The sequence below is a fragment of the Rhinoderma darwinii genome, chromosome 1 (genome assembly GCF_050947455.1).
Source record: "Rhinoderma darwinii isolate aRhiDar2 chromosome 1, aRhiDar2.hap1, whole genome shotgun sequence".
Lineage (NCBI taxonomy): Eukaryota > Metazoa > Chordata > Amphibia > Anura > Rhinodermatidae > Rhinoderma > Rhinoderma darwinii.
This window is the reverse complement of record NC_134687.1, coordinates 644,976,658-645,048,746: the sequence shown is the minus strand read 5'-3', so window position 1 is coordinate 645,048,746 and position 72,089 is coordinate 644,976,658. Positions and strand designations below refer to the sequence as shown.

At 44.4% G+C, this 72,089-nt stretch overlaps 2 protein-coding genes across 3 annotated transcripts in view; one reads left to right on the top strand and one right to left on the bottom strand.

Moving 5' to 3' along the window:
- LOC142664069 (uncharacterized) overlaps nucleotides 1-11,490 on the top strand; it is a 286,823-nt gene extending 275,333 nt beyond the window's left edge. For both annotated transcript variants that reach the window (XM_075843106.1, XM_075843032.1), the window contains exon 9: nucleotides 9,546-11,490. In XM_075843106.1, the coding sequence (XP_075699221.1) occupies nucleotides 9,546-10,441 (896 nt within the window). In that variant the 3' untranslated portion in view covers nucleotides 10,442-11,490. The remainder of the gene's footprint in view (nucleotides 1-9,545) is intronic.
- A 13,752-nt stretch (nucleotides 11,491-25,242) lies between these two features.
- Nucleotides 25,243-67,791, bottom strand: LOC142665442 (uncharacterized). Its single transcript, XM_075845176.1, has 5 exons — nucleotides 67,603-67,791; nucleotides 67,395-67,518; nucleotides 58,141-58,238; nucleotides 57,860-57,974; nucleotides 25,243-27,055 (listed from the first exon to the last, which is right to left on the bottom strand). Exons 1-5 carry the CDS (start codon nucleotides 67,624-67,626, stop codon nucleotides 25,851-25,853), a joined length of 1,566 nt encoding a protein of 521 aa, XP_075701291.1. The 5' UTR covers nucleotides 67,627-67,791; the 3' UTR covers nucleotides 25,243-25,850.
- Between the last annotated feature and the right edge of the window lie 4,298 nt (nucleotides 67,792-72,089).

Below are 72,089 nucleotides of genomic sequence, written 5' to 3'. Positions count from 1 at the left end.
AATAAAGTGGTGAAAATAGATAGTTTTTTAAATAAAAAGCACTGCTGTCACCTACATTATAGCACTGATCTCCTTATGTAGGAGATAGGGCACTTATAATGTGGTGACATAGCCTCTTTAAAGAGGCTCTGTCACCAGATTATCAAATCCCTATCTCCTATTGAATGTGATCGGCGCTGCAATGTAGATAACAGCAGTTTTTTTGTTTTTTTTTTAAACGGTCATTTTTGCCCAAGTTATGAGCAATTTTATATTTATGCAAATTAGCTTTTCAATGGACAACTGGGCGTGTTTTCTCGTTTTACCAACTGGGCGTGTATTGTGTTTTTACCAACTGGGTGTTGTGAATAGAAGTGTATGACGCTGACAAATCAGCATCATACACTTCTCATCGTTCCCACCCAGCTTCTTTCACTGCAGACGCAGAGCGTGACGTCACCCACAGGTCCTTCAACCCTGTCGTCGGACAAAGAAGACACATCGGCTCCAGGCGTCCAAAAGGTTAATATGCTCGTCTCTAGGGAGTTTGCTATGCTTACCTGCACATGGTGATGATGCTGCAGATTCAACTGTACCCTCTGTCGCCTGGAGCTGATGTGTCTTCTCTCTTCCGACGCCAAGGTTCAAGGACCTGTGGGTGACGTGATCATTCCCAGCCAGCTTCTTTCACTGCAGACACACAGCATGATGTCACCCACAGGGCCTTCAACCTTGGCGTCGGAAGAGAGAAGACACATCAGCTCCAGGCGACAGAGGGTACAGTTGAATCTGCAGCATCATCACCATGTGCAGGTAAGCATAGCAAACTCCCTAGAGACGAGCATATTAACCTTTTGGACGCCTGGAGCCGATGTATCTTCTTTGTCCGACGACAAGGTTGAAGGACCTGTGGGTGACGTCACGCTGTGTGTCTGCAGTGAAAGAAGCTGGGTGGGAATGATGAGAAGTGTATGATGCTGATTTGTCAGCGTCATACACTTCTATTCACAACGCCCAGTTGGTAAAAACACAATACACGCCCAGTTGGTAAAAACGCAATACACGCCCAGTTGGTAAAACGAGAAAACACGCCCAGTTGTCCATTAACAAGCTCATTTGCATAATTAAAAAATTGCTCATAACTTGGGCAAAAATGATTGTTTTAAAAAAAAAACAAAAAAAAACTTTGCTGTTATCTACATTGCAGTGCCGATCACATTCAATAGGAGATAGGGATTTGATAATCTGGTGACAGAGCCTCCTTAAGAAGTTTTCAAAGTGGGTTTAAAGATGCGTTTTTTTTTAAATATTGGTTAACCCCTTCCCGCTCCTTGACGTACTATTACGTCATGGCAGCTGTATCGTTCGCGCTCCATGCCGTAATAGTACGTCTCGGGAGTAACGGCCGTTTCGGCCGTCCTCCCGACACATACAGGAGCTGTGACGCTGCTGTCTTGTTCAGCAGCTGTCACAGCTCCTACAGCGGGGACCGATCGCTGTGTCCCCGCTGATTAACCCCTTAAAAGCCGCGTTCTATAGAGATCGCGGCTTTTTAGGGGTTAAGCTGCCATCGCCGGCCTGCTACGCGATAGCGGCCGGCGATGGTGACTATGGCAACCGGACACCAAACAATGGCGTCCGGCTATGCCATAGACGGAAGCCTAGTGGGTCCTGACAACGTCAGGACCCACTATGCTTGCTGTCAGTGAGTAGCTGACAGTTCTAATACACTGCACTACGCATGTAGTGCAGTGTATTAGAATAGCGATCAGAGCCTCCTGCCCTCATGTCCCCTAGTGGGACAAAGTAATAAAGTGAAAAAAAAGTAAAAAAAAGATGTGTAAAAATTAGAAAATAAAAGATTTAAAAGTAATAAAAGTAAAAATCCCCCCTTTTCCCTTATCAGTCCTTTATTATTAATAAAAATATATAAACAAACAAATAAACTATACATAATTGGTATCGCTGCGTCCGTAACGGCCTGAACTACAAAATTATTTCTTTATTTATCCCGCACGGTGAACGCCGTAAAATAAAATAATAATAAACCCAACCACAATCACAATTCTTTGGTCACTTCACCTCCCAAAAAATGGAATAAAAAGAGATCAAAAAGTCGCATGTACCTAAAAATGGTACTGATCAAAACTACAGTTCGTTACGCAAAAAATAAGTCCTCGCACGGCTTTATTGATTGAAAAATAAAAACGTTCTGGCTCTTAGAATAAGGGAACACAAAAAGTGAATGATTGTTTACAAAACGTATTTTATTGTGCAAACGCCATAAGACATAAAAAAAAACTATAAACATCTGGTATCGCCGTAATCGTATCGCCCCGCAGAATAAAGTGAATATGTCATTTATAGCGCACGGTGAACGCTGTAAAAAAAAACGAAAAAAAAACAATAGTAGGATTGCTGTTTTTTAGTCACCACGCCACCTAAAAATAGAATAAAAACTGATCAAAAAGCCGCATGCACCCCAAGAAAACTACAATGGATTCCTCAAGGGGTCTAGTTTCCAAATTGGGGTCACTTTTGGGGGGTTCCCAATGTTTTGGCACCACAAGACCTCTTCAAACCGGACATGGTGCCTAATAAAAAAGAGGCCTCAAAATCCACTGGGTGCTCCTTTGCTTCGGAGGCCGGTGCTTCAGTCCATTACCGCCCAAGGGCCACATGTGGGATATTTCTCTAAACTGCAGAATCCGGGCAATACGTATTAAGTTGCGTTTCTGTGATAAATCCTTTTGTGTTATAAAAAAAATGGTATAAAGAGGATTTTCTGACAAAAAAAAAAATGTACATTTCACCTCTACTTTGCTCTAAATTTTTGTGAAACACCTAAAGGGTTCATAAACTTTCTACATGCTGTTGTGAATACTTTGAGGGGTCTAGTTTCTAAAATGGGGTATTTGATAGGGGTTTCTAATATATGGGCCCCTCAAAGCAACTTCAGAACTGAACTTATTCAACTTATTCAACTTATTTATTAATGATATAGAGGAAGGGATTAATAGCACTATTTCTATTTTTGCAGATGACACCAAGCTATGTAATATAGTTCAGACTATGGAAGATGTTCATGAATTACAGGCAGATTTAAACAAACTAAGTGTTTGGGCGTCCACTTGGCAAATGAAGTTTAATGTAGATAAATGTAAAGTTATGCATCTTGGTACCAACAACCTGCATGCATCATATGTCCTAGGGGGCGCTACACTGGCGGATTCACTTGTTGAGAAGGATCTGGGTGTACTTGTAAATCATAAACTCAATAACAGCATGCAGTGTCAATCAGCTGCTTCAAAGGCCAGCAGGATATTGTCGTGTATTAAAAGAGGCATGGACTCGCGGGACAGGGATGTAATAATGCCACTTTACAAAGCATTAGTGAGGCCTCATCTAGAATATGCAGTTCAGTTCTGGGCTCCAGTTCATAGAAAGGATGCCCTGGAGTTGGAAAAAATACAAAGAAGAGCAACGAAGCTAATAAGGGGCATGGAGAATTTAAGTTATGAGGAAAGATTGAAAGAATTAAACCTATTTAGCCTTGAAAAAAGACGACTAAGGGGGGACATGATTAACTTATATAAATATATTAATGGCACATACAAAAAATATGGTGAAATCCTGTTCCTTGTAAAACCCCCTCAAAAAACAAGGGGGCACTCCCTCCGTCTGGAGAAAAAAAGGTTCAAGCTGCAGAGGCGACAAGGCTTCTTTACAGTGAGAACTGTGAATTTATGGAATAGCCTACCGCAGGAGCTGGTCACAGCAGGGACAGTAGATGGCTTTAAAAAAGGGTTAGATAATTTCCTAGAACAAAAAAATATTAGCTCCTATGTGTAGAAATTTTTCCTTCCCTTTTCCCTTCCCATGGTTGAACTTGATGGACATGTGTCTTTTTTCAGCCGTACTAACTATGTAACTATGTAACTATGTAACTGGAACCTAAAAAAATAAATAAATGAGGCAATACTTCGCTTCTTACATTATACTGATAATGAGCCGTGCCCACCCCGAGATTACCCCAGTTTTGACCGTTTGTCTAAACGGAGACCCCTATTAGACCGTTCCAGTGCCCGGTTTTCCCAAGCATACACCCCCGAGAAGTGTATTTCTATTGATGAGTCCCTGGTACATTTTAAAGGGAGGGTTCAATTCCGCGAGTACCTGCCGGGTAAGAGGGCAAGGTATGGCGTGAAGATGTATAAGCTGTGAGAGTGCATCAGGGTATACCTACAGGTTTAGGATATATGAAGGAAAGGCCACCCCCAAACCAGACTGCATCCTGGACTACAATAGGTACATGGGAGTGATGGACTTGTAAGATCAAGCCCTGAAGCCCTACAGCGCCATGCGGTGTGATATAAGAAGCTGGCCGGGCACATCATACAGATGGCATTGGACAATGAGTACGTGCTACGTCGATGTGCAGGCCAGACGGGAACTTTCCTGGAATTTCAAGAGGTGATTATCAAGAACCTAATCTTTAGGGACCAAGAAGGGGGGGCACCCAGTACTTCTGGAAGCGAGCCCACACGCATCGTACCAGGGCAACACTTTCCAGGGGAAGTTCCCCAAACTGGCAAGAAGGGAAAAAGTCAAAAGAGGTGCAAAGTCTGCTATAAGAGGGGGATAAGGGAGGACACAATATATCAATGTGACACGTGTCCCGAATAACCAGAGCTCTGTATGAAAGTGTTGTAAAATTTATCATACATCCCTTGGTTTATAATTTACCCCAATTTTACTTACCCTGATGCACTCCGCACAGCTTATCCCCCCTCGTCTTTCCCCTCTGGGCCCTGCTGTGTGTCCAGGCAGCTGATAACAGCCACATGTAGGGTATTGCCATACCCGGGAGAACCCACATTACAGTTTATGGGGTGTAGGTCTCCGGTCAAAATGGTCACTACACCTCTAGATGAATGAACTGTACTGGTACCTCAGGGGCTTCTGCATACATGACTTCGCACTAGAAAATCCCGAGTAGGCCAAATGGTGGTCCTTTCCTTCTGAGCCCTCCCATGGGCCCAAACGGCAGTTTATCACAACAAATGGGGTATTGCGGCACTCAGAACAAATTGCGCAACAGAATGGGGTATTTTGTTTCTTGTGAAAATAAGACATTTTCAGCCAAAACGACATATTATTTGACAAAAATAATTTTGTTTTCATTCCCAGCCCAATTCAAATAAGTTCTGTGAAGAAACTATGGGGTCTAAATGGTCACATTACCCATAAATGAATTCCTTGAGGGGTGTAGTTTCCAAAATGGGGTCACTTCTGGTGGGTTTCTATTGCTTTGATACCTCTGGGGCTCTGCAAATGTGACATGGCACCCGAAAACCAATCCAACAAAATCTGTACTCCAAAGAACACACAGCGCTCCTTCCCTTCTGAGCCCTCCCATGGGCCCAAACGGCAGTTTATCACCACAAATGGGGTATTGCCGCACTCAGGACAAATTGGGCAACAAAATTGAGTATTTTATTTCTTGTGAATATAAGAATTTTTGAGCTAAAATGACATATTATTGTAAAAAATATATTTTTTTTAAATTCCCAGCCCAATTCAAATAAGTTCTGTGAAGAAACTATGGGGTCTAAATGGTCACATTACCCATAAATGAATTCCTTGAGGGGTGTAGTTTCCAAAATGGGGTCACTTCTGGTGGGTTTCCATTGCTTTGATACCTCTGGGGCTCTGCAAATGCGACATGGCACACGAAAACCAAACCAGCAAAATCTGTACTCCAAAGAACACACAGCGCTCCTTCCCTTCTGAGGCCTCCCATGGGCCCAAACGGCAGTTTATTGCCACAAATGGGGTATTGATGCACTCAGGAGAAATTGGGCAATAAAATTGAGTATTTTGTTCCCTGTGAAAATAAGAAATTTTGGTAAAAAATTACATCTTATTGGAAAAAATGACATTTTTTTAATGTCACAGCCCAATTGAAATAGGTGCTGTGAAAAAAATGTGCGGTCAAAATGGTAACAACAACCCTAAATGAATTCCTTGAGGGGTGTAGTTTACAAAATGGGGTCACTGTTGGGGGATTCCTACTGTTTTGACACCTCAACACCTCTTCAAACCTGGCATGCTGCCTAAAATATATTCTAATAAAAAAGAGGACTCAAAATGCACTAGGTGCTTCTTTGCTTCTAGGGCTTGTCTTTTAGTCCACGAGCGCAGTACGGCCACATGTGGGACATTTCTAAAAACGGCAGAATCTGGACAATACATATATAGTAGTGTTTCTCTGGTAAAACCTTCTTTGTTACAGAAAAAAAAATGAATAAAATTTAAATTCAGCAAGAAAAATGAAATTTGCAAATTTCACCTCCACTTTGCTTTAATTCCTGTGAAATGCCTGAAGGGTTAAAAAACTTTATAACTGCTGTTTTGAATACTTTGAGGGGTCTAGTTTTTAAAATGGGGTGTTTTATCAGGGTTTCTAATACATAGGCCCCACAAAGCCACTTCAGAACTCAAGAGGTACCTTAAAAAAAAGGCTTTTGAAATTTTCTTAAAAATATGAGAAATTGCTGTTTATGTTCTAAGCCTTGTAACGTCCAAGAAAAATAAAAGAATGTTCAAAAAACGATGCCAATCTAAAGTAGACATATGGGAAATGTGAACTAGTAACTATTTTGGGTGGTATAACCGTCTGTTTTACAAGCAGATGCATTTAAATTCTGAAAAATGCAATTTTTTCAAAATTTTCTCTAAATTTTGCAATTTTTCACCAGTAAACACTGAATATATCGACCAAATTTTACCACGAACATGAAGCCCAATGTGTCACGAGAAAACAATCTCAGAATCGCTTGGGTAGGTTTAAGCATTCCGACGTTATTACCACATAAAGTGAAATATGTCAGATTTGAAAAATGGGCTCTGAGCCTTAAGGCCAAAACTAGGCTGCGTCCTTAAGGGGTTAAAAAACATCCATGATTACAGTGAAGGAAATAAGTATTTGATCCCTTGCTGATTTTGTAAGTTTGCCCACTGTCAAAGACATGAACAGTCTAGAATTTTTAGGCTAGGTTAATTTTACCAGTGAGAGATAGATTATATAAAAAAAAAAAAAGAAAATCACATAGTCAAAATTATATATATTTATTTGCATTGTGCACAGAGAAATAAGTATTTGATCCCCTACCAACCATTAAGAGTTCAGCCTCCACCAGCCCAGTTACACGCTCCAAATCAACTTGGTTCCTGCATTAAAGGAACAGTGTCATGGCAAATAATTTTTTTTATATGTTAAAGATGTTAGTGCTTTAATAAAAACGTTTTTATTCATTTGTGTGTTTGTGTTTTACTTTTTCTTATTTTTACACTTTTTCTTCCCTATGGGGGCTGCCATTTTTTGTTCCATTTCTGTGTGTGTCGATTAACGACACACACAGACATGGAGTACGGCAGCCACAGTCCCATAGGGACTGTGAACGGCTCCCGTCCCATTCACGTCCGTGTACGGCGTCTGTGTGGGAACTGCGCATGCGCCGCTCCCACACAGTCCTATTCGAAATTGGCGCCGTCCGGCGCCATTTTCCTGTGGACCGGAAGTCGCGGCCGGACTGTAATATTACTACTTCCGGCAGGAGCAGGTAAGAGATTTCAATGTATGTTAGTGTTTGTGTGTGTTTACTACTGTATGTAAACCTACTACACTGTGGGTTACCTCAAAAAATGGCGACACACAGTGTAGGAGGTTAAACCTTTCAAACCCCTCGTTTATCCCGGCACTAGCTAGGATAAAGGAGGGGGGATGCAGAGAGCTCACTAGAGCGATAGCTTTTAACCCAATGTTGCAATGCTGCAATTTTGGGAACTAGCTCCAACTAGCTCCATCTAGTGACCAAAAATGGGTAGTATTATAAATTTTGAAAAATTTGAAAAAATTTATAATATTTCCTGACTCGCGAAAAAAATAAAAAAAATTTGAACAATGTTTAATCACCCACACACTAAATGTTTAAATTTTAAAAAAAAAACATGTTTTTGGGGCGACACCATGCCTTTAAAGACTGCTGTCAAGGCAACAAAAGAGTGGCTCAAAAAGAAGCACATTAAGGTCATGGAGTGGCCTAGCCAGTCTCCAGACCTTAATCCCATCGAAAACTTATGGAGGGAGCTGAAGATCCGAGTTGCCAAGCGACAGCCTCGAAATCTTAATGATTTACAGATGATCTGCAAAGAGGAGTGGGCCAAAATTCCATCTAACATGTGTGCAAACCTCATCATCAACTACCAAAAACGTCTGACTACTGTGCTTGCCAACAAGGGTTTTGCCACCAAGTATTAAGTCTTGTTTGCCAAAGGGATCAAATACTTATTTCTCTGTGCACAATGCAAATAAATATATATAATTTTGACAGTTATTTTCTTTTTTTTTTTCTTTTTTTATATATATATATATATATATATATATATAATCTCTCACTGGTAAAAATAACCTAGCCTAAAAATTCTAGACTGTTCATGTCTTTGACAGTGGGCAAACTTACAAAATCAGCAAGGGATCAAATACTTATTTCCTTCACTGTATTAGGAAGCACCTATTTTAACCAGTTTCTGTCTGCCCATATATTATAAATGTCCTGGTGGTCCACACCAATCTCTGCAAGAAAGTTTTAAACCATCCAGCTGAGTTTTCTCCTCTCCGACTCTCCCACTCCATCACCGTTAAAAATATATCACTTATTTTATTACACAATATCGAAGTCCTGTATGTTCTGAGAAAACCAAAGACAAAATAAAAAATTAGGTTGGCAGAGAAATAGAACAACAATTTGCTATTAAATTGTCACATGACTAAAGCTTGAATGACGCCACTTCAATTCATTAGGTTCACATTATCAGTACTTGATAGGATTCTCTTTCCCCTTAGAACGGCCCGAATTCTTAGTGGAATGATATAACAAAGTTCTGGAAACCTTCATTACAAATTCTGATTATTAACTTCACTCTGTCTTCCATTTCATGCCAAAGATGTTCTATAAAATTTAGAGCCAGTGACTGTTCAGCCATTAGGATATACAGACCTCATTGTCATGTCTGTGAATTCGGCCTGAGATGTGTGCTTTGTCTCATGACACATTATCTTGTTAAATGTAGACTGTGGCCAATATTAGACTGTCTGTAACATTATTATGTCTTATTAGTATTTAAAGAGCTAAATGTGTTGTCAGAGAACAGGCTTCATTGCCAGACAAGGTTCTGCTTTTCATAAAAAATTATTTTAGTAAGTCAAGCTTTTTGTAATAAATTAATAGTGGGGAACTGAATGTAGACCAGAATCCTGGACTGTCATGGATTTATTTTAAAGTGTTATACAAAGTGTTATAAGGCTGGAATCACACATAGTTTTTGAGCTGAAGCCAGGAGTGGATTCAAAAGGCATGGCTTAAACTTCTTCCTGCTTGATCGTCTTCTGACTTTGCTTCAAAACACTGTATGTGTGTTTCCAGCCAAATATAAATGTTATAAATTTGTCAACTTTCCTATTTTGAAACAAAATCATAAAACAAATGTTTTAATCTTAACAGAAAATCCCAGTAAGAACTCTGAGGGAAGCTTCACGTTATTGCAAAATTATAAAGTAGAAGATGAAGATATCATACAGTACTCTTCAGGCGAAAACCTCATTACCCTCAATGTACATCCAGGACTTCACAGTAAAGACCTATCATATAATTTCACTAATCCTGAGGGGCCTTCTCCTGACCAATCACAGATTGCTACCACTAGTATAGCTCAGAAAGTGGGTGAAAGGTTTCAATGTGGTAAACAGGTCACACAAATCTCAGGTCTTTTTACAAAGAAATCAATTCATACAGGAGAGAAGCCGTATTCATGTTCATTATGTGAGAAAAGATTTACAGAAAAGTCAAGTCTTGTTAAACATGAGAGAATTCACACAGGAGAGAAGCCATATTCATGTTTGGAATGTGGGAAATGTTTTAAAGAAAAATCCTATCTTGCTCAACATGAGAGAAGTCACACAGGGGAGAAGCCGTATTCATGTTCAGAATGTGGAAAATGTTTTGCACAAAAATCAAATCTTGCTAAACATAAGAGAATTCACACAGGAGAAAAGCCATATTCATGTCCAGAATGTGGGAATTGTTTTACAGTTAAATCAAGTCTTGTTATACATGAGAGAATTCACACAGGAGAGAAGCCATATTCATGTTCAGAATGTGGTAAATGTTTTACAGAAAAATCAAGTCTTGTTGTACATGAGAGAAGTCACACAGAAGAGAAGCCATTTTCATGTTCAGAATGTGGTAAATGTTTTAGACATAAATCAAGTCTTATTGTACATAAGAGAAGTCACACAGGAGAGAAATTATATTCGTGTTCAAAATGTGGGAAATGTTTTACTACTAAAAGAAAAATTAGGGCTCATCAGAGAAACCATACAGGGGAGAAACCATTTTGATGTTCTATACGTGGAAGATGTTTTACAAAGAAATTTACATTTTGGAATTCCTAAGAGAATTCACATAGTAGAAACCGTATTCTCGTTTAGAATGTGGGAATGCTAGAAGAGCAAAAAAAAGATTTTACACACACCAGATTAGTCACAGACATTAAAAAGCCAAGAAGAGTGTTTGTTTATTTTTTGGGTGGAATTAGCCTGGATCTGCCAAACACCCAAATTATATTTACCTGAGGTCAACTGTGACCGGGATCTATGAAGGAAAAGTATCGTGGATACAAGGAAGAAAAGAAGAGCCTGGTACACTTACAAAGCAGAGAAACTGAATTGTCACCATGAATATCGCTTCTTATTACTGTATTCATAAATTCCCCCACACTGCAGGAAAATCCAGAGTGACTGTAAGGACAATGTAAACGTTTTGTTTTTATATTTTAATTTCATTAAAACAGTATAAAAAGATTAAGGTGATGGAATTGAAGAATAGAAACACTAACAAAGTAACTTTGCAGTTGAATAAATTAAGTATTCACAGATTTATTTTCATGAAAGGAAATGTCATAAGTGTATTTATCACTAAATTAGAATCAAGGTCGGTGCCCAAAATCACGCCCCCATTTGGTGGTGAATTTCTGGTAATACCACAATATTTACCGGCTAAATCATGTGTCAATTCGTCACCTATGTGGGTAGGGTTGTGTATGCCGTTCCGTCTGTTCTTAGCCTCAGGGTAGATTCACTTGCGGCAGATTTGTAGCACACATTTCTGAAACGAAATAGTTCCATACATCTGAGTGGGGTTGTTCCTGCAGCATCCTCATTGATTCTGAGATCACTATTCAGATGAAAAGGACAGCCGCAGACATTTCTGAAACAAAACTGCTATATGTGAATTGGAATCACACATGCCATTTATCTCCAAAACGCATGAAAATCTGCACCTCAAAGCCAGAAGTGGATCCAGCCGGAAAGAAAAGTCCTTCATTTATGTTTCTCAATTCTTTTTAATGAATTCCAAAATCAGCAGTGTAAAGGTATACGTTTAAATTACTAGAGTACAAATATTCTGCCTGTATAAACGTTTAAAATAAATATTTGACAAAATGTATTATTAAAAATGGTAGGGCACAAAAGATCCAGGTACAGGTGTTGGCAACCAGATCACAGATGCACAATGAAGCCTGTGTGATCTAGATAGTCAGCGTGCACTCATTCAAAAGTGCCTGAGATATCAGATGTTATTTGTCACATTGCCTAACTCCATGTGCTGGCAAATATTAGTTTAGTCTGATTGCCACAGATTAACAGGCACACTTCCCAACGCGTTTCTGCACCACATAAGGGAGCGTCCTCAGGGGTACGAGTTGCCTGATTATTCTTGTAATATTCAAAAAGTGCCGGTCAGCCGATATTCAGCTGTTCATTTAGTGTAACGGCGCGCGCGAGACACTGATAGCGGTCTGGCGCGCGCCGGGGAAACTCAGAAGCTTTAACAGCCCGAGCCCCACCTACCATGCATTACGTAATGCCGGGCCGATCCAATGGGAGAGTAAAACGTCTAAAGCTGACGCTCCATGGTAACCACGTAGCCAATGGGATGGATGCATAGAGCATCCTTAGTGACAAGGGGGAGCTAAAGGCGGCCGAACATACAGCGCCGATAACAACATCAGAACAGACGCCGTGTATATGATAGGAGATACAGGGAGTGAGTTAACAAGGCCACAGTTACAGAGTGCAGCATCGATGGCCCGTTGTGAAGAAAACACAGCACATCGAATGTATAATAATGGAATGGAAGGCACTACCGCGATGAGGCAATAAGCCAATTACGACCATTCCTGAGTATACATGGATGTCAGACGATGCAATATGGGAAAAAACAGACTAAGTAGCATGGAACATTATAGGAAGGGAAGGTAAGATATAGACTCATTAAGGCCCAGTGGTTTGATGGTTTGCATCCTGAAAATCCACTGGGCCTCCTGCAGAATACGTCTATCCCAATCCCCTCCCCTAACAGGCAATTTGACATGTTCCATCCCTTGGAATTTGATAGCAGAGGAATCTCCCAGATGACACTCCCACACATGCCTAGAAAAGGAGGTATCAGCTCTAGTCTTGATGTCACATATATGGTCCCGAATTCTGCGTCTAAACTCTCTTTTCGTTTTTACAACGTACTGCATCCCACATTGACACGTGATAAGGTACACCACCCCCTTGGTGAGGCAGTTGATGAATGACCTATTATGAAACAAGGCTCCTGTGACAGTACTCTTGAAGGTTTTACTTTTCAAAACAGAAGTACATGCTTTACATCTCCCACATTGGTACGACCCAGTGACGTTGGGAGAAAGCCATGTAGTGGCACCAGCCACCTCCAAATGACTGTGCACCAGTCGATCCTTAAGATTACGGCCTCTACGGAAAGTGATCTGAGGCCGGTCCCCAACCAGACTACCCACGTCAGGGTCCGCTTTGAGGATATCCCAATATGAGGTAAGTATTTTTCTAACCTCATAATGTGCAGCATCATAGGTACCTATTATTCTCATGACATTGTCCTCTAGGCGTGTCTTCGGATTTAATAGAGACTCCCTATCTGCTGTTATGGCGTGTTGGTATGCAGATTTCAAAACACCACTCGGGTATCCCTTATGTTCAAATCTCTTTCTCAGATTATTGGCCGACACTTTGAAGTCTGACAACGTGGTGAAATTGCGCCCGGCTCTAATATATTGGCCCTTTGGTATGCCCATTTTCAGATGTCTAGGATGACCACTATCCCATCTGAGAAGGCTATTCGTGGCTGTGCTTTTCCTAAACATTTCTGTCTGGATGTGGCCCTGGTCCATCTTCTCTATTTGAATATCGAGGAATGTTATCTTTCTATCCCTGATTTCAGAGGTGAAATAGAGACCCAGGTCATTGATGTTCAAGATTGAGACAAATTCTGCTGTCGTACCCGACCCCAGTATGAAGATATCATCAATGAATCTTAGCCATAATAAAATGGAAGAGACATACTTCTCCATTTTATCACAAAACACAAATTCTCTCTCCCACCAGCCCAGATAGAGATTGGCATAGGTGGGAGCACAAGGGCTACCCATAGCCACTCCTCTGAGCTGGTGAAAGAACTTATGCTCGAAGACAAAGAAATTATGCTCCAGTACGAAGCGTAGTAGGACGAGTACAAATTGATTGTGTGCACTGAATTGAGCCCCTCTCTCATTGAGGAAATACTCCAAAGCTCCACACCCTAGGGAGTGGGGAATGGAGCTGTAGAGAGCCTCTACATCCAGGCTCGCCAAGAGAACATTGGACTCAACTTTAATCCCTTCAAGCTTCCTAAGTACCTCCATCGTAACCCGGACATACGACGGAAGTGCCGTAACAAAGGGCCTCAAAATCCTGTCCACGTAAATGCTTGCATTCTGCGATACACTATCAATCCCAGAAACAATAGGTCTTCCCTTGAGTGGACTGAGACCCTTGTGAATTTTAGGAAGACTGTAGAATGATGGCAGGCTTCCTCACAGCCGATATCAACATGGAAAGGTGGATGTGTGATGCTAGGGAGGTCTTTTCAGAGAGTGAGTTATTACCACAGTCGCGCAATTTGAGCATTAATAGTGCATTTAAACACTTCACCAAGTCATATAAGGATCATATTAGATCATGGTGGGAGGTTCAGACCATCGAGACATATCTTAAGAACCACATTGTACCAAGAGGGCTTAGAATCTCACTCATTCCGGCGGTCAGGCTGCGTTCAGTTGAATTGCTCAAGAAATGGGAGAAGGAGTCGATTGACTCGTCTCTCAGGTTTATGGGTATTCTACTAGAAGAGGAAAAAAATCTGCTTTCACGCAGCTCCAAGGAGCTTAGGGATGGAATTGAGCAAATTCAAAAATTCTCTGGTAGTGCAGATTATGAAAGAAAAGAAACTACTCTCCAACAAGCTGTTGAAAAATTCACTGCACATATCAAGGAACGTAAGCACTTTCAATACGTTCATGACACGACTGACTTTAAGAAGGGCAGAATTTTTGAATTAGGCTCCAAACAGATGAGGCATCAGGAGATAGATACAGAGTTATCCTCCTCTGAGCCAGAACTATCGGATACGGATATCCAGAGGTATCCTCTGAGGACAGCCCGCAACAATAGGGCTCAGGGGAAAGCCTCCTCACGTGCCACACAAAGAGGGAGAACGAGGGGGAGAGCCCCCACTAGGGATGTTTTTTTAGGCAAGAGCCACCCCATTCTCGACTATCTCCACAGGGACCCCAGGGATGTTTAACTATGGGTACTTCGTGTCACGACGATGAAATGCAAATTATCAACTTGTCTGGGAGAATTTTATCCCATTATGAGACTCTAGTTCTTAAAAAGGGTTTATCTTTTGTCCCCACCAATAGGTTTGATCTTTTTTCATGGGTCAAGGAACTCAATTTGTTTATCAGGAAATTGAAATGGAGGAAGTTTTTTAGCACACATGACAGGAGACAGTGTGCTGAACTTGGTATCCAGGAGGAAGATCTTGCACATGTCAGGGTACTACAGGAATTACTGGATGAGGGACAGCGAGGAGTGGGTGAGGGCCCCTTCACTGATTTGATTGCTCCACTAATCCACCAATCATTGACAATACGCTTTTGGATGTTTTTCTTACAGTTGTTACCAATCAACTTAAAAAATTGGAGGCAGATAAACATATGCATCATAATTTGTCCCGGGAGGAAACATTGGCACTTAAGGCACTAGAAAATGACACTGATATCATAATTAAACGCTCGGACAAGGGGGGGCATGTGGTCGTTATGGACCGTGCACAGTATGTGACCATGTGCACTAATATCTTGAAGGATAAACTTTGCTATCATATCATGGCTGACAATCCCACAAAAAAATATGCGGCTGAGCTTAAGGGCATCTTGGTGGAGGCCAAACATGCCAAGATTATCGATGCGCGAGAACTGTCGTTTATTGTGGGAAATTGTCCACAGGTAGCAACCTTCTACAGTCTTCCTAAAATTCACAAGGGTCTCAGTCCACTCAAGGAAAGACCTATTGTTTCTGGGATTGATAGTGTATCGCAGAATGCAAGCATTTATGTGGACAGGATTTTGAGGCCCTTTGTTACGGCACTTCTGTCGTATGTCCGGGTTACGATGGAGGTACTTAGGAAGCTTGAAGGGTTTAAAGTTGAGTCCAATGTTCTCTTGGCGAGCCTGGATGTAGAGGCTCTCTACAGCTCCATTCCCCACTCCCTAGGGTGTGGAGCTGTGGAGTATTTCCTCAATGAGAGAGGGGCTCAATTCAGTGCACACAATCAATTTGTACTCGTCCTACGCTTCGTACTGGAGCATAATTTCTTTGTCTTCGAGCATAAGTTCTTTCACCAGCTCAGAGGAGTGGCTATGGGTAGCCTTTGTGCTCCCACCTATGCCAATCTCTATCTGGGCTGGTGGGAGAGAGAATTTGTGTTTTGTGATAAAATGGAGAAGTATGTCTCTTCCATTTTATTATGGCTAAGATTCATTGATGATATCTTCATACTGTGGTCGGGTACGACAGCAGAATTTGGAGAATTTGTCTCAATCTTGAACATCAATGACCTGGGTCTCTATTTCACCTCTGAAATCAGGGATAGAAAGATAACATTCCTCGATATTCAAATAGAGAAGACGGACCAGGGCCGTATCCAGACAGAAATGTTTAGGAAAAGCACGGCCGCGAATAACCTTCTCAGATGGGATAGTTGTCATCCTAGACCTCTGAAAATGGGCATACCAAAGGGCCAATATATAAGAGCCAGGCGTAATTTCACTACGTTGTCAGACTTCAAAGTGTCGGCCAATAATCTGAGAAAGAGATTTGAACATAAGGGATACCCGAGTGGTGTTTTGAAATCTGCGTACCAACACGCCATGACAGCAGATAGGGAGTCTCTATTAAATCCGAAGACACGCCTAGAGGAGGACAATGTCATGAGAATAATAGGTACCTATGATGCTGCACATTATGAGGTTAGAAAAATACTTACCTTATATTGGGATATCCTCAAAGCGGACCCTGACGTAGGTAGTCTGGTTGGGGACCGGCCTCAGATCACTTTCCGTAGAGGCCGTAATCTTAAAGATCGACTGGTGCCACTACATGGCTTTCTACCAACGTCACTGAGTCGTACCAATGTGGGAGGTGTAAAGCATGTACTTCTGTTTTGAAAAGTAAAACCTTCAAGAGTACTGTCACAGGAGCCTTGTTTCATAATAGGTCATTCATCAACTGCCTCACCAAGGGGGTGGTGTACCTTATCACGTGTCAAAGTGGGATGCAGTACGTTGTAAAAACGAAAAGAGAGTTTAGACGCAGAATTCGGGACCATATATGTGACATCAAGAATAGAGCTGATACCTCCGTTTCTAGGCATGTGTGGGAGTGTCATCTGGGAGATTCCTCCTCTATCAAATTCCAAGGGATGGAACAAGTCAAATTGCCTGTTAGGGGAGGGGATTGGGATAGACGTATTCTGCAGGAGGCCCAGTGGATTTTCAGGATGCAAACCATCAAACCACTGGGCCTTAATGAGTCTATATCTTACCTTCCCTTCCTATAATGTTCCATGCTACTTAGTCTGTTTTTTCCCATATTGCATCGTCTGACATCCATGTATACTCAGGAATGGTCGTAATTGGCTTATTGCCTCATCGCGGCAGTGCCTTCCATTCCATTATTACACCTTCGATGTGCTGTTTTTTCTTCACAATGGGCCATCGATGCTGCATTCTGTAACTGTGGCCTTGTTAACTCACTCCCTGTATCTCCTATCATATACAAGGCGTCTGTTCTGATGCTGTATGTTCGGCCGCCTTTAGCTCCCCCTTGTTACTAAGGATGCTCTATGCATCTATCCCATTGGCTACGTGGTTACCATGGAGCCGCCCTCTGGGTGGGCGTCAGCTTTAGACGTTTTACTTTCCCATTGGATCGGCCCAGCATTACGTAATGCATGGTAGGTGGGGCTCGGGCTGTTAAAGCTTCTGAGTTTGCCCGGCGCACGCCAGACCGCTATCAGTGTCTCGTGCGCGCCGTTACACTAAATGAACAGCTGAATATCGGCTGACCGGCACTTTTTGAATATTACGAGAATAATCAGGCAACTCGTACCCCTGAGGATGCTCCCCTATGATGTGCAGAAACGCGTTGGGAAGTGTGCCTGTTAATCTGTGGCAATCAGACTAAACTTATATTTGCCAGCACATGGAGTTAGGCAATGTGACAAATAACATCTGACATCTCAGGCACTTTTGAATCAGTGCACGCTGACTGTCTATATCACACAGGCTTCATTGTGCGTCTCTGATCTGGTTGCCAACGCCTGTACCTGGATCTTTTGGCACTCTGTGCCCTACCATTTTTAATAATAAATTTTTCCAACAAATATTTATTTTAAACGTTTATACAGGCAGAATATTTGTACTTTTTAATACATGGTTGGATTTGGCTAAAAAAAAAATAGCCCTCATATATATGTCAAATTCAGATCCCTACACTCAGAGGAACTACCTGGGATTGGCTATTGGCTAAAAACATGGGCCTATTATAGTGGTGTTTGATATGCCCTGGTTGGTAAATGTCTGCACAGGTGAATGCAGGTAATATTATATTTCTAGGGGATTCCTGCAAGGACACATGACCACTTATATGTTTCTCTATAGAAATACAACTGTGTAATGGGAGGAGTATGCTTCATTATCATATAAACAGCCTCCTCTCAGTGACATCACCAGCCAGTGAACTGGGGGGGAAAAACTGGGTTTAAAATGCCATGAGAAGTGAGGGTCAGTGTCAGTCGTTGGGGATTCATATCTTGGTTGGAGTGACTGCCCATATTTTCAGCTGTCCCCACAGCCAGGATATCGCCGCTGTACATCAGTAAGGTTTTGTTCTGTTTCTTTTATTTTCATAAACTGTTTGATTGCATTGTAACTGTATGTATATTTTTTATTTTTTAATCTGACAACTATTTTATGTATTGCACTGCACTATTGTGTATTAAATTTGAAATATTTATAAGTCTCTTCCTTGTAGTCTTACAGAACTTAATCTTCAGAAGGTGAGGAACGTTACCTGTATTTTATGTTCAATTTAGATAACCTGTGTTATAGGAACTGGTGTTAAGGGAACATAGAGACTTAGGCCCCTATTGCCTAGATAAGTATAGGTGGTGGTAGCATACTGTGGTATAAATTATTGGGGTGTTGGAAACTACGGGAGTAATTTAGCATAATCCTGTCATCTAGAGTAGGTGGGCGTGGATTTATGAGGTAAATTCATAAACTCAGTAGTGTAGTTCACCCCTGTGACGTGACCTGAGATCGGCGATCGTCACAGTTTGTGTCAAAAAAGACAAAAGTATAATAATAGGTATGATACCTTTATTGGCTAACCATAAAATTTCTATATGCAAGCTTTCAGAGCACAGAGGCTCCTTCTTCAGGCAGTTTACAAATTAATGACTTAGAAAAAAGCACAACATTTAGATGTTACACAAAGACAATTAGTACATGAAGTGATATATCATTAACATAAGTCTGGGCAATAAAACTGAGGTTATAGGGGTGATGACTTAGGAGTTAAGGCATCTGGAGTCAGTCTGATGGGGGATGTGACGTGTGTCCATGTAGTGGCTCATAAATCCTGGTGTTAGATTGAGGCCTTGTGTCAATGACTGGAATTTTATCATCATCTTGAATTCCCAAATTTTTCTTTCTCTTGTTTTTAAAATGATCCTTCAGAATTAGCACCTTTAAATCTGCCAAACTGTGATCAGGTCCAGAGAAATGTTTTCCCACGGGTGTATCCACCTCCTGTTTTATTGTAAATCTGTGAAGATTCATCCTGGTTTGTAGTTTTTGTATTGTTTCTCCAATGTAGATTCCTTTATTGATGCACCTTGTACACAGGATCATGTAAACTACATTGGAGGATGTACAGGAGAACGTGCCAGTAATTTTATAGTCCTGCTGCGTGTTTGGGATGTGGATGGTGTTTGATGATAAGATGTTGGTACAGATCTTGCATTTTCTACTGTTGCAAGGAAAAGTGCCAGTCTCTGATGGTGGTGAGAGGGCACTTCTGACCAGGAGATTTCTTAGGTTTGGTGGCTGTTTGTAGGCAAGGAGTGGTAAATCTGGGAATATTTCCTTCAGTTTATTGTCTTTGTTAAATATAGGTTGGAGATCAGCAGCAATTTTCCTCAAGATGTTCATTTGGGGGTTGTATATGACCACTAGGGGCACCCTGCTGTTGTCTTCCTTCTTTTTGTACTCCAGAAGATTGCTCCTTGGAATGCTTGTTGCTCTGTAGATCTGATCATCTATAATCCTTGGATGGTATCCGTGTTGTAGGAATGTACTCCTCAGTGATAGCAGGTGTTGTTTTCGGACTTCACTGTCTGAACAGATCCGTATGTACCACAGAGCCTGGCTGTAGATGATGGATTTCTTTATGTGTCTCGGATGAAAGCTGTTCCATCTCAGATATGCTGGACGGCCTGTAGGTTTATGGTAGATTGTTGTTTGTATGGTATTGTCTCTCATGTATATGGTCATGTCCAGAAAATGTATTTGAGATGTAGAGTAGTTGAGAGTGAGTTTGATGGTAGGATGGAACTTGTTGACGTTTTTATGCAAAGAAAGCAGTTCATGTTCAGAGCCTGTCCAGATTATCAGCAGGTCATCAATGTACCGGAAATATGCTAGAGGTTTAGTTGAGCAGGTTGATAAAAACTCTTCCTCTAGTTTGGCCATGAACAGGTTAGTATATTGTGGTGACATTTTGTTACCCATAGCGCTTCCCATACACTGCAGATATATGTCTTTGTCAAATAAAAAATAATTGTGATGGAGTACGAACCTGATGAGTTGTAGGGCTGGCTCTGTCGCTAGAGACATCATTATCAAACCAGCTGATAAAGGAGGCGCTGTAGTAATTCTTAATACATCCGATTATATCCAGGAGGCACATAGACAACTCTCTAACAGAAAATACTACACCCTGCTTAATGAAGACCCCACCAAACAATACACAGTAGAACTTGTCCATATCATCAATAATTTCAATGCTGTATCAGACAGTTTAATGGACCTTATACCGGACAATCCCAGAATGGGAACATTCTACATGTTACCTAAAATACATAAAGAAGGCAATCCAGGGAGACCAATCATTTCAGGTGTTGGGACTTTAACTGGGAATATTTCTGGCTGGGTGGAAAATCTTCTAAAGCCCTTGGTGAGGTGCACACCCAGATATGTCCTGGACCCCACAGACGTCCTCTGCAAACTCTCAGCCCTAGGTCCACTACCAGAGGGAACAATATTGGCAACTATGGATGTGGAATCTTTATATTCTAACATCCCCCATGAGGATGGCATAGCCGCATGCCAACACTTTCTTCAAAAGAACAATCTACCGACAGAGCCAGCCCTACAACTCATCAGGTTTGTACTCCATCACAATTATTTTTTATTTGACAAAGACATATATCTGCAGTGTATGGGAAGCGCTATGGGTAGCAAAATGTCACCACAATATGCTAACCTGTTCATGGCCAAACTAGAGGAAGAGTTTTTATCAACCTGTGCAACTAAACCTCTAGCATATTTCCGGTACATTGATGACCTGCTGATAATCTGGACAGGCTCTGAACATGAACTGCTTTCTTTCCATAAAAACTTCAACAAGTTCCATCCTACCATCAAACTCACTCTCAACTACTCTACATCTCAAATACATTTTCTGGACATGACCATATACATGAGAGACAATACCATACAAACAACAATCTACCATAAACCTACAGGCCGTCCAGCATATCTGAGATGGAACAGCTTTCATCCGAGACACATAAAGAAATCCATCATCTACAGCCAGGCTCTGCGGTACATACGGATCTGTTCAGACAGTGAAGACAGAAAACACCTGCTATCACTGAGGAATACATTCCTACAACAGGGATACCATCCAAGGATTATAGATGATCAGATCTACAGAGCAACAAGAATTCCAAGGAGCAATCTTCTGGAGTACAAAAAGAAAGAAGACAACAGCAGGGTGCCCCTAGTGGTCATATACAACCCCCAAATGAACATCTTGAGGAAAATTGCTGCTGATCTCCAACCTATATTTAACAAAGACAATAAACTGAAGGAAATATTCCCAGATTTACCACTCCTTGCCTACAAACAGCCACCAAACCTAAGGAATCTCCTGGTCAGAAGTGCCCTCTCACCACCATCAGAGACTGGCACTTTTCCTTGCAACAGTAGAAAATGCAAGACCTGTACCAACATCTTATCATCAAACACCATCCACATCCCAAACACGCAGCAGGACTATAAAATCACTGGCACGTTCTCCTGTACATCCTCCAATGTAGTTTACATGATCCTGTGTACAAGGTGCATCAATAAAGGAATCTACATTGGAGAAACAATACAAAAACTACAAACCAGGATGAATCTTCACAGACATACAATAAAACAGGAGGTGGATACACCCGTGGGAAAACATTTCTCTGTACCTGATCACAGTTTGGCAGATTTAAAGGTACTAATTCTGAAGGGTCATTTTAAAAACAACAGAGAAAGAAAAATTTGGGAATTCAAGATGATGATAAAATTCCAGTCATTGACACAAGGCCTCAATCTAACACCAGGATTTATGAGCCACTACATGGACACACGTCACATCCCCCATCAGACTGACTCCAGATGCCTTAACTCCTAAGTCATCACCCCTATAACCTCAGTTTTATTGCCCCGACTTATCTTAATGATATATCACTTCATGTACTAATTGTCTTTGTGTAACATCTAAATGTTGTGCTTTTTTCTAAGTCATTAATTTGTAAACTGCCTGAAGAAGGAGCCTCTGTGCTCTGAAAGCTTGCATATAGAACTTTTATGGTTAGCCAATAAAGGTATCATACCTATTATACTTTTGTCTTTTTTGACACAAAAGTATTTAACATTGCAAAAAAAAAATGAAATTTGTAAATTTCACCTCTACTTTGCTTTAATTCCTTCGCAATATCTAAAGGGTTAAGAAACTTTCTAAATGCTGTTTTGAATACTTTGAGGGGTGCAGTTTTTAAAATGGGGTGACTTATTGGGGGTTTCTAATATCTAAGGACCTCAAAGCCTCTTCACAACTGAACTGGCCCCTGTAAAAATAGCCTTTTGAAATTTTCTTGAAAATGTGAGAAATTGCTGCTAAAGTTCTAAGCCTTGTAACGTCCTAGAAAAATAAAATTATGTTCAAAAAACGATACTAAACTAAAGTAGACATATGGGTGATGTTAATTAGCAACATTTTTGTATGGTATAACCTCCTGTCTTACAAGCAGATACATTTAAATTGAGAAAAATGCAAATTTTTGCAATTTTTCGCTAAATTTCGGTGTTTTTCACAATTAAATACTGAATGTATCGGGCAAATTTGGCCAGTAGCATAAAGTCCAATGTGTCACGAGAAAACAATCTCAGAATTGCTTGGATAGGTAAAAGCATTGTGGAGTTATTACCACATAAAGTGAAACATGTCAGATTTGAAAAATGAGGCTCTGTCAGGAAGGTCAAAAGTGCCCAAAGAGGGAATCGCTCACACACCAACTCCATAAACTCCATCCAGGGAATTGCTCAACCAGTGATCCATAACAGAGAGACTCCCAAGATGTTCTTAAAGTGTCTAAGGCCCCTGGAAAGTGGTTTTGTATTAGGTGTAAGTATAACAAAGAGATGAGACCTCTAGTGGAGCCTCCTCTGGACAGTATGTAATATAGTATTAGTTTCAGGTATTAGGGAGCATTCTAATAGGGACTGAGATTTCATACATCTGCAGGATACACTACAATCCTATGAAAATTCCATCAAGTGAGGGGAATGATCAGAAATAAAACACTTTCTTTATAGATCTACTAATGCCTGATGAAGTGTACCGACCCTTGTGGGTCTGCGGTATGTTCCAGCGGGTGGTGTTAGAAATTTATTTAAAGCAGGATCAATATACAGTAGTGTTCAAAAAAATTATGAATTAAAAAAAGCAACTATAGCGCAAAATCATTCTAATAACTTGTATTTGCCTAAACGCAAATGCAGTAGAAATACTATACATTCAATTCTAAATCAAAACAATAACAACATTTATCAGTTTGTGTAACTCCTTTACAGAAAATAAAGAAAAGGAATATTAGGCTGTTCAGAACAATAGCAGTGCCAGCATTTTTCATTAAAAACGCAAATATGTCATGTAAACTGACATTTTTTTTCCGATTTCACTTTACTGAACTAATATTTAGTGGCATAACCATTGTTTCTGAGAAGTGCTTGACATCTGTGTTGCATGGAGTCGAGCAACTTTTTACCCCTCTGAACAGGTATTCCAGTCCAGGAAGATTGGACTACATTCCACAGTTCTTTTGCATTTTTGGGTTTTGCCTCATAAAAATATTTCTTTCACCCCACAAGTTCTCCATGGGATTGAGGTCAGGGCTGGGCTGGCCACTCCATTACCTCAATCGTGTTTGTCTCTAACCAAGATGTTGTTCGCTTACTGGTGTGTTTTGGGTCATTGTCGTGTTGAAACACCCATTTCAAGGGCATTTCTTCTTCGTGATAGGGCAACATGATTTCAAGTATTTTGATATATTCAAACGTATCCATGATCCCTGGTATGAGATAAATAGGCCCAACACTATAGTATGAGACAAATCCCCATATCATGATTTTTGCACCACCATGCTTTACTATCTTCACAGTGTACTGTGACTTGAATTCAGTGATCGGGGTCATCTGAAATATTGTCTAGACCCAAAAGGAACACTTTTGATTTCATTAGTGCACAAAATGTTGCACTATTTCTCTTTAGCCATTCAATGTGTTCCTTGGCAAATTTTAACCTATTCAGAACATGTCTTTTTATCAACAACGGGACTTGACACGAAGTTCTTGCTGCTAACTTGGCTTCACTTAATCGTCTTCTGATTGTAGCAGTACTCACTGGTAACTTCAGATCTTCTTTGATCTTTCTGGAGCTGATCACTGGCTGAACCTTTGGCATTATTTTCTATTCTTCGATCCATTCGAACAGTAGTTCCCCGCTTCCTTCCTTTTAGGTTTTCGTTGCCGTTTCAAGGCATTTGAAATAATTTTAGCTGAGCAGCCTATAATTTGCTGCACTTCTCTACATGTTTTTTCCCCAGTATTTCAGAAGGAAATGCACTATAACCAACATGTGCAACATTTGCGACCCCCCTACCTTGAATAAGGCCCAAAATTGACACCTGATTCCACAGAATGAATGATTACACCAATTTAACTCCTCAATGCTATTGTATTGAACAAGTCCCTTTCAATTAATGATTTAATTATTCAGAATGAGCGGCATGCATGTCCTAATTGTTGGGTCTGGTTTTCTCTACTACACTTACAAGTCAATTATTTGCTATGTAGAAAGATCACTTCTACCAAAAACATTGATTTATCAGGTAAATGATGTTGGATTGCTATTTTTTGTAATACTACTGTAGGTGAGAAAAAGGACATACGATTTAGCCAGTAAATACTGTGGTACTACCGGAAAAATCATGTGGCCATTTGCCACCACATGTGGGTGTGATTTTGAGCGCCACCCCTGATTCTAATTCTAGGTCTTTAAGGTAGTGATAAATAAACTTAGGACTTTTCCTTTTATGAAAAAAAAAACTATCTGCGATTTTTTTATTTTATTCAATTGCAAAGTTAATTTGTTAGTTTTTTTGTTCAATTACATAATTTTCATCTGTTTATTATGTTTTAATTAAAGTCAAATATAAAAATGTCCATATATGTTAAAAACAAAAGTTTACATTATCCTTACTGTCCGTCTGGTTTCTCCTGCAGTGTGGATGAATTTATGAATACAGTAAAAAGAAGCAAGGTTCATGGTTACAATTCAGCTTCTATGCATGGTAAGTAAACAAGGCTATTCTTTTCTTCCTTATAGCCACAATACTTTTCCTCAGGTAAATATAATTTGTTGTTTTGTTTTTTTTTGCAGATCCAGGCCAATTTAACCCGAAAAATTAACAAACACTCTTATTAGCTGTTTAATGTCTGTGAATAACCTGATATGTTTAAAATATTATTATTTTTTTGCTCTTATAGCAATTCCTACATTCTAAATGAGAATATGGTTTCTTCTCTATGTGAGTTCTCGGAGGAGTTTCAAAATTAGATTTCTTTGTAAAACATCTTCCACATATAGAACATCAAAACAGCTTCTCTCCTGTGTGGATTTTCTGATAAGCCCTAAGTTTGCCTTTAGTATTAGAACATTTCCCACATTCTGAACATTAATATGGTTTCTCTCCTATGTGAATTCTCACATGTTTAACAACACTTGATCTATCTGTAAAACATTTCCCACATTCTGAACATGAATATGGCTTCTCTCCTGTGTGACTTCTCACATGTTTAACATGATTTGATTTATCTGTAAAACATTTCCCACAGTCTGAACATGAATATGGCTTCTCTCCTGTGTGAATTCTCTGATGAATACTGAGGTTAGGTTTAGTAATGAAACATTTCCCACATTCTGCACATGAATAGGGTTTCTCTCCTGTGTGAATTATCTCATGTCTAACAAGACTTGATTTATCTGTAAAACCTTTCCCACATTCTGAACATGAATATGGCTTCTCTCCTGTGTGAATTATCTCATGTCTAACAAGACTTGATTTATCTGTAAAACATTTCCCACATTCTGAACATAAATATGGCTTCTCTCCTGTGTGACTTCTCACATGTTTAACAAGACTTGATTTATCTGTAAAACACTTCCCACATTCTGAACATGTATATAGCTTCTCTCCTGTGTGAATTCTCTCATGTATAACAAGACTTGATTTAACTGTAAAACATTTCCCACATTCTGAACATGAATATGGCTTCTCTCCTGTGTGATTTCTCTCATGTCTAACAAGATGTGATTTATCTGTAAAACATTTCCCACATTCTGAACATGAATATGGCTTCTCTCCTGTGTGATTTCTCTCATGTCTAACATGATTTGATTTATCTGTAAAACATTTCCCACATTCTGAACATGAATATGGCTTCTGTCCTGTGTGACTTCTCTCATGTCTAACATGATTTGATTTATATGTAAAACATTTCCCACATTCTGAACATGAATATGGTTTGGCTCCTGTGTGAATTCTCTCATGTATAACAAGACGTGAGTTTTTCGAAAAACATTTTCCACATTCTGAACATGAATACGACTTCTCCCCTGTGTGAACTTTTCGGTTTGTAAAAAGACCTAATATTTTTGTGAACTGTTCACCACATTGAAACCTTTTACCACCTTTCTCAGCTGTACCTGTGGTAACAATCTGTGATTGGTCAGGAGAACGTTCCTCATGATTGTGAGAATTGCATGATAGATCTGTACAGCGAAGCCAAGGCTGTACATTAAGGGTGATGACGTTTTCTTCTGAAGAATGCTGCATGATATCTTCATCTTCTACTTTATCCCAGTTCTTACTGGGATTTTCTGTTAGGATTAAAAATAAATTTTGTTTCAAAACAGAAAAGTTGACAATTTTATAACATTCATATTAGGCTGGAAACACACATGCAGTGTTTTGAGCCAAAGTTATAAGTGGATTAAGCTGGAAGAAGTTTAAGCCATGCATTTTGAGTCCACTCCTGGCTTCAGGTCAAAAACTAGTGTTATTTCGGCCTTATGATTTGTATAACACTTTAAAAAATATTGATGACAAAATCCAGGATACTGGTCCATAACCAGTCCTCCACTTTTATAACAAAGCTTAACTTGCTTAAAAAATTTTTTGGGGGGGAAAAGCAGAACCTTCTCTGGCAATACCAACACATTTGGCCCTTCAATCAGGGAGTTGCTAGGGTCTTAAAAGATCAGAGGCATAAGCCCCGAGACATATGTTTACCCCTCCCACCCAAAAAAAAATATATTTTTGCATACATATCGGAGATAGCAAAGGCCCCTAGAGCTACACCACTGGATAGAATTGGATGCATTGTCACAGCAGACTTTATCACATATGATAGGCTTAGTTATAGGGCCCAGCTCACTGACATTGCATCTCCAGCGCTGGACCTAGGAAAGGTAAGATAATAATTGTTTTACTTATGTGTTACTAATTTTTTTTGGGTGTGTGTGTTTTGTTACAGGTTTGGTGGTTGGACTACTTCGGATTCGAGGACTACTTTAAGGACGGCGTTTTTTTATTTTCAATAAAATTGTTAACGACGGTTGTGTTTTTTTATTTCAATAAAATATTTTTTCTATGTCCTTGTATTTTTTTTAAAACTATTACTACCGCCTCAGTAATGGCTGCTGACTGACTGGCAGCATCCATAACTAAGGCAGGGTTTAATGTTAGCCAGTGAAAAGGCTAGCACTTACCCCCATTATTACACCGCACCCACCACCATCATGGGTGTCGGGAAGTGATCTTTAGTGATGGTCGGGTACTGGGGCGGCCGCAGGCTGGTGTTATTAGGCTGGGAAAGCCTCAAAACAGTGGGTCTTCCCATCCTGGTAATGCTAGCCTGCTGCTGCTATATTGTAGCTGGCTGGTTATGAAAAATGGGTGGACCCCACATAGTTTTTTCTAATTTAACAAGATAATGTGTCATAAGACCAAGTACACATCTCAGGTTGAATTCACAGACATGACAATGGGATCTGTATATTCTAATGGCTGCATAGTCACCGGATCTTTTTTGATAGAACATCTTTAGGACGTAGTGGAATAGACAGTGAGGTTATTAATCAGAATCTCTAATAAAGGTTTCCAGCACATTTTTATATCATTCCACTAAGAATTCAGGCTGCTCTGAGGGGAAAAAGGGTCCTATCAAGTACTAATAAGGTGGACCGAATGAGGTGGCCTCATTAAAGTTTTAGCCATGTGCCAATTTAATAGCAAGTTGTTGTTCTATTCCTTTGCCAACCTATATTTATTTGGTCCTGTTTTTCTCAGGACATAAAGGGCTTCGATCTTGTGTAAAAAAAATAAGTGATATATTTAACTCTGAGTGAAGCTTTCTTACCATTATATGATTTGTATATGGCATTCTATTAGCAGTTTTCCCTCTGCAGGCTCACTCTCCAATTCTCAGGTTTTCCATGAGCTATTGGGTGGAGCCTAATTGCTAATATCTCTTCTATACACTGCACACACAAAGCAGAGAACCAGCCTGGTCTACTATCTCTGTGTAGCACATCTTTAGAAGCTGCAGCAGCATGGAGCATATCCTACAGCAGTAAGAAGTGCAGTGGAAAATCCTATCTCTACTCCCCCTCTACTCTTCAAGGACTTCTATAGGCAACAGCGTCTGTCTTTGTGCTCCTGCTCCCCCTATCCTCTCCTATGACTTCTACAAGCAAAAACATCTGTGTGTCTCTCACCTAGTGTCACTAACACAATTTGCATGGATAAAACAGCTGGATTTTAACGAAGTAAATTACAAAGTTGATATATATCAGGTATACTATTAAATTAGCATAAGTTGTTTGAAAAGTTAATGTCCATTTAAAGAAGATATGTTCCTAAAGAGCTATTTAGTGTACGGTAGTGAAGAGGAAAATTAGATTTTAGCCGCCTGTTATGTGATGTATTACATTCTCAGGTTACATAGGCAATCAGCCACATTCCAAAATAGGGGGTAGACTACTCCAATAAGAATGATTAGTTCGAATTCGGAAAGGGCAAAGGGGTTTGTTTTACGGAGATGAATGTGAACCATATGTGGATCATGAGAAGGCCACTAGAGAATCTCGAGCTGTGCATGCAACTATGTGTCCAATGGGATAAAGGTATTGATGTTAGACACCGAATCGGGGTAAGGATTTGATGTACATCTCGAAGTGTAAATGTATATAAAGTAGAGGGGCCCTCCCTCTCTGAGTGCATTTGATCTAAACTACTAGATGTGGCAATACTCCCGGTATTTTTTGAAGACCATCTCTCTTGTGGTATTCTACATTTCTTGGTGACCCCGACGAGATCCCAAAAGCTCTTCTTGCTAGCAGCGTGACCATTGGGAAAATCTCATCAGTGCAGGCCTGTGCAAACTTACAGACACCTTGCTTTGCTAAAGTCTGTGCACACTGTTTTTTCCATTGGTCACCACTGTTCATTAGTGGAGGGGTTAGTATGGGTAAATTCTAATACCACTCTCAGGAAAAGTAATGTTTATCAAGTAGGAATAAGAAGAAGCTACTGTTCAGGTTTGCGTCACTGCTGGCTAGGATCCTAGTTCTAAAGCCGAGAAAATACCCTATTGGTTTCGGACCAAATTTGAATCAAAATAGGAAGGGGCCCCATTTCAGGTTTGCGTCACTACTGTCTGGGTATTTTTCCATGTTCAAAAGGCCCAGAAATTCTCTTTTTAGTTTTAGACCAAATTGGGGATATGGGAACCGGGCTGAGGAAGCGTTCTGCGGGCAGGGTGTTGTGAAAACTTTGTGCGCAAAGTAACCAGACATTGGGCAGACTGTTTGTTTCGCTCTTGGGCGGAGTAATGAGTATTGAGGTACCGGCTTTGTTAAAGTTTGTGCGTAAAGGGACGTCGGCAGCATCTTTGTAAAAGCTTATGTCAAATTTGTAGTTTGAAGATCTCTGCTGTCCAGTGGACTTGGAGAATCCCATTAGGAATTGGTTGGTCTTGTTTTTTTTTGTGTGTGCTTAACATTCATTGTATATGCGGAGTGGTTGAAAATCCACATTTTGGTAAGCAGACACACCTATGGTGTGGTGCCATTTGGCTTTACTGTGACCACTCTGGAAGAGTAGAACCCCTACGTTGTTACCTCAGCTAGCTTTAAGGTAAGGGGACAATTGCTGCGTAGTGAGAGGTGCCAATAAGGGTCTACAGTTAAACTGATTTCAAAATTATTGAAACGTTTTATCTCCTTCCCGTATTTTTCTCCTTTTGACCTCCCTGAACCTATTACATCAAGGCAGGGGGGGGGGGGTGAAAGGGAGCTTGAGCAGTCAGAGGAGGCAGGGCAGGTGGGGGAGTTAACCAGTTAGTGGCTGTAGTAGATGCAAGTAATCAGACTCCCAGACAGATAATTGCAGAGAAAGAGGGAGATTATTATTGGAAACCTTTCTGTAATAATCTTGCTGGGTGTACTGGAAAAGTAACACAATTCCCACATACCTGACCTAGGAAAGGGTCTTTTTAACATATGAACATACAGGCAGTTAAAGATTGCATTTTTGGACTGTGGAGCGACCCAGGATGGGATTATAAGTATATAAAGGAATGAATGAGAATATGGGAAAAATATCAAAATAAAAATCGATTGCTGGTTTCTACCCTGTGTTGAGATGAGAGCAGGGAGAAAGGGGACTAAATATAGGCCCTGGCAAAATATAAATAAAGAAAATCTGAAGCGAAGCTTACCTTCCCTTTCAGAAGGGGCTAGTAAATGGATCTAGGATTTTGAACAGAAAACCTCAGGTCAAACGCTAGCAGTTGGGGACGTTAAAGTTGTGCTAGCTGATATCACAGGGGAAAAGACTAATCAGACATTTAATCATCATTTGGACATGATCAGGTAACAACTAGAGAAGATCCATACGATAGGGCTTTGTTAAATCCCTATCGAAACATAATTTGGACAGCACTGAGACAGATGTATCCAGATAGGAGAGATTTTGGGAAGATTACTGTTAAGGATCTGCCAGGCACAGCTTCTGTATCCACGCCCATAGGTAATCAGTCTGCACCTGCTTCTATGTCTGTGAGAATGACTCCATCTTCCACCACTCAGGATGGCAGGCTTAGGAGTGGGAGAGCGTATCACAGCCTGGCCAGACGGAGCTAGCTCCCGCCCTCTATTTATACCTGCCTTTCCTGTTCCTCCTTGCTTGTGATTCTTCTCATTTTGTTTCCTGGCCCTGCTGCAGCTTCTTGAACCATTTGACCCTGCTTCTTATTGACCCTGGCTTACGGACTACTCTCCTGCTCTGCGTTTGGTACCTCGTACACTCCTGGTTTGACTCAGCTTGTTCACTACTCTCTTGCTCTGCGTTTGGTACCTCGTACACTGCTGGTTTGACTCGGCTTGTTCACCACTCTTGTTGCTCACGGTGTTGCCATGGGCAACTGCCCCTTTATCCCTTGCTTCTGTGTACCCTTGTCTGTTTGTCTGTCGTGCACTTATTGAGCGTAGGGGCCGTCGCCCAGTTGTACCCCGTCGCCGAGGGTGGGTCGTTGCAAGTAGGCAGGGACTGAGTGGCGGGTAGATTAGGGCTCACTTGTCTTTTCCTTACCCCCATCATTACTTAATCACAAGCCCATATATCTACCTCTACCCTGGTCCCTCACACTACTATGGACCCCCTTGAGACCCTGGCTCAGCAAATGCAGGGTCTCTCCCTACAGGTCCAGGCCCTGGCTCAGAGGGTCAACCAGCCTGATGCTACCATGGTAGTGCTCCTCACCTCACCTCTTGTACCCCACCTCAAGTTGCCTGACCGGTTCTCAGGGGACCGGAAGACTTTTCTCTCCTTTCGGGAGAGTTGTAGGCTCTATTTTTGTTTAAAGCCCCACTCCTCAGGTTCTGAGAGCCAGCGGGTGGGTATAATTATGTCCCGGCTCCAGGAAGGGCCCCAAGAATGGGCCTTCTCCTTGGCTCCTGACGCCCCTGAACTTTCCTCTGTTGATCTTTTCTTTTCTGCTCTCGGACTCATTTATGACGAGACTGACAGGACTGCCTTTGCCGAGAGTCAGCTGGTGACCTTACGTCAGGGTAAGAGACCTGTTGAGGAGTATTGCTCTGACTTTAGGAAGTGGTGCGTAGTTTCTCGGTGGAATGACCCTGCCTTAAGGTGCCAGTTTAGGTTGGGTCTGTCGAACGCCCTGAAAGACCTGCTAGTTAGCTATCCTTCTTCTGACTCCCTTGACCAGGTTAAGGCTTTAGCGGTACGACTTGACCGACGTCTCAGGGAACGACAACGTGAACGTTCTTGTGTTTTCTCCTCTGACTCCCCCATGATGCCTCCCGAGGTTCCGTTGCTTCGTTCTTCCACGGAAGACTCGGAGGTACCTATGCAACTCGGGGCCTCCGTGTCCGCCCAACAACGTAGAGAGTTCCGCAGGAAGAATGGTCTCTGCTTCTATTGTGGGGATGACAAGCATCAAGTGAACACCTGTCCTAGGCGTAAGAATAAGCAGCCGGAAAACTTCCGCGCCTAAGTGATCATCGGGGAGGTCACTTGGGCGCACAGGTTTTTCCCGTAAATATGAAACGTAATAAAATCTTGCTTCCCTTTCAGGTCTCTTTTCGTGGTAGGTCTGCTACCGGCAGTGCCTTCGTGGATTCAGGGTCGTCTGCTAATATCATGTCTGTGGAATTTGCTATGTCTCTAGCTATGCCTTTGATTGATTTGCCTAAACCTGTCCCGGTAGGGGGGCGTGGCCTAGCAGCAGATGTAAGAGGACGTGTGTGGCTGGAGCTCCTGCTGTATTCATCCTGAAAGTACAGATTATCCCTGAATTACCCGGTAATATTCACCGATCTGGAGGCTGGGAGGCTGGAGGAGTCGGTACCGCTTAATACAGCTACAATGACCCGTTCTAAGAAGCAAAAAACGCCGCCGGCGAGTCCGGGGCCGAGGAGGCAAGATGGCGCCGAGGAGACTGAATGCAGGAGCAGGCACATGCGGTCTGAGGCGGCAGACAGGCTGGAGAGATTTGCAAGAACCCCTCGTGCGAGCGGATCTGCAGCAGGCAAGACGCCGATGGCTGGCAGTGGGAAGGCAGACAACTTGGCCTCCGGTTCCAGATACTCCGTGCTGGGAGAGGACACGGTGAGTGAGGAGGAGGAAGAGCTGGGGAGTCAGCGGCGGGACAGGCATGTGGAGGAAGATGGCGGCAGAACGCATAGCAGGAGAGACCAGGTGAAGGAGCCTTCCCTTGCGGATATATTCGCTGCGGTAAAGCAGAACTCCTCAATTTTATCTGTGCTGACCGGGCAGGTGGGAAGCCTGAAGGAAGATATACTGCTGTTACGTAATGACTTACAGAAAGTGGCAGAAAGAACCACAGTTATTGAGGGGAGAGTGTCTGAAGTGGAGGATGTTCTGCCGGAGCTCAGGCGGGATGTGCAGTCTCAGTCCTTGGCGGTGGTGGCCCTGCAGGCTAAGGCGGATGATTTAGAGAATCGGCTACGTAGAAACAACGTGCGTTTGGTCGGAGTGCCGGAAAAAACGGAGGGCAATAACTCGGATGAGTTCTTTGAAAAATGGCTGCTGGAGCAGTTTGGCCGGGATGAATTGTCTCCTTTATATGCTGTTGAAAGAGCGCACAGAGTGCCTACCAGACCGGGACCACCGGGGAGGCCCCCGAGGCCGGTCTTAGTGAAGCTGTTGCATTACAAGGACAGAGATAAGATCCTGAGGAAGGCAAGGGAACGGCAGGATATCTCCATCAATGGCGCCAAAATATCCTTTTATCCGGATTTCTCCGCGGAGGTGCAGAAGCGGCTGCAATATTGGGACGTAAAGAAACGTCTGAGGAACTTGTCCATACCATATTCCATGATGTATCCGGCCAAATTGCGGGTGGTTGCTTTTGGGACTGCTTCATTCTTTGAGAACCCCAGAGAGGCTGCAAGATGGCTGGATAGCAATGAGGCACGGTTGCGGAGACCGGCTGGAGAAGAAGATGCGTGAAAGCCCGCCTGGGCGGTGAAGTCTGGAGCCATGTTGGCGTTTACGGGACTGTAGCATATTATATGTTATTATGCAGTTCTCTGGTGTGTGAACACCCTTGTCTGAAACACCGCAGGGTGGTATTCTTTTAACAAAAATGGCCGCACTTGACGGCAATGTTATTGAGGGAATGTTACTGGGTACCTAATGTATCTGTAAACTCTGCTGATTGTGTGGGATTGTTTAATACATGCGAATAGCAGTGGGAGCCAGCGCTCACTGGAAGTGGTGAGAAAGTTAAACGGGTCAAAGAGAGATGCCAGTAGGGCATGTTAAAAGTTCGCACTATGGTGCGTTTCTGCTGGATAGGAGAGACAGTACATGTCGCTCTGACCCTTTTCGGAGGGGAGGTTTTGTTGGGGGGGGAGGGGAGGAGGGAGGGAACGCACGGCCTAATATCTTGACTGGAGCAGGCTGGAGGAGTTGCAGATTTCTTAAAAATATGACGCCTGATGGGATCGGTTAAATGTCTATCCTGGAACGTCCGGGGAATACGGGAAGCTAGGAAACGGCAGGCAATCTTTAACTGGGTTAAACAACAAAATGCCCTGATAGTGGGGCTGCAAGAAACGCATCTGACTAGAGAGTCTGTATCATTATTGCAGAGAGTGTGGATCGCACATGGGTTTCACTCATTTCATACGACGTATTCCAGGGGGGTAAGTTTGCTGATACACAGGAGTCTTCCCTTTGTCTGTCATTCATCCTTTTCTGATGAGGAGGGGAGGTATGTGGGAGTGCATTGTACTATATATCACTGGGAGTGCATTCTGGTAGTGCTGTATATCCCTCCGCCTTATTCTAGCACTGTACTGAAACGAGTTACGGAGAAACTCTCCAGGTGGCCTGAGGTACCGCTAATTGTGATGGGGGATTTTAATGCTGTGATGTCTGAAGGGTTGGACAGGTTTCATAGAGGAGGAGGAGGGCAAAGAAGAGATCTGACCGCCTTTGGAAGACTAATGGAGGAATTGGGTCTGCGGGATATTTGGAGAGATAAACATCCAGGGGTGAGGCAGTACTCGTGTGCATCATCCACATTTCAGTCACTTTCCCGAATAGACATGGTAGCATGCTCAGCTTCAGCGGTGCCGTACATAGCGCAAATAGAGTACCTACAGAGGGCATTGTCAGACCACTCTCCGATGGCGGTGACGCTGGAAGTGGGTGTAAGGCATACCAGGAACCCCGGGAATTGGAAGCTGAATGCGTTTTGGTTAAGATTGATGGATGGAGGGGAAATACGGAACCTGATAAAAGAATATTTTAATTTTAATACTGAGTCGGTGCCGCGAGGAGTGTTATGGGATGCCATGAAAGCCTGGCTGAGAGGAGTATTCATTCAAAATATTAAACGAATTAAAACTAAATCCAGGCAGTTGGGAGAAAGTTTAGAGGAGCGGGTGACAGAAACAGAAGGGAGACATGTAGAAGAGGGCTCCGAGGAGACACTTCGACATTGGGTGGAGGCACAGACGCTGTTAAAAAATCACCAACTAACAATGGCGGATAATAAACGACTATTCCTTAAACAGCAATATTATGAGGAAGGGGAAATGGCGGGGAGATTACTCGCTAGGATGGCAAAACCGCATGGGGGCAATAATTTCATTCATGGCATTAGGGGGGAGGGGGGGAGGGTGGAGACAGACACGGGGCAAATCCTGCAAATATTCCAGCGGTTTTATACTGACCTATATACATCCAAAGTGCACTACAACACACAGCAATTGGACGAGTACCTGGGAAACATTAATTTGCCTACCTTGGGCCGGGAGGACCGTGAAAGTTTGGAGACCCCTATTTCACTAGAGGAGTTGGAACAGGCGATAAGAGATATGGCAAATGAGAAAGCTCCGGGTCCAGATGGGTTACCGGGGGAAATCTATAAGGAATATGGGACGGAACTAGCGCCAGAATATTTGAGTACTTTGCAGGATAGTTTTGACAGAGGTAAACTACCAGACTCCCTATATGAGGCTACGATAGTGGTTCTCCCAAAAGAGGGGAAAGACAGTCAATTACCGGAGTCCTACAGACCAATATCCTTGTTGACATCGGATGTCAAGATCTTGGCAAAGATGTTGGCACTGAGGCTGAACAGGGTGGTACAGCATGTTGTGCATGAAGACCAATCGGGGTTCATGCCCTCCAAATCGACAGCGGTCAACCTCAGGCGGCTGTTTTTAAATCTTCAGGCGGCACCGGATGAGCAAGGAGGAAAGGCGGTGCTAACGTTAGATGCTGCAAAAGCGTTCGACTGCGTAGAATGGGGGTATTTATGGCGGGTAATAGAAAAGATGGGATTCGGCCCTAACTTCGTAAAGTGGGTACAGTTGCTATATGTGGCCCCTACAGCCCGCATACGGGTGAATGGTACAATGTCTGAGAAATTTTCACTGGCCCGGGGTACACGACAGGGGTGCCCATTGTCACCATTACTATTCGCCTTGGCGGTGGAGCCACTGGCGTGCCTCATAAGACAGGAGGAACGTATAAGAGGCTTGCAATATGGGGAAATGGAGGAAAAAATTTCATTATATGCAGACGACATTTTAATATATATGATGGACACGGAGAATACACTGCAGGTAGTAATGGATACGATCACAAGGTTTGGGGAGTTCTCGGGATTAAATATTAACTGGACCAAGTCTGCTTTGATGCCACTTGATACAGTGAATATTGTAGATACTGGAGGGGGGATCCGGATTCCGATAGTTTCTGAATTTACGTATCTAGGGGTTAAGGTGACAGCTAGGGTCCAAGACTATATGTCTTTGAATGTCTCACCACTGCTGCTTAAGGTGAAACAAAAGGTGGATGCCTGGAACAGGCTCCCGCTCTCTGCTCTGGGGAGGACTAACTTAATCAAGATGATCCTTATGCCTCAAGTTTTATACATTCTTCATAACTCCCCAGTATGGATACCTAAGCACTGGTTCAGACGATTGCACAATCTCTTTCGGGATCTGGTATGGAAAAAAGGGGTTCCAAGGATTAAATTGGAGAAATTGCAATTGCCCAAAGATGAAGGGGGGTCGCGCTGCCAAATGCCTGGATATATTACCTGGCTGCCCAGAGCCAAATATTTAAGGGATGGGAGGACACAGAGACTTGGGGTGCCAGTGCACGTTTATTGTCATACATGGGGGGAGGACATAATCCACTAGAGAGTCTGGAAGCGCATACCTTTAAGAGATTGGCGAGTGCTAAACCAACGTTACTCCTGATACATAAAGTATGGTGGCAATGCAAACAGATCCTGGGAGTGGGAATGTGCACCAAATATACTCCCCTATGGCATAATCCGGTCCTGTGGGAATTATACCAATTAGAGGGCATGCAAAAATGGGAGTTGGCAGGGGTTAGACGAATACAACACTTATATGATGATAACGGGCTGAAATCATTTCAGCAGTTGAAGGACCTATTTCCACTAGAGCACAATATGTTTTATCAATATTTGCAGATCCGTCATGCCCTACAGGCGCAGGCGCAGGTAGTGGACCTAACGGTTTGTGCTCTTGGGGTCCTGGAGTATGTGGGAAGGGCTGACACGACCAAAGGCCTGATCTCAATGGCGTACAGGAGCTTGCTGTCCAAACACCTGGGAAACCCAATGATGCTGGTAAAAGCGAAATGGGAACGGGATGTTGGTCCATTGACTGAGGAGGAGTGGGAGGAGATATTAGCATCCACATGTCACTTATCGCTCAGTCTGGTGCAGAGGAGATCACAACTCTTCCTGATACATAGAGTGTATCGAACCCCGTGGGTATTAAAGCAGATGGGTATTAGAGCGGATGCTAAATGTCCTAGGTGCACGGAAGAGAAAGCAGATATACTGCATATGTTTTGGTCATGTGAGGCTCTGAGGACCCTATGGGGGGAAATATTGGATCTGATAAAACAGGTATATGGTCGGGAATTGGCGGCAGACCCTAAAGTTATGTTGTTGGGAGTAGTGGGAGAATTGGAGAGTGACAGAATGGCAAACATGGCAATTGCCAAGATATTATATCAAACAAGGAAATGCATTGCTAAACACTGGCTGGATGAGGAGCCACCAGGGATGAGGGAAATTGTAGGAATGGTGAACTATAATATCCTGATGGAGCATAAGATATTTTCTAAAAGGGGCACGGAAAAAAAATTTGAGAAACAATGGAGCAGATGGATGGCCTGTCATGAGGTGCTGTCACCTGAACTAAACAGAATAAGGGCGAGAGTTGTCTGAGGAACTGGAGATGGTAGAGTCTGGAGCAAAAAGGGGTGGTGGGGAAACTTGATAAGAGAAATGTGCTCTGGCCAGGATTGGTGCTAGAAACAAAGGGCAGAGATATAGTGGGGGGCCGTGCGGGGAGGGGGGAAGTTGGGGATTTCCTGATATGCTGTCATTATTGTATACGATGCTGGAAAATTGTAATGTGAATGTTACTATGTTATTTCTTTTATGTGTTCGTATCAATAAAATTGGTTTGATTTAAAAAAAAAAACCTGTCCCGGTAGTGGGTATCGACTCCACTCCTCTTGCTAATGGTTATTTTACACAGCATACCCGTTTTTGAACTCCTTGTTGGCTCCATGCATTTGGAGCAGTGCTCTGTACGGTTGATGCAGGGATTATCGTCCGATTTCGTTTTAGGCCTTCCCTGAATGCAGTTGCATAATCCCACGTTTGACTGGAATACTGGGGAGCTTATCAAATGGGGTAATGAATGCTTGACGCCATGTTTTTCTGTTAATTCTATTTCTCCCCCTGAGGAGGTGAACACGCTACCCGAGTTTGTTCAGAACTTCGCTGATGTTTTCTCTAAGGAGGCCTCCGAAGTGTTACCTCCTCATAGAGAATACGATTGCGCTATCGATTTGGTACCAGGAGCTAAGCTCCCTAAGGGTAGGATATTTAAATCTCTCTTGTCCCGAACGTGAAGCCATTAGAGAGTATATCCAGGAATGCCTGGCCAAGGGTTACATTCGCCCCTCTACTTCTCCGGTAGGTGCTGGCTTCTTCTTCGTAGGGAAGAAGGATGGTGGTCTTAGGCCATGCATTGACTACCGTAACTTGAATAAGGTCACTGTAAGGAACCAGTATCCCCTTCCTTTGATTCCTGATCTCTTTAATCAGGTTCAGGGGGCCCAATGGTTCTCCAAGTTTGATCTACGAGGGGCGTATAAGCTTATCCGCATCAAAGAGGGGGATGAGTGGAAGACTGCGTTTAACACGCCCGAAGGTCATTTCGAATACCTCATCATGCCCTTTGGGTTGTGTAATGCTCCCGCGGTCTTCCAGAGTTTCATAAATGAGATTTTAAGAGATTACCTGGGGGTATTTCTTGTAGTGTACCTTGATGACATACTTGTGTTTTCCAAGGACTGGTCCTCCCACATTGAGCATGTCAGGAAGGTGCTCCAGGTCCTTCGGGAAAACAAACTGTTTGCGAAGACCGAAAAATGTGTGTTTGGGGTGCAGGAGATACCATTTTTGGGTCAAATCCTCACTCCTCATGAATTCCGCATGGACCCCGCCAAGGTCCAGGCTGTGGCGGAATGGGTCCAACCTGCCTCCCTGAAGGCGTTACAGTGTTTCTTGGGGTTCGCTAATTATTACAGGAGATTTATTGCTAACTTCTCGGTCATCGCTAAGCCTCTTACGGACCTCATTCGCAAAGGTGCTGATCTCCTCCGCTGGCCTCCTGAGGCTGTCCAGGCTTTTGAGGTCCTTAAGAAGTGCTTTATCTCGGCCCCGGTGTTGGTTCAGCCCAACCAAATGGAGCCATTTATCGTGGAGGTTGACGCGTCCGAGGTGGGAGTGGGGACTGTCTTGTCCCAGGGTACCAGGTCCCTCACCCATCTCCGTCCCTGTGCCTACTTCTCCAGGAAGTTTTCGCCCACTGAGAGTAACTATGATATTGGCAACCGCGAACTCTTAGCCATTAAATGGGCATTTGAAGAGTGGCGCCACTTCCTGGAGGGGGCTAGGCACCAGGTAACAGTCCTTACCGACCACAAGAATCTGGTTTTCCTAGAATCTGCCCGGAGACTAAACCCGAGACAAGCTCGATGGGCGTTATTTTTTACCAGATTCAATTTTTTGATTACCTATAGGGCTGGGTCAAAAAATATTAAGGCTGATGCACTGTCGCATAGCTTCATGGCCAGCCCTCCTTCGGAGGAAGATCCTGCTTGTATTTTGCCTCCAGGTATAATCATTTCCTCTATTGATTTTGATTTAGTCTCTGAAATTGCTGCTGATCAAGGTTCAGCTCCCGGGAACCTTCCTGAGAACAAGCTGTTTGTTCCCCTGCAATTCCGGCTAAGGGTACTTAGGGAAAATAATGACTCCGCACTATCTGGTCATCCAGGCATCCTGGGTACCAAGCACCTCATTGCCAGAAACTATTGGTGGCCTGGGTTGCCTAAAGACGTTAAGGCCTACGTCGCCGCTTGTGAGGTTTGTGCTAGGTCCAAGACTCCCAGGTCCCGACCAGCGGGCTTACTACGTTCTTTGCCCATTCCCCAGAGACCTTGGACCCATATCTCCATGGATTTTATCACCGATTTGCCTCCATCTCAAGGCAAGTCGGTGGTGTGGGTTGTAGTAGACCGCTTCAGTAAGATGTGCCACTTTGTGCCCCTCAAAAAACTACCCAATGCTAAGACGTTAGCTACCTTGTTTGTCAAACACATCCTGCGTCTCCATGGGGTCCCTGTCAATATTGTTTCTGACAGAGGGGTACAATTTGTTTCTTTGTTTTGGAGAGCCTTCTGTAAAAAGTTGGAGATTGATCTGTCCTTCTCCTCTGTCTTCCATCCTGAAACTAATGGCCAAACCGAGAGGACTAATCAGTCTCTAGAACAATATTTAAGGTGTTTTATCTCTGACTGTCAATATGATTGGGTCTCATTCATTCCCCTCGCCGAATTTTCCCTTAATAACCGGGTCAGTAACTCGTCAGGAGTCTCCCCATTTTTCTGTAATTTTGGGTTTAATCCACGGTTCTCCTCCGTTTCACCTGGTAGTTCCAGCAATCCCGAGGTAGATGTCGTTCATCGGGAACGGTGCACAGTCTGGGCCCAGGTTCAGAAGAACCTAGAGGCGTCCCAGAGCATACAAAAAACTCAGGCAGATAAAAGACGTTCTGCTAACCCCTTGTTTATGGTCGGGGATCTGGTGTGGCTATCGTCAAAGAACTTGCGCCTTAAAGTCCCGTCCAAGAAGTTTGCTCCCCGGTTTATAGGGCTGTACAAGGTCATTGAAGTCCTCAATCCTGTCTCCTTCCGACTGGAGTTGCCCCCATCTTTTAGAGTACACAACGTGTTTCATGCCTCCCTCCTTAAACGCTGCTCCCCGTCATTGGCTCCCTCGAGGAAACCTCCTGTCCCCGTTCTCACACCTGAGGGGGTAGAATTCGAGGTGGCCAAGATTGTGGACAGCAAGATGGTCCAAGGCTCCCTCCAGTACCTGGTCCATTGGAGAGGATACGGGCCTGAGGAGAGGACTTGGGTACCCGCCCGGGATGTTCACGCTGGGGTATTGGTCAGGAGGTTCCACCTTAGTTTCCCCAATAAACCAGGTCCATCTAGAAAGGGTCCGGTGGCCCCTCATAAAAGGAGGGGGGTACTGTTAAGGATCTGCCAGGCACAGCTTCTGTATCCACGCCCATAGGTAATCAGTCTGCACCTGCTTCTATGTCTGTGAGACTGACTCCATCTTCCACCACTCAGGATGGGAGGCTTAGGAGTGGGAGAGCCTATCACAGCCTGGCCAGACGGAGCTAGCTCCCGCCCTCTGTCTATTTATACCTGCTTTCCTGTTCCTCCTTGCTTGTGATTCTTCTCGTTTTGTTTCCTGGCCCTGCTGCAGCTTCTTGAACCATTTGACCCTGCTTCTTATTGACCCTGGCTTACTGACTACTCTCCTGCTCTGCGTTTGGTACCTCATACACTCCTGGTTTGACTCGACTTGTTCACTACTCTCCTGCTCTGCGTTTGGTACCTCGTACACTCCTGGTTTGACTCGGCTTGTTCACCACTCTTGTTGCTCACGGTGTTGCCGTGGGCAACTGCCCCTTTTTCCCATGCTTCTGTGTACCCTTGTCTGTTGTGCACTTATTGAGCGTAGGGACCGTCGCCCAGTTGTACCCAGTCGCCTAAGGCGGGTCGTTGCAAGTAGGCAGGGACTGAGTGGCGGGTAGATTAGGGCTCACTTGTCTTTTCCTTACCCCCATCATTACTATTACAGCTAGTTCTATGGGTAAAGAGGAAGAACCTATTGTATACATTGAGAAAACACAGAAAAAAAAAATGGAGCGAGAGGAGGTAGGACAGGAATTGGATGAGACAGGAAGTGGGCATGTTTTATTTGACCATACTATTACTAAAGGGTTTGCCCGTAGAACTGCAGCAAAAGTTAAATCAAATAGCTGCATTGGAAAGCAAATCATGGACAGAAATTTAGGCCCATATAGTACATTTCTGGAGACCGTTAGAGGAAGTGGAGGACAGAAAAACAAGCAAAAACAGATGACACAGCTGCCTATTGTGGAAGCTGCTGTTGTGACATCCCCACAAACTAACAATAACTTCACCAATAATAATCTTACAACAAATACACCACATATACCCCACCTTATGGAACCACAATATTGGAGGAATGAAAGAGGTTAATTGCCTACAAGGGGATGGCGTAGAGGTCCCATAGGGGGAGGGATGACAGGTCCACCTAGAGCACAGTATTGGAGATGCGGCAGAATGGGCCACTTTGCTGGACACGGTCCAAAAACTTTCCAGGCTCCCCCTCAGCAGACTTGTAGCCAGAATCGAATGAGGAGAGGTTATTAACAACATTTTTACGGGTGCCATGAGAAGATATCTGAGTTTTCAGTAGTAAATTCCACTAGTTCATCCAGACAGGAACCCATGGGTACGTTACTAGTGGAAGGTAAACCAGTTAGATATCTTATAGATACAGGAGCAACATTTACCTGTATAGGCAAAGATGCCCCAATGGTCTTTGTCAGCCCAAACTATTGAAACTCAAGTCTTCTCTGGGGAATTATTAACTACACCTTTCACCCAACCTGTACGGGTTACATTGGGTTCCACTACTGTGACCCAACCAATAATGTTTGTCCCACATACCCCTATCAATCTTTTAGGAAGAAATTTGCTGAAAAAAACTGAATATGACAATATCTTGTACTGATAATGGTCTCGAATGTGAGGCTAGATCAGAAGCAGGCCAATGTAGAATGATGAATCTGGATACTGAACTACATCTGTGTCCTATCTACCCTGCAGCTCTTAAGCATATGTTGGATATATGGATTTCAGACAGCAAATACTGTGCTGTTCAGGTAAAAACATCAAGACTCCGTGGTTGAAATATTGTTTAGACCTCTTGATCACGAGTTCTCAGTTGATATCTACCTAGCAGTTAAAGTAGAAAAAAAAAGGTATAATCCAAAACTTCATGAAGAAATCTCAGGACTTTATTGTATAAATATTAACATTTTCCTATTCCCATCTGCATATCTCTTCATGCGATCAACTGCCTGAGGGATCACAGACTTAGTTTGTAGCCAGATGTGAAGGAAACTTCTGAATGAAAAATTGGCTGCAGGCACTTGAGACGTAGCTGGCACAGGAAGAGGAACACGTGGATGTTGACTGTACACAATGAAGAACGGAGAAGAAGCAGTAGGCTCACTAGTATGATTGTTGTTAGAGAATTCGGCCCATGGCAGAAGCTGTACCCAATTGTCTTGTTGAGCTGAAATAAAAAGACAAAGGTAGTTTTCAAGTACCTGGTTGATCCTCTCAATTTGGCCGTTAGACTGCGGGTGATAAGCAGAAGAAAAGTCTAATTTCACATCCAAAAGTCCATGCAGGGCTCTCCAAAACTTAGATGTAAACCGTACACCCCGATCCGACACAATATGGAGGGGGAGGCCGTGCAGTCGAAAGACATGTTGGATAAAAAAAACTTGCCAGATGAGTAGTAGAGGGAAGACACCAGTTAAAGTGACAAAATGTGCCTTGGAGAAGCGATCCACCACCATCCAGACAGTTGTACATCTAGCAGAAGGATGAATGTCAGTAACAAAGTCGATAACGATATGTTGCAAGGGGGTATCAGGAACTGGCAGAGGTAGGAGCAGGCCTGCAAGCTTAGAATGGGTAGCCTTGTTTTGGGCACAGTTCGTACAGGAAGAAGCATAGTTCACAACATCTTTGGGTAGCTGGGGCCACTAGTGATGAGCAATAAAGTCCCGAGTCTTACACCAGAATGACCAGCCATTTTGGAATTATGCCCCCAGGAGGGAATTCTTTTCCTGTCAGCAGAATGGACAAACATTTTTCCAGGAGGAATGTGCCTGATGTAGAGGGTTCACGGCAATAATCCTAGAGGGATCAATGTGTTGAGGACTTTCTTCAGAGTCATTAGTCTCTAATGAGCGGGACAGGGCATCGGCCTTAATGTTTTTGTCCGCAGGGCGGAAGTGAAGAAGGAATTTAAATCTAGCAAAGAACAGCGACCATCTGGCTTGACGAGGATTTAGTCGCTGTGCGAACTGGAAATATGTAAGATTCTTGTGATCTGTGTAGATGATGATGGGATGAGTAGCCCCCTCCAGCAGGTGTCTCCACTCTTCCAAGGCCAACTTGACAGCGAGAAATTCTCTGTCCCCGATGTAGTTGCACTAGGGGAGAAAAATCTGCATGATACTGCCTTACCCGTGGTATTCTTTTGAAACAGGAGTGCTCAAGCACCAATGAATGAGGCATCAACCTCCAAGAAAAACTGAATGATGATGATGAACAGAGGCAGTTAAGGCACTCTTGCGGTTGAAGAATGCCGACTGCCTCTGGGGTCCAGTCCTTGGCGTTCACTCCCTTCTTGATAAAGGTTAGAGATGGGGGCAGTAAAAGACGAGAAATTTGGGATGAACGGACGATAGAAATTAGCGAATCCGAGGAATTTTTGTATAGTTCGGAGACCTGGAGGATGTGGCCACTCCAAGATGGACTTCACCATTTCTGGATCCAATTGAAAGCCACGATCAGAAATAATATACCCCAGGAAGTGCAAGGATTTTTTTTCAAAAACACACTTCGAGTTTCGCGTATTCCACCTTAAATCGCAACAAGACTTGGCGTGCATGTTTCCGGTGTGTCGTCAGATCAGGTGAGTAGATCAAGAGGTCTTCCAGATATACCACCACACAGACATACAGAAGATCATGTCATTTACAAATTCTTTGAACACATTTCGAGCATTACAAAGGCCAAAGGGCATTACGAGATACTCGTAGTGAGAGTCTCGGGTGTTAAATGCGGTTTTCCATTCGTCAACCTTGGGATACGGATCAGGTTATAGGCTGGTGAAGTAGACTTCCCGATGAACCCTCTCTCTAGGTTCTCTCTGACATACTCCACCATGGCCTGGGTTTCCGGCAAGGAGAGGATAAACCCGTCGGCGAGGGGGGAGAGGCTTCTGGAAGCAGCTCCATAGGACAGTCATAAGGACGATGAGGAAGGATCTCTGCCTCTTTTTTGCTAAAAACATCTGTGTAACCAGCATATTATGAGGTAGTCCAGAGAGATATTGAGAGAGGAATGATGACAGGTCAAACCTGAGGCAGACAGCGGTGAAGGCATCTGGGGTCCCCACTGAAGGGCCTCTCCGGAATTCTAATAGGGGACTGGAGAATGCTAGCGAAGCCACAGCAATCCCAGGAAGGGGAGTGGGGGGGGGGGGTGTTAATAGCTTTGGTTAGGACATAGAAACTTATTGACTCATAATGGAAGGACTCCTATCTGTAGTCTCAGAGGTTTGGTGATAGACAGGATAGGATCCGGCAGAGGTTGTACATCAACGGAAGCGACTGCCAGAGGCTTCTACAGAGGAACATTGGCCAAGTGGAGACGGTCTACCAAGTCCTGCTGGATAAAATTTTCAGCCGCCTTTGAATCCAAGTAGGCAGGCAGAGATTGTGATCCTTCACCTGTGACAATAGACACAGGAATAGAAAGTCTGGAAGAGAATTTAGTTGTACAGTTAGATTCACTTAGAGTTTTCTTTTCACCCAACCCTATGCGCTGGAGTTTCCCGGCTTCTGAGGGAATTGACACACTAAATGGCCCTTGTGACCACAGTATAAACACAACCCAGTTGGTCATCGGCGTTGCCATTCTTGGTCGGTCAGCCTGAGTCTGTCTACCTGCAAGGGCTCCTCCGGGGTTACAAACGAAATAGGCAGGAGAGGTATTTGAAACTTTGGTGCCAATAGATAAGATCTCTTCTCCCGGCGAACTTCCAAAGTGCGCCCTTGGATCCTCATGTCGATCCGGGTTGCGAGAAGTATCAGGGCATCCAAAGTGGAGGGAAGCTCACGGGTTGCTAGTTCAACCTTTATACGTGCGGCTAGACCCTGCCAGAAGGTTGCCACTAGTGCCTCATTACTCCAGGCTAGCTCCGCTGCCAACGTACGGTAGAGAATAGAAGACTCCCCTACATTAGATTCCCCTTGTCTGAGGCCGCTGCAGACAATGTTCGACCCGGTTCCTCAAAACACAGTGCGGAAGGTCTCTAGAAATAATGGGAAATTAGAGGATTCCGGGCCCTCTCGTTCCAAAATGGGTTCCGCCCACGCCAGGGCCTTGTCACAGAGAAGAGAAATCATAAAAGCAATCTTGGCCTCATCAGAGAGGAAGAGATGAGCCTGTAATTTGAAGTGGATCTTACAATGATTAATGCAGCCTCTACAGGTCTTAGCATCCCCGTCGTAGCAAGGAGGTAGAGGGAGCAAAATTCCAGACGCAGAACAGGCAGGTGGATTGACAGGAGGTGAAGTAGGAGGAGCAGGCACGGGTGGAGAATCCAAACGGGCACCTATGTTGTTAACAGCGAGTAGAAGCTGATCCTGTCGTGAGTTCACACATGTCTACTTGCAACAATTGGACCGCAGACTTGGGCTGACCAGCGAGATCATCGGGTATGTAGACCCACTAGTCCACTCCACCGTGGCGAAGTAGCAGCTGGTCAAACAAAAAGTCAGTGATAGTCTTTTAAGACAAGAGTTCCTGGACAGGAGATTTGGCAGACTTGGCACAGAAGTGTAGTCGTCCAGGCCCATGGGCCGGCACAGACCGGGTACAGATGGTAAACACGACTCAAACACTAGACTTTTGCACTGGAACAAAACACAATTACTGGATACGGGAATACAGAATACAACTAAGGGACCATTTGCTAAACGAACATGGGAAGACACAACAATGCTCAGGCAAGGCGGAAGAGGGCAGTCTTTTTTAAAGTCCAGGGTGCGTTGGGATTGGATGGAGTTGATTCTCCTGGCAGCAGCCGATGCAGTATAGTGTGCCGGCGTCTCAGAGGAGGGAGATACCGGCACGAGCTCGCGGGTCCGTGGTCGCGGCCATTGGAGGGTAAGTAATGCCGGCAGTCCAGTTATAAATCTGGAGAGGAGAGGTGTTATTTACCAAACTAGCAGTTCCTGTAACACCCCTATACTTCCTGTAAAGAAGGGCACAATGGGGAAATGGAGAATGGTGGAAGATGAGACCAATTAATCAGATAGTGGATGCTGGATTTCCTGTAGTGCCAAACCCTGCCAGTATTCTATCCAACATCCCACCTTCAGCTAAATATTTTTACATTATTACTTACCTGTGGTAACACCTCCTGGAATTTCCTCCTCCACTTCACTCTTACACCGTTGATCGTCCCTCACCCGCTTTCTTCTGCTTCATCCTCCGTTTTAATATTAGTCAGATCTTCCCCAATTTCACATACGTAAAAATTCAGTACAATAAAGCAGAGTGTGCAGAATCGAACAGATCAACATAAGAAGCCACCAAAATCTATGACCACAGGACCAAAAAGATCCACACCCCCTATATAGATCTGGTATAGGGCTCAGCTTCATCTACCAGAGAATTCCCTGGAACATTTTGATTTTCCTCTGGAGAGTCCTGGGAATACAGAGGACTGGGACATCTCTCTGGTAGATTTCTCCTACTGGATCCATCTGTAGGAAACACAGTGACTGAATACATGACTACTGTATATCTGTCCATATATCAGACACTTCTCTCAACACCTGAAATTACATGTTTATTTTTGGAGCATAAATTATAGCATTTGGGTCCTCACCAACCGTGCTTGGGACCTAGCACTTGGTTGCTCGTAGGCCTAATGTGGCCGATGGGCAAACGAGATCCAATTGCGTCGCAGGGGAAAGATGGCTATATACGCCGCTATAATATTCAACGTACACACTTGAAAACGGGAGGGCACATCTATTTTAAGAGTGCCCTGCTAGGCCAAAAAATGCCAAGGCTTTACCTGCTTATTAGCCCCTTAAGCACCGAGCCATTTTTTGCCATAAGGACCAAGACCATTTTTTTTGTTTTTGCCTCCTCTTATTACATCAGCCATAACTTTTTATTTTTAAGGCTACACAGTAATGCTCACCAGAATCAGTTGTGAAGTAGGCACAACACCAAGATAAAGTTTGTTTGTGAATTCAAGTAGGGTCTGTGACCAATGCTCCACCCTGCAGGCATCTAGCCTCGGGTATAATTCACCTGAGGAAGAGCTCAGATCGACCTTGAAATGCATTGTACGTTCCTAATAAATCTTTTTATACTTATTCACACAACGGCGACAGCGCCCATTCAACTCCTGCTTTCTTTCGATCACTCTGGATGTCTTACATAGTTATTTGAAGCCTTGTTGTTTGCTGGACGAGTCGTATATATTTTTTAGGAATCATTTTCCATGAAATACATCCTGGTGCTTTCTCTTTTCTAGGTAAGCGATGCACACGCACTCGGCCTGATGTGAGCCATCAGACCAGGTCAACTGCTATTGCTCCAGTTCTGATGCATGTGCCCATTGTAAGCAGGGCCGGCAAACTGGGCAATTGCCCAGGGCCCCCATCCTCTTAGGGCCCCCTGGCAACTATAGCAGCCACAGCTGCTGCTACGGTGCCCGAGGCATGTGGGCGCCCGCGCCACCCTGCAGATAACATTTATGGGCTGGGCGGCATAGGCCCACTCATGCCAGGTGGAGTCGCTAACACCGGAGGGTGTCCCGGTGATAGCGACAGCCACACTCAATTATATCGGTGTCCTCAGGACGCAGATACAATTGAATACTATAGGCTGCAGGCCACGTAAGGCCTGTAGCCTATAATGCACTGCGAAGACTCCCTGCGCAGGCCGGCGTGATGATGTCACTGCATCATGCTGGCCTGCGCAAGCGTCACACCCGGAGGCTGTGCAGCGCTCTGTTAGTCGTGGGAACTATATACAAAGGGAGGGGGAGCTGTGTGTCACTGTATACAAGGGGGGCTGTTTTGCACTATATACAGGGAAGGGGGGCTGTGTGGCACTATATACAAGGGAGGGGGTGCTGTGTGGCACTATACAGTGGTCTGGGCCAGAAGGAGGAAAAAAAGTAAAGTGAACAACTAATCAGAGAAAACATCACCTGTGAGTCACTGGTTATAAATGTGCTGTAATCACTTATATCTTATGCAGAACTCCTATGTATAACTTGAATTTACCACTATATGGTCACTACATGGTGGTAATATTGATCTTTGTATAAATGTTTTTATTCAGTAACAGTATGCAGGTAATACCTAAAGGGATTTTCTAGCCAATAAAAATTGATTGGTCGGGGTCCGCCTATCGGGACCCCTGCCTGTCAGCGGAAACGCCACTTCCCTTTCATTTCTTCTTGCTCACTATGAATCTTCGACATGCATTTAGCTGTGATTCACAGGTATTGCAGCCTTTTCTGCCATTGAAGTGAATAGTGAATGTTTCAGATTTCACTTTACTGAACTAATATTTCGTGGCATAACCATTGTTTCTGAGAACTGCTTGACATCTGTGTTTGTCACATAGGGTACGTGGACCCACTGGGCCGTACCACCTTGACGGTATGGCAGTTGGCCAACAGGACAAAGTCAATAGTTCAATAGGTGTAGCTGTGGTAGCTTTAGACAGTAGATGGACAGGCTTAGATGTGACTTTGCCAGCGGGCAGGCACCAGACTTGGTGTAGCGGAGCAGGCATAGACTCAGCGCAGCACGACTCCAATACTGCATGGCACTTGGACCAGGATAACACAGAACACAGGTTATAGGAAGCAGGAATGGGAACACTGGGAACTGGAAGACACTTAAAGGACCATTTGAATAGACGAACGTAGGTAATGACAACAAAGCTCAGGCCAGGCGGAAAGGAGCAGGGCCCTTCTTATAGTCCAGGATCATGGGCTAATTAACAACTAATTCAGGTGCACGCGCTAGCCCTTTAAGACCGGGCACCCTACGGGACACAGCAGAGCAAAGCGGAAGTGAGCTCTGGAGTCTCCTGAGGAGATGCGGGCCAGCGCTCACAGGACCATGGCTGCGGCCGTCAGGGGGTGAGGAAACCTGATGGTCCGCGGTCATGGATGTTAATCAAAAAATAGCAATTCCTTTTTTTTAATGCGGCGTTCACCGTTCTGTATAAATTATATGATAACTTTATTCTGCGGGTCAGTACAATTATGGCTATACCAAATTGATATAGTTTTTATATGTTTTACTACTTTTACATAATAAAAATTTTTTTACAATAAAATAATATTTCTGGGTCGTCAAATTCTAAAACCCAAAACTTTTTTGCTTTTCCGTCGACGGAGCTGAGAGGGCTTATTTTTTGCAGGACGAGCTCTAGTCTTTATTGGTACATGTGACTTTTTGATCACTTTTTATTCTATTACATTTTTTCTGTAAGGCAAGGCGATCACCGTGCGTTATAAATGGCATGTTAATTCTAGTCTGCGGGTCAGTACGATTCCGGCGATAGAAAATTTATATAGTTTTATACAACTTTACGCACAATAAAATAAGTTTTCTGTAAAAAGCATGTATTTTTGCTTTCGCCATGTTCGGAGAACCAAAACGTTTACATTTTTCCGTTTGAGGAGCTGTATGAGGGGTGTTTTTTGTGGGACAAACTGTAGTTTTTATCGGTATCATTTTTGGAGACGTGACTTTTTGATCACTTTTTATTAACTTTTGTTTTTAGTCCCACTAGGGGACTTGAAGACCTGTTTTGTTTTTTTTAAAAGCTATTCTAATACATTGCAGTACCTATGTAGTGAAATGCATTAACATGGTTAGTTTTACACTGACCTCAACCTATTAGGCCTGGTTTACACGAGCGTGTGCGTTTTGCGCGCGTAAAACATGCAGCGTATTGCGCACGTTGCCATTGCGTTTGACATGCGTGTACGCTGCGTTTAAAACGCGCGTAAAAAACGCATGGGTAGTTAATGCGAGGCCAGCCTACAAATAGGCAGGCTGGCCCAACCCCTGCTTGCTGGGTGAACAGGTTGTGCGCCTTATTGCAGCCTCTGCTGAAACCCCAGTGTGTGTTTAAACAGTTGACATGTGTTTTGACTTGCAAGCCACATTTATGCCTTCTTAGTCGCTGGCACGTGTGCTGCTTGAGTGGATGATTTTGCGTCGTTTTGGCGAACGGCGACCCATGTTGCAGCACCAGCTGCGTCGAAGAAGTTGGATTTGGGTTCATCCACTTGTGGCCCAACAAACCTCCAAAGGGCACTTTCATACTCTCTATGAGGACTTACGGCGTCACCCCGAAAAATTTAGAGCGTTCTGCCGCATGTCTGTGTCCACCTTTGATCTTCTGCTTGCGCAGATTCGCCCTGGAATCACCTACCAGAATACAAACATGAGACGCTGCATTTCCCCTGAGGAACGCCTGCTTGTGACCTTGAGGTATGTGTGCAGTTGCAATTAGTTCTTCGAGGACGCTGTATGTTTTACAAGTCCGCCATAACATGTGTTGTTTATTGTTAGGGTTTTATCTTGCCTTTAGATTTCCGGCCACAGGCAATAGTTACCATTTGTTCCATTTTGAATTTCTTTTGGGAGTGACCACCATTTCCTTCATTGTGACATACACCTGTGTTGTGCTGTGGCAGAGCTTAAAGACCACGGTCATGCCTCAGCCCACGACTGAACAGTGGCTTCGAATTTCGGACGGATTTCTTCGAGCAACTCAATTTCTGAATAGTATTGGTGCCCTAGACGGCAAGCACATTTGTGTGATTAAGCTAGCACGCAGTGGCTCTAGATACTATAACTACAAACAGTTTATTTCCATCGTATTGTTGGCCTTGGCGGACACTAATTATTGTTTCACGATTGTAGACATAGGCTCGTATGGAAGCTCTGCTGATGCCCGCTTATTCCGTTCATCCAGAATGGGTAAACGCCTTTGGAATAATCAACTGGCGGTGCAGGAACCTTCCATCCTCCCTGGCTCCAGCGGCCCACCCATCCCATATGTCATAGTTGCAGAGGAGGGGTTTGCCCTGACAAGGCAAGTAATGCGGCCTTTTGCAAGAAGGGGCTTGGATGAGCGTCGACGCATGTTCAATCTCCGCCTATCCTGAGCTCGAAGATGTGTGGAATGTGCCTTTGGCATTATGTCTAACAGGTGGCGGGTGTTTCTGTCTACAATGCAATTGTCACCGCAGAATGTGACACGTCATACAAGCGTGTGCATAACTTCTGCCGCATTCATGATGCTACGTTTGATGCAGAATATATACTAACACATGCACCCACCAGCAACACTGTCCCGGCAATTCCACTAAGGAGATCTCTCACATCCGGACTCCGAGTGCGGGAAAGTTTGGCGGCATATTTAAAGAGTCTCTGTCACCAGATTTTGCAACCCCTATCTGCTATTGCAGCAGATAGGCGCTGCAATGTAGATTACAGTAACGTTTTTATTTTTAAAAAACGAGCATTTTTGGCCAAGTTATGACCATTTTTGTATTTATGCAAATGAGGCTTGCAAAAGTACAACTGGGCGTGTTGAAAAGTAAAAGTACAACTGGGCGTGTATTATGTGCGTACATCGGGGCGTGTTTACTACTTTTACTAGCTGGGCGTTGTGTATAGAAGTATCATCCACTTCTCTTCAGAACGCCCAGCTTCTGGCAGTGCAGACACAGCCGTGTTCTCGAGAGATCACGCTGTGACGTCACTTCCCCAGGTCCTGCATCGTGTCAGACGAGCGAGGACACATCGGCACCAGAGGCTACAGATGATTCTGCAGCAGCATCGGCGTTTGCAGGTAAATCGATGTAGCTACTTACCTGCAAACGCTGATGCTGCTGCAGAATCAACTGTAGCCTCTGGTGCCGATGTGGCCGACACGATGCAGGACCTGGGGCAGGAAGTGAGTGACGTCACAGCGTGATCTCTCGAGAACACGCTGTATCTGTGCACTGCCAGAAGCTGGGCGTTCTGAAGAGAAGTGGATGATACTTCTCATCAGACGCCCAGCTAGTAAAAGTAGTAAAAACGCCCAGATGTACGCACATAATACACGCCCAGTTGTACTTTTACTTTTCAACACGCCCAGTTGTACTTTTGCAAGCCTCATTTGCATAAATACAAAAATGGCCATAACTTGGCCAAAAATGCTCGTTTTTTAAAAATAAAAACGTTACTGTAATCTACATTGCAGCGCCTATCTGCTGCAATAGCAGATAAGGGTTGCAAAATCTGGTGACAGAGCCTCTTTAAGGCATATTTAAGAGATTAAGGCAGCACAGAGTATTTCAAGAGCCGCGTTCTGCTCCCGTAGGTAAACGGGGTAGCAGTACTGCGAAGACCGCAAGGAGAATTCACCGGCGGTCAGGATAGAACGTAGCAGCTAGATGAGGGGAACACACCCATCTGCTAAGTGAGACACAGCAGGGCGCGCTTCCAACACAACCGTGCTGTTAGCTATACAGCTGACGGCTGTCAGCCGTGCAGTAGGATAGGATCTTGTGCGGGGTGGTGACTTGCCAATCATGTGAAGGTGTTATTGAGGACAGGAGTGGAGGAGAGGTAACAGACTGAGAGCTACGTAATGGTAAGAGCAGAGTTCACAGCAGCACAGAATATTTCAGGAGAGGAGCGTGCAGATGTTGAGGAGTGTATGACGCTGACTGGTCACTGATTGGTCAGCGTCATACACATAAACACGCCCAGTTAAAAATACAGTACACGCCCAGTTGGACATAACGAAAAAAAAACGCCCAGTTGTCCATTTCAAAGCTCATTTGCATATATATAAAATAGCTCATAACTTGGCCAAAAATGAACGTTTTTAAAAAAAACAAAAAAAAAACGTTACTGTTATCTACATTGCAGCGACGATCACATGCAATAGGAGATAGGGGTTTGAGAATCTGGTGACAGAGCCTCTTTAAACATTTGTTAACTCCTTCTTGACATTGGTTGTTGTATCTACAAACATGGTATGATGAATATGTCATATTCTGATGTTATATTTAACTTTTAAGGGTGTTTTCAGATGTTGCGGTCGAGGTGGACATGAAAAAGGAAAAGGTTTTTGATACGGTTGTGATTTTTACAGGTGAAACTGCAACCGCATAGAAAACCGCAGAAAATCACAGTAAAAACAGATGCGTTTTTTTAAAGTATTTTATGTTTTTTGGTGCGGTTTCAACCACAATGTTTGTATACACCCTAAGACTACGTAGATATATAAAGGTCTTGTTTTTTGTGTGATTAGTTTTTTTAGGGGTAGCATTTCACATTGATAAAAATAACTTTATATGTATTGTTGGCATTCCCATATTAAAAACTAAGTATGTGCATGTTCTCTACTGTTTACTGCAGGGATTACCAACCAGGGTGCCGCGACACTCCTCTAATTCACTGCCACAAGAAGTGGAATCCCCGACGCTCTGGCCGGGGATTTTGCTCCTAGAGGGAAACCGTGACATCACTGTAGAGACATCAGGGGCTCCCTGCAGGACCGGAATCCCTGGCTGGACTGTTGCCGGCGCTATGGCCGGGAAATCCAATCCTACAGAGAACCCCTGACGTGAAATTCCCGGCCACAGCAAGGCCAATGCTCTGGCTGGGTATTCCACTCCTAGAGGGAGCCCCAATGGCACTGTCTACAGGAGGGGTAGCGCTATCTTCAAGGAGGGTGGCGCTATCTTCAAGGAGGGTGTGGCATTAACTAGATAGGCACTATGTACAGGGGACATTGTGGCGCTACCTACATGGGCACTTTGTGTGGCACCATCTACATGGGCACTGTGGTACTATTTGAGGAATGCCACTAAGGGGGCGTTATACTTTATGGGGGCAGCTATAGGGATATTATACTGTCTTGGGGCAGCTATGGGCATTATACTGCATTGGGGCAGCTATGGGGGCTTTATAGTGTATGGGGGCAGCTATAGGGGCATTATACTGTCTGGGGCAGCCATAGGGGCATTATACTGTCTGGGGTAGTTATAGGGGCATTATACTGTATGGGGCAGCTATAGGGACATTATACTGTATGGGGCAGCTATAGGGGCATTATACTGTATGGGGCAGCTATAGGGGTATTATACGGTATGGGGCAGCCATAGGGGCATTATATTTTCTGGGGCAGCCATAGGGGTATTATACGGTCTGGGGCAGCTATAGGGGCATTATACTGTCTGGGGCAGTTATAGGAACATTATACTGTATGGGGCAGTTATAGGGACATTATACTGTATGGGGCAGTTATAGGGACATTATACTGTATGGGGCAGCTATAGGGGTATTATACTGTATGAGGCAGCTATAGGGGTATTATACTGTATGGTGCAGCTGTGGGGACATTATACTGTATGGGGCAGCCATAGGGGCATTATACTGTCTGGGGCAGCTATAGGGACATTATACGGTGTTGGGGCAGTTATAGGGGTATTATACTGTATGGGGAAGCTATAGGGGTATTATACTGTATGGGGCAGTTATAGGGACATTATACTGTATGGGGCAGCAATAGGGGTATTATACTGTATGAGGCAGCTATAGGGGTATTATACTGTATGGTGCAGCTGTGGGGACATTATACTGTATGGGGCAGCCATAGGGGCATTATACTGTCTGGGGCAGCTATAGGGACATTATACGGTGTTGGGGCAGTTATAGGGGTATTATACTGTATGGGGAAGCTATAGGGGTATTATACTGTATGGGGCAGTTATAGGGACATTATACTGTATGGGGCAGCAATAGGGGTATTATACTGTATGAGGCAGCTATAGGGGTATTATACTGTATGGTGCAGCTGTGGGGACATTATACTGTATGGGGCAGCCATAGGGGCATTATACTGTCTGGGGCAGCTATAGGGACATTATACGGTGTTGGGGCAGTTATAGGGGTATTATACTGTATGGGGCAGCTATAGGGGTATTATACTGTATGGGGCAGCTATAGGGACATTATACAGTATTGGGGCAGCTATAGGGACATTATACTGTATTGGGGCAGCTATAGGGGTATTATACTGTATGGGGCAGCTAGTTTAACATTTTTATTTGTGCTAGTGAGGAAATTTATGGTTGTGTCAAATGAGGTCATAAAATTCACAGGCAATGTTAACCTCTTCCCTACATCTGCTGTATATGTATGACAAAAGTCAGAAGGTAAAGTATAGAGTGGCTTCACAGGCTGTGCCCACTCCAAAAGCTGCATGTGTCAATTGTATGTTACAACCCACACTTGCATTTTTTTGCAGCACCCCAAGTTTACCTATCCATAGGTGTGGTGCCTGTACTCTGCTTACTTTGTAGCCCACACTTCACGGCAACAAGATAACTCCGATCCCGCTCGCTTAACTCCTTAGATGCCGTGGTCAATAGCGACCACACCATCTAAGCTGTTAGAAAGAGGGGGAGCACTTTGCGCTCTCCCTTGCGATTGCAGGGTGCCAATGGTTGTCATGGCAGCCTAGGGAGACTAAAATATAAATAAAAGGAAAACACAGTTAACCCCTTAAAGAGAACCTGTCACCTGCCCAAAAACTGCATCTGACATCTCAGTTAGATTGCATGCGCCTCAAAAATTCTGCAGCTTTACATTTTTTCCTTTTAGCCCCAGCCGTTGCGGAGATATCGGTGCCGTTAGTTTTGGTGCTCGATATGCAAATGAGGCCTTTGACTGTCAAGTGGGCGGGTAACACCTGTCAAATGATAAGGGCTAACCACCCACTTGACAGTAAAAGGTCTCATTTGCATATCGGACACCAGAACTAATGGTCCCGATATCTCAGGAACAGTGGGGGCTGCAGGAAAAAAACTAAATAGCATCAGAATCTGTAAAGCGCCTTCAATCTAACGCAGCTGCCGTTTTTTTGGCAGGTGAAAGGTTCTCTTTAACGCATGACGTGCCCATATGTCATAGTGCAGGGGCAGAATTATGGAGCGGGTTCACGTGCTGAGCCTACTCCATACGCTGTGGGTATCAGCTGTGTATTACTGCTGACACCTGGGACTAACGGCCAGGAACAGCGATCGCTGAAAACTTTATGTAACTTTATTAAACACTTTTTTTTAAATAATCTTTTAGCGCTGCAATCAGAAGGACGCCAGGAATAAGAGGTATAAACCTTGACAGGTCCTCCTTAACAAACCTCCCAATTCACTTTCTAAATTCATTATTACTTACCTGTGGTAACACCTCCTGTAATTTCCTCCTCCACTTCACTCTTACACGGTTGATCGCCCCTCACCCGCTCTTCTTCTTCTTCATCCTCCACTTTATTATTCGTCAGATCTTCCCCCTGATTTCACATATGTAACAATTCAGTACAATAAAGCAGAGAGTGCGAAGAATCTAACAGATCAATATAAGAAACCACCAAAATCTATAGCCACATCTATGACCGCAGGACCAAAAAGCTCCGCACCCCCCTATATAGACCTGGTATACGGCTCAGCTTCATCTACCTGATGATTCTCTGGGACATTGTGATTTTCCTCTGGACAGTCCTGGGAATACAGAGGACTGGGACATCTCTCTGGTGGATTTCTCCTACTGGATCCATCTGTAGGAAACACACAGTGACTGAATACATGACTACTGTATATCTGTCTATATATCAGACACTTCTCTCTACACTTTTATGTTTACTGATCAGAGTCGGAATTACAATGTTGATGTCCTCACTACCGGTGTAGAGGTCCCTGCACCTTGTAAGCCACAGGCCTAAAGGAGACTGTGGACTACCAGAGTGAATAGCGGGGCGCCGACAGCTCCCTGCTCCGCCATAGTATTCAACTGTATCTGCATTCTGTGGACGTGGATACACTTGAAAGTAGCGGGACAACAGGGTGCCTCTATTTTAAGAGTTCCCTGCCAACCCCAAAAAAAGTATTAGGACATCGCCTGTATACTAGCGTCTTAAAGGCGGTGTACACCTTTATAAGCAATATTTATATTGCTTTTAGGTGATTATACACGTCTTTTTAAATTGACTTTTAGTAAAAACGTTTTTTTTTTCCAGTTTCTACGATGCAGCTGTTATGTCTCCTCTATACACAGAAGCTGGATCATTCACTAGGAGTCGAATCCGGAAGTGAAGTGACCTGACGACTCGGCTGAGAGCGGGTCCTGTGTCTCACCTGAACTAAATTTTTAATAATAAAAAAACAATTGCCTATATTAAAGGTGTATATAGTCCTTAAAGGGAAGGAGTCATGATTTTTTTTTTAATTATTATTATTATATTGCTTTTAATATGATATTAACCCTTTTAGGACACAGCCTGTTTTGGATTTGTGGACACAGATGATTTTTTCAAATCTGACGTGTCACTTTACGTGGTAATAACTCCGGAACGCTTTTACCTAGCCAAGCGATTTTGAGAATGTCTTCTTGTGACATATTGTACTTTATGTTAGTGAAAAAATTTGGTCGATAAATTCAATATTTATTTGTGAAAAACTTCAAATTTTAGCAAAAATTAAAATTTTTCTAAATTTAAATGTGTTTGCTTGTAAGACAGATAGTTATACCACACAAAATAGTTACTAGTTAACATCCCCATATGTCTACTTTATGTTTGAATCATTTTTTTCCACGTACTTTTATTTTTCTAGGACGTTACAAGGCTTAGAACTTTAGCAGCAATTTCTCATATTTTCAAGAAAATTTCAATAGGCCATTTTTTCAGGGACGAGTTCAGTTGTGAAGTGGCTTTGAGGGCCTTCTATATTAGAAAGTCCCCATAAATAACCCCATTTTGAAAACTGCACCCCTCGAGGTATTCAAAACCACATTCAGAAAGTCTTTTAACCCTTTAGGCGTTTCACAGGAATTAAGGCAAAGTAGAGGTGAAATTTACAAATTTCATTTTTTTTTGCCGAAATTAATTTGTAAAAAAAAGTGAGCATTTTGACCACACAGGATCTTTTTTAGAGCCAAGGTGACCAAAAAACAACGATTTTGGCACTTGAAATTCTTTATTTCTTACAGCGTTCACCGTGCGCAATAAATTACATTTGACTTTATTCTGCGGGTCGATAGGATTACGGTGATACCATATGTGTATAGTTTTTTTTTACGTTTTGCAGCGTTTGCACAATAAAATTACGTTTCTATAAAATAATTTATTTTCTGAGACGCTATTCTGAGCCGTAACTTTTTTATTTTTTCGTCAAAAAAGCTGTGGGAGGTATTGTTTTTTGCGGGACGGGTTGTTGTTTTTACTGGTACTATTTTGGGGTAAATGCGACTTTTTGATCACTTTTTATTCTATCTTTTTGGAGGGGTGGTGACCAAAAAATAGCGATGCTAACATAGTTTTCCGTTTATTTTGTTTGCGGCGTTCACCGTGCGGAAAAATTAACATTATAGTTTGGGTCGTTATGAACACGGTGATACCAAATATGTGTACTTTTTTTTTTTTTTTTTTTTTAACGGTTTCATTTTTTCCCTATAATAAATGACTTATTATAGGAAAAGAAAAACTTATTTTTACACTTTTATAAAACATTTTTATTAACTTTTTACACTTTATTTTTTTGACCTGCAGCTCTGATCGCTGCTAGAATACATTACACTACCTAGGCTGATCCTCATAGGCTTCCATACATGGCAGACCCGGAGGCCGTTGCCTGGCTTCCAGATGCCATCACAAGCATCAGCAGCCCCCACGATTGCATGGGGGCTGCTGATGTGCTACAAACCCCCTACATGCGGAGATCGCAATCGAGCCCCACATGTAATGGGTTAATTGCCGAAATCAGCGGCGATGAGCCGCTGATCGGCAACACTGGAGTGTCAGCTGTCTGGGACAGCTGATCTCCAAGTTCCCGATGCACACCTTGTCGCCGACAGTGTGCACCGGGAACGACGCAGTGACTTCCTGTCACTCTGACAGGAAGCCTATCAGGACCAGCCGAAGGTTGGTCCTGATGGGCTTCCGTCCATGGCAGACACGGAAGCCATTGTTTGGCTTCCGTTTGCCATACTAACTATTGGCAAACCCCGCGATTTTGGACCGGGGTCTGCCGATATGTTAGAAACCCCCAAAATTCGGCGATTGCAACCGATCGCCGAACTTAAAGAGGCTCTGTCACCAGATTTTGCAAGCCCTATCTGCTATTGCAGCAGATAGGCGCTGCAATGTAGATTACAGTAACGTTTTTATTTTTAAAAAACGAGCATTTTTGGCCAAGTTATGACCATTTTCGTATTTATGCAAATGAGGCTTGCAAAAGTACAACTGGGCGTGTTGAAAAGTAAAAGTACAACTGGGCGTGTATTATGTGCGTACATCGGGGCGTGTTTACTACTATTACTAGCTGGGCGTTGTGTATAGAAGTGTCATCCACTTCTCTTCACAACGCCCAGCTTCTGGCAGTGCAGCACTGTGACGTCACTCACAGGTCCTGCATCGTGTCGGCACCAGAGGCTACAGTTGATTCTGCAGCAGCATCAGCGTTTGCAGGTAAGTAGCTACATCGATTTACCTGCAAACGCCGATGCTGCTGCAGAATCATCTGTAGCCTCTGGTGCCGACACGATGCAGGACCTGTGAGTGACGTCACAGTGCTGCACTGCCAGAAGCTGGGCGTTGTGAAGAGAAGTGGATGACACTTCTATACACAACGCCCAGCTAGTAAAAGTAGTAAACACGCCCCGATGTACGCACATAATACACGCCCAGTTGTACTTTTACTTTTCAACACGCCCAGTTGTACTTTTGCAAGCCTCATTTGCATAAATACGAAAATGGTCATAACTTGGCCAAAAATGCTCGTTTTTTAAAAATAAAAACGTTACTGTAATCTACATTGCAGCGCCGATCTGCTGCAATAGCAGATAGGGGTTGCAAAATCTGGTGACAGAGCCTCTTTAAGGGGTTAATTCGCCGACATCAGCGGCAAAGGACCACTGGTCGGCAAGAGTCGAGTGTCAGCTGTCGGCGACAGCTGACCTCCCGGTTCCCGGTGCACACTGTCTACGACAGTGTGCACCAGGAAAAACTCAGTAACTGTACGTCGTCGTGCGGGAAGTAACCTCCCGCGACGACGTACAGTTACTGACTCGTCGCGGATAGGGGTTAACATAAATTTTATTTATTTGTGTTCTCATGTTCTACTTTTTACTGTGTTTTTACTTTTACTTCTTTATGTGGGCTGCTATTTTTTTTTTCATCTCTGTATGTGTCGATTAACGACACATACAGAGATGGAATACGGCCCATACAACCCCACAGAGAATGAGAACGGGAGCCGTTCCATTCTCTGAAGCGTACGCCGTCTGTGTGGGAACGGTGCATGTGCCGCTCCCACACAGACCAAAACGAAGCTCATTCGCAGAGCGAAATCCGGCGCCATTTTCATGTGGATCGGAAGACGCTGCCGGACATTAAGATGACGACTTCCGGCCGCGGTTTCCGGCCATATGTTCAAGGAAGCGAAGGCGCAAGGAATAGGAGTGGAGGCGGCGGCGGCAGGAGCAGGTAATTTATGTTTGTGTATGTGATGTGTGTATTATGTGCGTGTATGTTGGTGTTCTACTGTCTGCTTAGCCCTGTATCTAATCCTCCTACACTGTGCAGTCGCTCAGAAAATGGCGGCATACAGTGTAGGAGGTTTGAAGATTAAAACCCCTCCTTCTCCTGGCACTAGCCAGAAGAAGGGAGGGGGATTGTGTGAGGACACTAGAGGAGAGTGTGTCCATCCCAAATTTGCAGCATAATCAAGGTTGCTTTACCACAGTGACCATGCAGTGAACTGCTCCCTCTAGTGCCCAGCACATGGAAATGTTATCAATTAGAATCTAAATAATATTTCCTGACTTGTGAAAAAAATAAAATAAAAATTAAAACAATGTTTAATCACTCAAATACTAATTGTTTAACTGAAAGAAAAATAAAAAATTTCTAGCGACCAAACCATTTCTGGCTTTAACTAATTACTGCCGCAGCCAGTTTTGACTTGAGAGAACCGTTTCTAGAATCTGATGTGTCACTTTAAGGCCTCATGCACACGAACGTATTTTTGTCCTCCCGTAAATACTGGCGTAAATAAGGGTCCTTGGTCACACGTATTCGACCCGTATGCAACCAGTATTTATGGGCACGTTTTCGCTGCAAAATTACACTGCAGTAATCGGCAGCCCTTCTCTCCATCAGTGCAGGATAGAGAGAAGGGACAGCCCTTTCCGCAGAAAAAGTAAAAGAAATTCATACTTACCCGGCCGTTGTCTTGGTGACGCGTCCCTCTCTTGACATCCAGTCTGACCTCCTTGGATGACGCGGCAGTCCATGTGACCGCTGCAGCCAATCAAAACGTCATCCCAGGAGGCCGGAGTGGAGGAAGAAGCAGGGAGTTTTGGGTAACGTCTTTTTTTTTTTACGGGTTGATCTATATTGTGATCGGTAGTTTCTGTCCAGGGTGCAGAAACAGTCACTGCCGATCGTTTAACTCTTTCAGCACCCTGGACAGTGACTATTTACTGACGTCGCCTAGCAACGCTCCCGTAATTACGGGTGCACACACGTAGTCACCCGTAATTACGGGAGCCCCATAGACGTCTATGGGCCTGCCCGTGCCGTTATTACGGCCTGAAATAGGACATGTTCTATATTTTTCAACGGCACGGGCACCTTCCCGTAAGCAAACGGGGAGGTACCTGTGGCCAATAGAAGTCCATGGGCCCGTAAAAACGTGCCGTAATTACGGCCCGTAATTACGGGCGTTTTAACGTTGGAGTGCATGGGGCCTAAGGGTATGTGCACAACGTGCAGATTAGCTGCTGATTTTCTGCAATGGATTATATTGCGGAAAGTCTGCAGCGTATTACAGTAGCAGAAATAACAAGGTGTATAAAAGAAACTCCTTTCTGGGGCGCTCCTGTGCTGGTACTCAGATAAATTTGTAGTCGGCTTTCAAAGAATAGGAATTTAACAGTCGCCGGTTCCCGGGTGCATACAGTCTTGCGGAAATGCAAGTTTAGCAGAAGCACTCAGGAACAGTTGCCAGTTCCCGTGTGCAGGCGGGGATTTGGACAGCGCTACTGCTGTACATGAGCAGTAGCAGCTACAGGATTGTAGTCACACCAAGCAATCGGGAATAATCGGAAGTTCCTGAGTGCAAACTAAATAAAGCGCGTTCATGAGAACATTGAAAGCGACCACAAAGCCATACCATGGTCGGGATGTGTCTTTTCCCGACCATAGCCAGAGGAATGGGTTATGGTCGGATCCAAGGGCAACCAGTAACACAACAAAACTTCTAACAGAGGCATGGTAATAATATATCTTTATACCAGGACATTTTATAAAATAATGCAGTTAAATGTCTCTATAAATGGCAGTTATACATTTGTGCAATTATAGGTTAAGACCTAAATCTAAAATAAAATGAAACAGCTCAAAACAAACATTGTAAAACACTCCCACAATGAACTTTTACCCCTTAGTGTATGTTCACACGCCCTATTTTCAGGCTGTAAACGGCTAATAATGCGAGGGCTGAATGCCTCCAAACGTCTGCCCATTGATTTCAATGGGAAAAACGGCATTCCATTCCCATGTGCAGCGCGAAACACGGGCAAATATAGGACATGTCGTGCGTTTCACGCAGCGCACATACGCTGCGTGAAATTCACTGACAGTCCGAACGGCCCCATTCAGTAACATAGGTCCGTGCGACGCGCGTGATTTCCACTCGCGTAGCACGGACGTATTATACGTTTGTGTGAATAAGGCCTTAGGATGAGGGGGGGGGGCGCTGTATGGCGTTCCCTGCAAGGGGGGGGGCGCTGTATGGCGTTCCCTGCAGGGGGGGGGGGCGCTGTATGGCGTTCCCTGCTGGGGGGGGCGGGCGCTGTATGGCGTTCCCTGCTGGGGGGGGCGGGCGCTGTATGGCGTTCCCTGCTGTGGGGGCACTGTATGGCGTTCCCTGCAGGGGGGGGGGGCGCTGTATGGCGTTCCCTGCTGGGGGGGGCGGGCGCTGTATGGCGTTCCCTGCTGGGGGGGGCGGGCGCTGTATGGCGTTCCCTGCTGGGGGGGGCGGGCGCTGTATGGCGTTCCCTGCTGGGGGGGGCGGGCGCTGTATGGCGTTCCCTGCTGGGGGGGGCGGGCGCTGTATGGCGTTCCCTGCTGGGGGGGGCGGGCGCTGTATGGCGTTCCCTGCTGGGGGGGGCGGGCGCTGTATGGCGTTCCCTGCTGGGAGGGGGCGGGCGCTGTATGGCGTTGCCTGCTGGGAGGGGGCGGGCGCTGTATGGCGTTCCCTGCTGGGGAGGGGGGGGGCGCTGTATGGCGTTCCCTGCAGGGGGGGGCGCTGTATGGCGTTCCCTGCAGGGGCGGGCGCTGTATGGCGTTCCCTGCAGGGGCGGGCGCTGTATGGCGTTCCCTGCAGGGGCGGGCGCTGTATGGCGTTCCCTGCAGGGGCGGGCGCTGTATGGCGTTCCCTGCAGGGGCGGGCGCTGTATGGCGTTCCCTGCAGGGGCGGGCGCTGTATGGCGTTCCCTGCAGGGGCGGGCGCTGTATGGCGTTCCCTGCAGGGGCGGGCGCTGTATGGCGTTCCCTGCAGGGGCGGGCGCTGTATGGCGTTCCCTGCAGGGGCGGGCGCTGTATGGCGTTCCCTTCTGGGGGGGGCGGGCGCTGTATGGCGTTCCCTTCTGGGGGGGGCGGGCGCTGTATGGCGTTCCCTGCTGGGGGGGGGCGGGCGCTGTATGGCGTTCCCTGCTGGGGGGGGGCGGGCGCTGTATGGCGTTCCCTGCTGGGGGGGGCGGGCGCTGTATGGCGTTCCCTGCTGGGGGGGGGCTGTATGGCGTTCCCTGCTGGGGGGGGGCTGTATGGCGTTCCCTGCAGGGGGGGGGCGCTGTATGGCGTTCCCTGCAGGGGGGGGGGCGCTGTATGCCGCTCCCTGCAGGGGGGGCGCTGTATAGCGTTCCCTGCAGGGGGGGGGCGCTGTATGGCGTTCCCTGCAGGGGGGGGGCGCTGTATGGCGTTCCCTGCAGGGGGGGGGGGCGCTGTATGGCGTTCCCTGCAGGGGTGGGGGCGCTGTATGGTGTTCCCTGCAAGGTGGGGGCGCTGTATGGCGTTCCCTGCAGGGGGGGGGAGCGCTGTATGGCGTTCCCTGCAGGGGGGGGAGCGCTGTATGGCGTTCCCTGCAGGGGGGGGGAGCGCTGTATGGCGTTCCATGCAGGGGGGGGCGCTGTATGGCGTTCCCTGCAGGGGGGGGGGGGCGCTGTATGGAGTTCCCTGCAGGGGGGGGGCGCTGTATGGAGTTCCCTGCAGGGGGGGGGCGCTGTATGGCGTTCCCTGCAGGGGGGGGGCGCTGTATGGCGTTCCCTGCAGGGGGGGGCGCTGTATGGCGTTCCCTGCAGGGGGGGGGCTGTATGGCGTTCTCTACAGTGGGGGCTGTATGGCGTTCTCTGCAGTGGGGGCTGTAAGGCGTTCTCTGCAGTGGGGGCTGTATGGCGTTCTCTGCAGTGGGGGCTGTATGGCGTTCTCTGCAGTGGGGGCTGTATGGCGTTAGCGCCATACAGCCCCCTCTGTAGAGAACGCCATACAGTCCCCCTGTAGAGAACGCCATACAGTCCACCCTGTATATAACGCCATACAGTCCCCCCTGTATATAACGCCATACAGTCCCCCCTGTAGATAACGCCATACAGTCCCCCCTGTAGATAACGCCATACAGTCCCCCCTGTAGATAACGCCATACAGTCCCCCCTGTAGATAACGCCATACAGTCCCCCCTGTAGATAACGCCATACAGTCCCCCCTGTAGATAACGCCATACAGTCCCCCCTGTAGATAACGCCATACAGTCCACCCTGTATATAACGCCATACAGTCTACAGGGGGGGCTGTATGGTGTTATCTACAGGGGGGACTGTATGGCGTTATCTACAGGGGGGGCTGTAAAAAAGGCACTATCTACAAGTGGGCGGGGGGTTGTGTGACACCCAGGGGAGGGGGGCCCCAGTCAAAAGTTTGCTATGGGGCCCAGTCTTTCCTAGTTACGCCCCTGGCTAAGCCTCATAGTGAAGAAACAGCTACACTTTAACTCTCTAACTCCCTGTCTGCCCCTGAGTTTACCCTTGAGGCCCCCGAGTCCCTAGTTAACCCTTGCCGCCCCTGATTTAACCCTTGCTGACCTGCACATCCCTGGTTAACCCTTTCCCACCTGCCTGCACGTTCCCATTGTTAACCCTTAACCTGACTCCCCTGGTAAACCTTTTCCTCCACCTCTCTGGTTAATCCTTAGTGTACAGGGACAGTTATTTAGGAGGGAGTGAGACAGAAATAGTGAGCGTGTGAAAATTACAAGTAACTTATGGGTATGTATTGTAACACAACGTGTATATATATGTTTAGGTAAGTAGGAGGTGGTATAGATTAGGATTGTGATATCTTGTTTATACTGGGCCGTGTAGTGTCAGTGTATTCAATACATATTAAGTTGTTATGTGTATTGGGATGCAAGGTAGGGGAGCTAGGCATAACCCTAGTGACCCTGATATAAAGGAGGCAGCAGTGGTGGGTGACACTAGCCAGTGAACCCCACCATTACCCCAGCCCTTTTACAGTTACATAGTTAATAAGGATGAAAAAAGACACAAGTCCAACCTATAATCCCACCGTGTTGATCCAGAGGAAGACTAAACCACCCATGGAGGTGGATGACAATTGTCTCATTAAGAGAAAAACATATATATATCTGTCTCTTCTCACCTTGTGAGGTGTCCGGCCGGTAGTTCTCCATCATGACATCCGCGTAGAGATCCTTGTGTCCTTCTAGATACTCCCACTCCTCCATGGAGAAATAGACTGCGAGATCCTGACACCTTATAGGAACCTGACACACACAATGATACAGTCATTACCCAGACACCTCCAGTGCTGTTACTGTAGAATTTCCCAGCATTCCCAGCAGTGTCACCTCTCCAGTCAGCAGCTCCGTCATCTTGTAGATCAGTTCTAAGATCTTCTTCTCATGTATCCGGGAGTGAGGGGGAGGCTCTGTGATGGGGCTCTGACTACTGCTCCATCCTCCTGACTCATGGATGATGGGAGTCGTACAGTCACCCGATGTCTTCTTCACTATTGTGTACTCCTGTGTATGGAGAGAGACACTTAGAGAACTGAGCACAGTATTCCCCCCTCAGTAGAAAGAGGGAGATTGTGACCCCGCTGTATAGAGCTCTAGTGACCCCACATCTGTAATACTGGAGACCTCACCTACAAAAAAGACATTGAGAAAATAGAACGAGGCCAAAACTAAAAAGGAAATAATATTGGGGGGACTAGATGGACCATGTGCTCTCCTCCTGCCGTCATCTTCTATGTTTCTATATAGATGTCATCCTGATCCTCCTGGTTCCTGGTCATTCTCATTACTCTACATTACTATTGCAGCATTGGTGACATGGCACATAACTGACCATATTGGTGGCTGATCTGCAGCTTCTTGACGTCACTTGGAAGGTCTGGACGTTGTTATACAGGACACTGGATTCTTCCTATTACTTCCTATTATGTATTGTCCCTTCCCTATGTGTGACTTGTTCTATAATGTAGAAAAGTTTACCTCTCCGCTCAACAGGTAGATGATCTCCAAGGTGAAGTCTAGTATTCTTCTGCTCATCTCATTCCTGTCCTTGTCCATCCTTGGTGGGTCATTCAGGAGAAGGAACGTTGTGGAGGAGAAGAGGAGAAAACTGGAGGAACTGGAGGATCTAGTACTGCAGATGTCTTTATGAAGAAAGGAGAAGATGGAGATCATACAGGGGACAACATCATGTGTGACATACAGAACCTCACTTATTCATCATTGGGAGAAACATCTTCTCAGAGCCGTCACCACATGGAATAAAGGGGTATTCCCAACACGGACATTTCTCCCCAGGATATGCCAGAAATGTCTGATAGATGCGGCTCCACCTCTGGCCGTGCTCGGCTGTTTCTGGACCTCCTATACAAGTGAATGGAGAGAGTCGTGCACATGTGTAGTCACCTCTCCATTCATTCTCCACCTGGATGTAGTAGTCACCTCACCAGGCAGGTCGGGGGACCCCCGTTCTCCACATAGAGGTGGGACCCCCATATATCAGACATTTATGGCATATCTCTCAGGTAAGAAGAGTAAAATGAAGACATTTCCCCCCAAGACAATGAAGACCTGACTCCTGACAACCTGACACATGGTGGATACTGGGGAGACATTGCTGACATCTCACAAAACATGGTGCACACTATGCAGTCAGTGTTTGATATGAACTGTGAGGTTCTGCAGCAGCTGAGGTGACATTATATATAAAGGAAACATGCAGTGTGATCTCTTATCTTCGTGTTATAGCGCAGGTGGAGCGGAGCAGAGTGATACATTATTTTGTGGGATAAGATTCAGTATAAACTTGTATTTTACGCATTTAACCCCTTCCTGCACAGGAAATTTACCGCTCAGGAGTCGTTCACACGACATAGCGAAGACCTGACACCTGCTGCAAAGGCTGGAGACCTGCGATCACGGCCATTTAAGTAATTAGATGCCGTGGTCAATAGCGACTGCAGATTCTAAGCTGTAAGACAGACAGGGTGGTCCTCCCTGACAGCTCATCGGCCTCTTCCGACACCATCTCGGGGTATGGATGTTTGTCATGGCAGCCCGGGGGAGGGGTCTAATGAAGGTCTGCCATCTTTCTGCTATTAACCCCATTCCCACAAAATCACATGCCAGGTACGTCATGGTGCGGGGGGTGATGTATGGAGGGGGCTCACGCGCTGAGTCTGCTGCATACGCTGCAGGTGTCAGCTGTGTATTACAGCAGACACCACGGACACGCGGCCAGGTACAGAGATCGCTCTGCTCCGGTTCGTTTAACCACTTAAATGCCGCAGTCAATAGCGACAGCGGAATTTAAGTCATTAAAATGAGGGGGCGGTCTACTCTGACAGCCCATCGCACTCCCCCCGTGACACGATCGCAGGGTGCCTATGGTGGTCATGGCAGCCCGCGGGTCTAATGAAGGCCCCCAGATCTGCCTACTCTCTGCGGCTGGCAAGGCTTAATAGAAGCCTGTAAAAATGACAAAATACTGCAACACATCAGCATTGTGCACATGTTGTGGTGCTGTGGGGTGGTATCTGTTGCTGTAGTGGGGGGACGTGGCCCAGAGCTAAAGACGCTTGGCATGGCCTGATAACATGGGTGCTTTTGGGCCTCTGGGTTGCTCCCTCTGCAGGTGCGATGCTGCGGTGGCAGTGGCCGCCATGTGGTGCTGAAAACGATAGAGTCGGGACCCACATTAAAGAGGTTGTCGTGAAGTGGCAAGTGGCTCATACAGTGATCAGAATGTGAACAGAAAACCTCATGTTCATGTTTATAAATGATGCCCAGCGGCTCAGATCACAGGATACAGCGGATGTGCGGCCCAGGTCCAGTCTCCCACTAAGTGACATTAGTATTGTATAGTGTCTGATGATCACTGGATCACGTTCCACAGGGGACTAATAAAATGTGTAAAAAATAATTAAAGTTTTCAGTAGTAAATAAATAAAAAAATATTAAATGTTCAAAAAAAACAACAAACCTCTTTTTCCCTAAAGTAGAAAAAAAATAAGGCCGGGTTCTAGGGATGCATCAAAACTTCTATACAGTTTCGATACTCTTATTCCCCAAACGGTTCGATACCGTTATGTCATGTATTTCGTTACTTGGCTCTGCGGCCGCACAGCTCAGTATAGTAACACATGAATGTATGAGAGCGGGGCTGCGGCTGTGTGATACAGTCATTGCCGCGCTCCTGAGTCCTGATAACACGTGCGCGGGGTCAGCATGATGCGATGCGGCCGGCGCTGCACTAATGAGCGGCGGCACTGGAGACAGAACATGGCGGGCGCGCTGCAAAACACCCCCATGTTCCGTCTTCAGTGTCTGAACCCCCGATCATTACTGCAGCGCCGGCCACATCACCTAATGCTGACCGCGCACGCACTTCCTGTCAGGAGCGGGGCAATGATTGTGTTATACACCCGCAGATGTGCTCTAACGGCGGAGATCAGAGAAGCCTCTCATCTCCGCCGCTATTCCCCTGAATGCTGCGATCACAGCGGACTGCAGCATTCAGGGGAAAATGAGAAGGGGGGGGGGATGCCCCTTGGATCGCGTTCTCTGCGTCATTTATGAAGTGTACGCTGTAAAAAAATAAAATAAACACGGCTTTCTATCACTTATTGTGAGGCGCGCGGTGCGATGATGAATTTAACCTCCATGTGCCTCATATTAATAGTAATTAACCCCATCATGTACCTCACACTAGGGATGTCCCGATACCAGAATTTGGACTTCGATACCGATACTTCGTGTAGTATTGCGATTTCGATACTTTGCTAACAGTAATAAAATAAAAACTTCTTCCGTTTTCTGATGTGAGGCGCGAGGTGTGATGATGAATTTACCTCCATGTACCTCATTAAAAGTTATTAACCCCATCATGTTTCTCCGTCATAATGGGTTAATGTGTGAGGTACATGATGGGGTTAATTACTATTACTGAGGTACATGGAGGTTAAATTCATCATCACGCCTCGTGCCCCACAATAATAAGTGACAGAAATATATACTGATAGCACACAGGTATATATCTATATACTGATAGCACACAGGCATATATCTATATACTGATAGTACACAGGCATATATCTATATACTGATAGTACACAGGCATATATCTATATACTGATAGTACACAGGCATATATCTATATACTGATAGTACACAGGCATATATCTATATACTGATAGTACACAGGCATATATCTATACACTGATAGTACACAGGCATATATCTATACACTGATAGTACACAGGCATATATCTATATACTGATAGCACACAGGCATATATCTATATACTGATAGTACACAGGCATATATCTATATACTGATAGCACACAGGCATATATCTATATACTGATAGTACACAGTCATATATCTATATACTGATAGCACACATGCATATATCTATATACTGATAGTACACAGGCATATATCTATATACTGATAGTACACAGGCATATATCTATATACTGATAGTACACAGGCATATATCTATACACTGATAGTACACAGGCATATATCTATATACTGATAGTACACAGGCATATATCTATATACTGATAGCACACAGTCATATATCTATATACTAATAGTACACAGGCATATATCTATATACTGATAGTACACAGGCATATATCTATACACTGATAGTACACAGGCATATATCTATATACTAATAGTACACAGGCATATATCTATATACTGATAGTACACAGGCATATATCTATATACTGATAGTACACAGGCATATATCTATATACTGATAGTACACAGGCATATATCTATATACTGATAGTACACAGGCGTATAT

Coding starts and splice junctions, on each gene's coding strand:
- LOC142665442 (XM_075845176.1), bottom strand. CDS start 67,626: ATGACGGAGCTGCTGACTGGAGAG. Junction 58,239..67,394: donor CCGGCCGGACACCTCACAAG/GTGAGAAGAGAC, acceptor TGTTTCCTACAG/ATGGATCCAGTAGGAGAAAT. Junction 27,056..57,859: donor TACAGGAGGTGTTACCACAG/GTAAGTAATAAT, acceptor TAATCCTAACAG/AAAATCCCAGTAAGAACTGG.